This window comes from Daphnia pulicaria, chromosome 8, assembly GCF_021234035.1.
Source record: "Daphnia pulicaria isolate SC F1-1A chromosome 8, SC_F0-13Bv2, whole genome shotgun sequence".
Lineage (NCBI taxonomy): Eukaryota > Metazoa > Arthropoda > Branchiopoda > Diplostraca > Daphniidae > Daphnia > Daphnia pulicaria.
This window is the reverse complement of record NC_060920.1, coordinates 7,421,577-7,482,674: the sequence shown is the minus strand read 5'-3', so window position 1 is coordinate 7,482,674 and position 61,098 is coordinate 7,421,577. Positions and strand designations below refer to the sequence as shown.

Sequence of the window (61,098 nt, the reverse complement as noted above, 5' to 3'; positions counted from 1 at the left end):
TGAGAACCCCCTATGGGTGTGTGTGTGTGTATGTGGAGGATTATCCTGAGCAAGCCGGAAGACTTGCTTTAGCTTTTGTTTCATTTCTATAGGTTAAGGTGACCATCACGCGAGCGGCCGACCTACATGAGCCGTTATTAACTCAAGTGCCGGATAAGGTGCCTAAAGAAGGAAGAAGCCCTTCTTTGTTTTCTCTCTTCTCTCTGGGTGCTGCTGCGGCCTGCTGCCGTCTTTTCCTTTTATAGGCTGAAAGGAGCAAGGAAGAAGAAGAAGAAGAAAAAGCGGATGGCTTTCGGTGCTAATATGGCCAATGGAATGTGTCGATCGACGTCTACTAAACAGCAGCGCAACTTACACACACTTCATCGCTGTAGATATCAATCAATCGGATGAGGTAGGTCTTTTTTCTTTCTCTCTCAAATGGTCGACGCCCATTTTTGGTATGGGACCCGAATAATTTCTCTCGCGTGATTCTCTCCTTATGGATTTCGGTCGTGCACCGCGACCCAATAGTGGTGCCGACCGGAGCCCCTTAATGCCCTCTCTCGTGTCCTATAAGCTGTGTGCCTGTGTGTGTATGTGTGTCTGAGTAGAGGTGTGTGTGTGAGTGAACAGGGTGCGTGTGTGTGGCCTCTTATTCTATTGTTTACTCTCTCACGGGCCACGCCAAACCGGGATCCATCAGACCAAAATAACCTGTGCCACGGTGAACAGGTACTATACACGACAATTGCAGTTATTTCGTTTCTTTCTTTCTTTTTTTTTTTTGAATTCGTGGGGACCAACCAGGAGTAGTACAGAGAGAATCGGTAAATTAACGGACTCCTCTCGACTGGAAACTGCGACGACCATACATTCACCCCTAGAGAGAGTCGGAAGAGAAGTTGATAATGATGCAACTGGTTTTGTGGCTGGCAATCACCATGGATGGTTGTTCACTTGGGTGACAGCAATCGACTAAATGAAAATTTCCCTATTCAATAAAAGCAGTGAAAATCAAAGTCTACTACGTTGACATCCAACCGATTGTCCTGTCAAAAGAAAAGAGCCATTCTTCAAAATTGTCTTCAAAGGGAAATTCTATCGCGAATTTCAACTCTACGCCCGACTAATTAACAACTTTGTGGCTCGTCCTCTATAAGAGAGATGGCAGTTCCTCTTTTTCAATGAATTGTTTGCAACGACAGAAGCGGAAATTTCAAAAGAAAAAAGGGAAAAAAAAACTTGACGCTTTTCACGCCGAATGGGCCGCCAGTACCTGATTGGTGCAACTGTATCTTGTTCACTCACACACACAACGGCATTGAATGATTCATGCATCGCCGACAACTAATACCGCTCATTCGCTTTCAAACCCGGCGATCCGAAAACCATTATAGGGAACGTTGAGGAAACGACAAAGAATGTCTACTACACCGAAATGTATTTTTAAAAAATGTATTTTGTAGCGGCCTGGCGCGTTAGACTGTTAAAGAGCATTATTAATTATGAAGCGATTCATTTTGAAGCGATGAGGTTACATTGGCCGCTTTTGGATTTGGAAGTGAGCTCCTTGTCCGGAATTTCTAGAGGAGCCGATGGATCGTTGACGCAAAACCGGAGCCGACGCAGCAAATTAACCAAAATAACTTTGAGTTTCAACATGGCGTACTTGTGCCCTGATATTTGAAATTAAAGTTAATGCTTAATTACACACGCACAAATAGAACAAAACTTACCGATACAGATGTGAACAAGCGTGTTTTCGGGAAGGAAACGTTCCGGTTTGAAAGATTCCGGCTCGGAGTAAACATCGGGATTGCGGTAAATTATTGAACAAGACTGTTAAGCCCTTTGGTATGGTAAAGTCTCCTAAAGTTAACATTCGGGTATTCAGAGAAACCGGACCGACTAGCTAATTAAACTAAAACCTGTTTGAACATCTTCCGTTAAACGTCGGGATATGAGCGGTAGTTGCGGATACAACCTCATGGTTTCCTTGATGCAACACTACAAATATTTGAACTCAGTCACGTTCTGTGCAGTAACCGGTCGATCATCAGAGTCCTCGAAAATCAGATCAAACTCGTCCATCAACAATTGCTGAGCGACAAAAACAATTACCATCAGCATTTTGATTGGATGCGAATTTTAACACCTGCTGTTCAGGGTGTTTGGCGATGAGTTAAATAAATCAAATTTAAGGTCAATTAGGCCCAAAAGATATAATCATGTTTTATCTTTGTAAAGCAAAGTTTTAACATTTTTATTTAGTCATTAGTATTTAGTCATTTCTGATGGCTTCGTCGTTAAAATCTGGGTTCTCCTCGGATGCTTTAAATAGCAGATCCAGGGGTTAGATTTTAAATAAAATCAGTTAGTATAGTTATAAAAAAGAAGTATAATGAATTTACTTAGTCGTCGAGTACACTCGTTTTCTTCTTCTTCATTTGTGTTGAAACTAATCGAGTCTGACTGGCTTATTTCTCTCCTTTACTTCTTGGAAATTCACGACGGTTTTGAATGGCCTTTTCGATCAAGGTGTTCGTGACCGAGATGTATTGCTTTTCTTGGCGGTAAAGTGAACTCAATTAAAAAAACCAATCCAGTCTTAGCCATGGTTTGTGGAATGCGCGTTGCGTAAAACCCCGCTCTAATCTGTCAATAGAAAACGAAAAATCATTCTGAAAACGACGTTTTTTTTTAAAGCGGTAAAATCTTATCCGTAAAGACCATTTGCATAATTCCTCATTTCCTGTTCGCTCCATGTTTTTTTGTCCCATGGAAGTTCTCGAGTCCGATTAATTTTTAATATTGTTTTTAACGTTAAGTTTTTTAAAATTTTATTTTAAACAACAAACAAAACAACAAACAACAACAAACCGGGGTTTATTACCGCAGAGAATATCAAAAATCAATTTATACGAAATCGGAACGACGTCCAACTCTTTGTTTTGAATTATGCCTTGAATTTTGAATGATGCCTTCAATTTTCAAAGCACATGCGTTGCTCACGTCATTGAACGCATCTACGAAGCCGTTAAGAACCTTATTAAAATGGAACGCTGGTGCCAGCATACGGTGGCGAATTCTCTATTTCTCATCTGTGAACACGAGAATAAATTAAAGAGTACTGAAATTTTATTAATAATATTCGAGTCTCACCTTTAAAGAGGACAAGGCTTTCATCACGGTGAAAGAAATACGTGTGGTTTGCTGATCAGCATCGGGTTTGATAAAATGGACTGAATATTCCAGTGCGAAAGCAAATGCTGTCAATTAACGAAACTTGTGAAATATTTTGAACAGACAACTTGTCTTACCTTGAGCAGCTCAAAGTGAGCCATGAAAACGACAGGGTAGTAAGTGATCCGTATCCGGTAAATGTGCTCATACTGTAGAAACAAATTTGATTATTTTTAATGACAAATTATTTGAATGTAAAAAATAAATAAATGAATTACCTTCAAGAGAATATTTTATCAGGTGGAGGAGATTGCCTAGTACAGAAGAGGTTGATGATGAGTCGTTAAAAGCGGGAACAACGCGCCATATCCAGTTGGCCAGTAAGACGGCCAAGACCAACAAAGCCAATAATAAAGGACCCCAGTCGATCCACGAAATGATCATCATATCTGCAAGTAAGCTGAGGACAAAACAACGTACGTTTCTTTGTATACATTTATTGAAAATAGTGGCCGTTTGCATTGTCGAGTGCTTAGATAACGACCAAAGGAAAAGTAAACAAGAGAACTTACTTGATCTCTTGCTTAATCTTTCCAACGTCGTTATATTTGACTTTGTTCTTCTAAGAAGTTTGTTCAAATTTTAATTGGCTATCATGGGATGAATCAAATAAGGTCGGAGTCTCTTTATCGGACAAAGAGTTTCGTCTTCCCGATGCGACTGATGACAAAAAAACTTTGCGTTCAGTGACTTTGATTTCCAAAGGAACTGATACACTCCACAGCTTCAGGGTGTTTTATTCAGCAAACCGGTAAATGTGCATTTCGTTCGCAACAAAGAATGCCCTGGAGTCTGAGTGGTAACACGTGTGCTGAATCTGAAAAATTCCATTTCTGAAGGTCAATCAAATTCCTATTTCAATTCGAATATCGGAAAGCGAACAAATAATCCAGACATCACAGTAAAATGGCCAACGCATCTTTTTCAGTACATTTACAAGATATCGCATACAGTAACTCAAGTTAGCGGTAAAGAGGCACCAAAAAGAGCTATAACGTTGAGTATGAAGAGAAAGGAATTAAGAAGAAATGACAAACACCAAGTAAGGGCTGTGGATCTGAATGTATAGTATATTCTTCATCCTTTATTTTTTTACATTTTTCCTTTTTTTTTATCCATTAACCATTTTCAAAAAGAGAGTCGTCCTTATTGTCATATTGCTGTCTTAGTCGTCTTCTCGAGTGAAGGGATTAGTGTAAGGCAAGTTTTTAACTGAAACCGAATAGCTTGATGGCGTTGATTGTCGTGGCCATGGCCACTTCTTCCACAGGTCGTTTCATGTAGGCTGCAATCATTTCGACAATTACCGGCAAGGAACAGGGTTCATTGCGCTGGAAGGTGCAGTAACGGTTCAAGAACGAAAGGGATCTGAAAGTCAAAAATGGAAATCAATCTCATTAAAACATCTCGTATTTACAAGTGGGAATAAATTTTGTAGGACCTGTCGCTCAAGGCTTGTTTGATGTTGGCCGGGATTTTCGACCCGCGGACGTTTGGATACATAAACGGGGCATCTGTTTCGATTAACAATCGGTCGAGAGGGATAAGTCCCTTTTCGAGGATCGATCGTACTCCGTCGTCTGACTTGTCTTTCCACAGGAAACCTTAGTAGCAAAGACAAACGAATCACCTGGCTGCACTGCACGGATTTTTTGCACACGTGTTGAGAAATAGAACTGACCTGTCAATCCTATGTAAAGACCCATTTCTAAATATTTCAGCGCCTGGGCGGTCGTTCCCGTGAAACAGTGAAGCACTGCCGGAGGCATGCGATCTTTGAATTTTCCGAGAATCCTTACCATATCATCGTGAGCGTCACGTTCATGTAAAAATAGCGGCTTGCCAACTTCACAAGCCAATTGGACCTGCTTCTCAAACACTTCCATCTGAACATCTTGTGGTGAGAAATTACGATTGAAATCCAATCCACACTCTCCAATGGCAACACATTCTGGGTTGCTAGCCAACTCTTTAATCACATCATAGCAGTCATCTGTCCATGTCTTGGCATCATGAGGATGTATGCCTATTTAAAAGACATTTCAAAGATGAAGGATGAAATGAAGAATGTTTCAAAGTTGATGTTTTCAATGAGAAACCCACCAGCTGATGAGTACAACATTCCTGGGTACAACCTGGTTAGGCGTAAAGCTTCCTTACTGCACTGAACTGAAGCGCCTGTCACCATAATTTTCTTTACACCTGTGAAAGTAATAATTAGTTCAATTAGTTAATATAATTTAATTTCATCAGCCTGAAATACCTGCATCTTTTGCTCTTTCCACTACTGAATCCAGATCTCGGGAGTATTTTGAATTTGTCAGATTAGCACCAATGTCCACAAGAAGGTAACTGGATGCTACTTCATCTTCAATTTGCTTAATTTTCAGGGCTGACATGCCATCTGCAACTTTTTCTGGGTTGTCTGATTTTTCTTTACTGTCTGCCATTCTATCCTTTTGTGGATGGCCCGTCCAGATGTTGACACAACAAGGCAGCAGCCCTAGCCCCACTGTCCAACTGGTGAAAGATGATCTTAGTGGCCTAAACGACAATAACATCTTAATCAAATTACTTTCACTCAATTTCTTTGAATGTAATACTAATATGACTTGACATCATTCATGTCTTACCTATTTTGGCAAAGAATAAACTGTTTTGAAGGTCGAAACTGCACTGTAAAGCTGCCTTGTTGAGAATTGAACTCAAGTGTTCTTTAGTTTGAGGTACCAATCTTAACACATGACATCACTAAATAAGTGACAAGATAAATCTATTTTTAAACGGATGTAAAGTCGCCGGACCGGAATCAGAGGGTCCCAGTGTTTACATTAATCTGACAACTTGCCTAACAGTTTCTTAAAGGGTGCGAGACAAACTTTCATTGAGTAAAATATCAACGAAAAAAAATTTTATTTGATACATTAAAAATTTTATTTATTATCTCTACACTGAAAAATAATTTCGAGAAAAAGTTTAGGTACAATATCAATTTGGCAATATTCGGCAACACTAAGAACAACAACATGTTCTAGAAGCAGACAGCTGGCAGAAAGTTTAAAATGATATAAAATCCTCTGCGCCAGAATGTTGGATTAATTTTTTAAATCCCTGGAAGGACTTTCCACAGTAAGACCTTCAAGTTTACTCAGTTGTCAATGAGATAATGGTGTGATATAGTAAGATTTCAGTTTAATTTTTTGGGAAGTTACAGTTTTTATGGAAGCAATTATAGTAGGGTGCACCTTATAGTGGGATGTGAATGGACCAACCTTAAATCAATTTGGGCAATACAAAAGTCCATTCAATGTTATGTGTTTTCGCGAGATTTTGCCAACTAAATATGGCTTCAGCTTTCAGGTTACTCTTAGCACAAGATTGTTGTTCATATTACTGTGTAAATAATTGCAATGTTTACCACATTTTTTTAGTGCAGAATTGTGGTCCGAAAGTTAACGTTTTTAGCACTTGGACTCGATATATTCGCATTTGCATGTATTACAATTATAAATTTAAAAAAAAAATAGTAAAGTAAAGTCTGGCTCCACAATCTTTGTCTGTCTACAATAAAATTTATCAATGAGTCATCCAAGTCTTATCTTGATACTTTTGACTGACAAACATTTTATATTTACTTGTGGCCTAATTGCCTATTTAGGAAGTCGCCTTATATACGTAATAATGCCTAAACATCGTCGTCTTGATAATACGAAATTTTAATAACATATTGTAGCTAAAAATAAATCGCAGTTGGTTAATAAAAGTACGATCTTTTAACGAGAACTTAAATTTACGATTAGTCCTATTTTTCTAAGCCGCAAGCTACTAAATAGAATTAGTTTGTTAATGTCAACTACTTACTTTGTTGCTGGGCATGAATTTTTATTATTTCGACCAATCAAAAAGCTTTTCAATCCTTATCAGCCTTTTATCTGTGAGTTTTACTGATTTTTGATCTGTTGACACGACACGACAGAGCACGATAAAATATGAAATTTTCATGACTTTGCATCGCAGTAAGGACGACATTACATAAATTTCCAACTTATTAGTAACCCGGTGATGAAGTGGCGTCTCGTCAGTCAGGTAACAAAGCCTTATACGATGAGGTCGTTCGCTCTTCTCCTGGTCATTCTGGCCGTCGCTTTGGCTTGCCCGAGTCAGGTAATTATCATATTTAATGGTTTAACATAAAAGCACGGCATAAAACATTTGTTTAATTTATTTTTAGACCGGGTTCAAGATTACCCAAAAGAGGTCGGTCCAGCATCGAGTGGAGAGCCGGGAAGACGAGCCACGCAATTGGCTTGAAAAAGGTCTTGTGTACCAAATCTATCCGCGTTCTTTTCAAGATAGCGATGGAGATGGCGTCGGTGATTTGAAAGGTATGCACTGAATATGGCAATCGTATTTTCTTCTTTCAACGCTATTATAACATTTGCGTGACTTTAAATTGCAGGCATTATTAGTCGGTTAGATCACTTTGTTCAGTTGGGCATCAACGTTATATGGATTTCCCCCATTTTCAAAGTAAATTAATAATTAAGTAAAAAGTTATTAAACAAATAAATAATTAGGTATATACTTTATATAAAGTCGCCAATGGCAGATTTTGGATATGACATTGCCGATTTCACAGACATCGATCCGATTTTTGGAACACTTCAGGATTTTACCGACCTGACTGCTGCTGCCAAGGCGAATGGTTCTGAAACTACTTTAATTCATCATGGAACAATAATTTTTAATTGCCGTTTTTGATCATTTCTACAGGTATTAAACTGGTATTAGACATGGTACCGAATCACAGCAGCGACGAACACGAATGGTTTATAAAGTCTGTCGATCGCATCGACCCATATACCGACTACTACGTTTGGCTTGACGGAGAAGCACCCGGTGTTCCCCCTACCAATTGGGTATACCTTTTTTTTAAATTATTAGTTTTTAGCTTACCAGCTTGAGATGCTCAAAATGGTTGAATTGAATTATAGCTGAGCGTGTTTGGTGGACCGGCGTGGACATTCAACGAAAAGCGCGGTCAGTGGTATCTTCATCAATTCGTCGCCAAACAACCCGATCTCAACTACCGCAACCCACTGGTCCACGAAGAATTTAAAAACGTTCTTAGGTTTTGGCTAGACAGAGGAACTGATGGTTTCAGAGTTGACGCTGTGCCTCACCTTTATGAAGATCCCACTTTCCCGGACGAGCTGCCATCAGGCGACCCTAATGCCGATCCCGATCAATACGGGTACCTGATTCATGACCAAATTACATGGAACCGACCCGAGACTTACGACGTTATGGCCGAGTTCAGACAAGTCCTTCAAGAGTACGAAGATGGAGATGGACAGCACAGAGCTATGATGACAGAAGCTTACGTTCCTTTGGAAAATGTAATCCAGTTTTATGGAAACGAGTCATTCCGTATTGCCGATTTCCCCTTCAACTTTGCACTCATCAACGGCATCAACAATTGTCTTTACTATTGCGACACAGCTACCAAAGGTTACCCATACAACGGAACTCAGCTCCGTGACACGATCGTCGAATTTTTGAACGCCATTCCCTCTTGGGTCGGCCCGCAAGGAGCCAATTGGGTTTTGGGCAATCACGATCAACGAAGATTGGCCTCGCGATTTGGAGAAGCTCTTGTCGATGGCATGATCATGGTTCAAATGCTTTTGCCCGGTACCCCAGTCACCTACTACGGCGAAGAGATCGCCATGAAAGATCAGTTCATTTCCTACGAAGATACATTAGATCCTCAAGGTTGCCAGATGGGTCCAGATCGCTACGAAAAGTTTTCACGCGATCCCGCTCGCACGCCGATGCAGTGGGACGATACTTTCAACGCCGGTTTCTCGACATCGGACACGACTTGGCTCCCTATGGGTGAAAATTACCCAACTGTCAACGTCAAATTACAGAAAGAAAACCTCGTCTCTCATCTAAACATCTACCGGACACTGGTTGCGCTAAGGCAAGAGGCATCTGTCCTTTACGGCTCTTACGATTTCCCTATCGTCGACGAAGACGCTTTCACACTCACAAGGTACTATTGAATTTTCTAGCTAAACATTTGTCGCACTTTTAATTCCATTTGTTGCTTCGTTAAATGGCAGGCTTCGAACGAACTCTACTAGTTACGTTGTCGTCCTTAATGTAGGACTTGAAGAACGACGTTTCGACCTGTCGGGAGTAGCCGGAATACCGGCAACTGCAAAAGTTGTCGTACGTAGCATTCAAGCCGTTAGTGGAGAGACTCAAATCGGGTATGTGTATTATTGATATTTCACGCTTATAATTTTTTTAATTAAACACTGGGTATCTTTTATTTCTTCTTGTCTTAGGTTTAATATCAATACAGCCGATTTCCCTGTAGGTGCCCAAGAAGGTATTGTCCTCTCTTTCCTTGGCCTGTAAATCCGACCAAAAAATAACCGAAAACATAAGTAGATGATGAGAATTTGATTTGTATTTTTAATTCCAAGACAATTTTATTTGGAATACAGAATGAATGCATTTATTACTTTTGTTATCTGAAGTTAGGACACAATTTAAATCCGCTGATTGTTCTTCTCCAGTTCAACGAGGGTGACGGCCGCAATCGTTCTAGAACTCGAGTTCAACTTTCAGAGAGCACGGTAGATTGGGTTGGACATCACCTGGGATGCTATTCGGTAACTGCAAACTGACATTAACAACGGGGGGATAGCCATTCGAGTCATATCGAGTTGTGACATTTATTGGCAATTGAACAGGCACCATCCGTCGGTTGTTGTCTTCGTTGTGACAATCACAGTCGCATCCACAGTCGCAACGAAATTTTTGTTGTTTTTGATTTTGGTTATAATATTGTCTTCGAAGCTCTTCTGCTTCTTCGAGGGTATCACTTCGTGAACGGCCGTATTTTGGAGTTGTGTCTCTTGTTGCCAAACGAAACGCTTCGCTCATCTTCAGCTTGTTTCGAACAAAGTTTGACGGTTTGCGAGGAATGAGTTTCTCAGACTCTACAGCATCATTGGTCTTGTGACGGTCTGAATAAACATCAAGTTTTTTCGGTTGCTTTCGCTGTTTAATCAAGATCGGGACAGTTTCTGCTTGCGTGACTTCTGGTTCCCATTGATCGCCAGTGTTTTCATCATCCATAAGTTCGGGATTCTCAAAATGAGGATTACTCGCAACATCTAATTCTGATTGAGAGGTTTCCTCAATTGGATCTTCAAGCGTTACTCCCTCATTCAGATCATCACTTTCTTGTTGCGTGACAGGATGCTGATCCTCAGGGATGTTTTCAAGTGATTCGTCTGGGAGTGCATCTTCGGCGTCATTCAATTCAGGGGGAACTTCAGAAATATTTTCGTGATAGTCATTGATAATTTCTTCACTGGTGGTAGGATCGATTTCACCAACTTCAGCCATGATCGGAAGTGCCATTTCTGTGCTGTTATCCTGTGATTCCATCTTCGATCCTTTGCTGTCCTTGATAGGTTCTCTTTGGGAGCTGCTTTTTTAGCTTGTCGAAAGATTGTCTAGATTTATATTGGAACAATGTTCTTAGATCTTCTTTGAAAGTCAGTATCACTTCTGCTCTCGTTTGCTCTCCTTATATGCTCTTTCACTGCTTAAAGCTGTCGCGCAGCTCACTTTTCTTCAAATCTAATCTTTTTATTATTTCTTATAAGTAAGTTAGCATTTATGTTTTATGTTATTCTGGTTCTTTTCTATTTTACGAACCTTTTTCAAACATAAAATTTTAAGGAATTAAAATTTTCGCAATTAAAATACAGAGTAGCCAGACAGTGTATTTTCTCAGCGACGGAACTTTACTTTTATGGGATTTGTTGTGGATTTATTTCACGAGTTTTGACTTTTTCCGATAAATCTGTGTGTAAATGTGAAATTAAAATATTCTACGTGGAATTACTGATATATTATCTTTTAAGAATTTTTTAAATTCATATTTGAATAAATTTGTCGTGCGTAAAATTAGATTTGCAGACGACAGGCATTCTGACAGCAAATCAATTTTACTAAACAGCTGGATCGCTATTGAATATAAGTAAAGGACCCAGTTGGGAACTGATCCACCCAATTGTATTAATAATGTTGAAGAATTAGTTGCCACTTGTTAATTGAAAACTAGAAAAAAAAAGATGGATGGAGATAAGATTACTTCAAACTTCCTGCGTACGGCCCTGGAAACTTCCTCGGAGAACAGAGTAAGCCTATTGCATTTTTTCTAATTTTTTTTCAAGATTTGTTTATTAAATCTAGTTTCTCTTTAAAGCTAATGAGAGATCAATCCAACAAAGAAGCAGTTCACACTACTCGTAAGCCAACAGAAGAAGGATGTTCATTTGGTGTAATTCGTCAACAAATGTCACATCAGAATTATCTTACAAATTCTGACAGCCATGGCCATGAAGATTCTGACGCTAACCCTGTTAAACCCCACCTCTCTTCATCATTATTGTTGCAGCAGCAAACATATCTGTCACACATGGGGCAACAATCTATGGTTAACATTACTGGTGGAATGATTTCCACAAACTCAACAAATACAGTAATAACATCCATTCATCAATATCCGTACGACTATAACTCATCGAATTCAAACGTTGATGGAAGTGGAGGTTATCAACATGGGACAACAGGAACCAATAATTCAGCTCTCTCTCAGTCAGCCGGACATCAAGGTCTAGGATTAACAGCCGCTTCGTCATCCGGAATCGGACAGTACCAGCATTATCCGTACCATTCCAAATCAACTGATTTAGCCATGGCCAAGAGCTCCGTAAATGTAATAGATCAACAGCATCCAACTTCTGTTGCATCTTCAGCAATGAGTACTTCTACTCCGACGAACGGTAATGCGGTATCCCAACAGGCGACCAACGGGGTGAAGAAAGATTTGAATTCTGAAGTTGGTAGAAATGACCTCCCATCATCTTCTGTTTCTCATCCACCCACCACTGTGGCAGCTCCAGTACAACAACAACAAGAAAATCTTCCCTATTATTCAGAAGCACAGTACGGCTACAATTCGTCTAATTCAAACATGGATGGAAGCGGTGGTTATCAACATGGAACAACATGTACTAACAATTCTGCCCTTTCACAGTCGGCAGGGCACCAGCAAGATCAGGGACTAACCGCAGCATCCTCTGGAATGGGACAATACCAGCAATATCCCTACAATCCAGTTAACTCTATCTCTCCTTCCGACAAAATACTCCAGTCAGTTCTTACTCGCGATCCCACCATTGCCCACTTACCGGTTGACGTTGTCCCAACAAATACGGTCGCTGGGAACACTACCATAACAACAAGTTACAGCAACCTGGAGGTTTTAACGATTTTGGACACATCGGGTCCTGCTCCTACTACAAGCGATCTTCCCGAAGCACAACTAAGCGAAGCTTTACTTCTCAGCGTCAATAAAAGAGAGACAACGACCCTGACCAAGTCGACTACCAAGGTGATTGCCAATACTTCTGATATAATCAAGTCAGATACGAATGCGTCTTCCGAAGCTTATGTAATGCCCTCGAACGATCTGTTTCCTGGTGAAGTTGTGTCATTGGAGGAATCGCCTATGAAGAAAGCAAAGCTAGGCTAGGCTTATGGATCTAAGAACACTGATTACCACCTTCAATTTGTTTCTAATTTGCAAGCTAATTTTACATCAGAAAAAAAAAACATTCGAAAATAAATAAAATTTATGATAAATTCGTGTTTATTATATTAAGAAAATGATTGGAAATGAAAACTATTACATGAATGCTACTCGATACAATGCAAAATAGCTATTCATTTGGTCACCAGCAACGAACAAGCCATCACGTTGGGTTTGACTATGCAGGAGAAACTAATTTAGATGGCGAGGAACTAGGTGACGAGAGAACACGTTTGATTGCTTTTCTGTTCAAGATCTGATTTTCGACTAAAGATATTTGTTTTAGCATTTCAGTTAAATCCACATTGGCGTCGATTTCCAAGACTGGTGCAGGCACGGGATGAGAAACTTTGTGATGAAGCCTGCAATTTATGAAGTACAAAGTAATATTTTGATGAAAAGGAAACTAAGAGTAGAAATAATACCAATCTTCATGAATTTCATGCAAAGCTACAATATAACTTAAGGGGACAGTCTTCTCTTCCTTCCTAGCACGCTGCAAAATCCTTTTGTGAACTACTTCAGGATCAGATCTCAAGTAAACTATTAAACAAATGAATATATAATACATACAACAACATGTGAATGATTTCAACTTTTTCAAGACTTACCAATGAGATCAACTTCAACATCAACATTTTTCGTTATCCACTTGAACCACTCTGAAATGACTGCATACTCAGCAGGTTCCATCAATTTGCTTTCATGCAAGTTTTCCACAAAACAATAGCGCCCACTAAATAAGGATCTCTCCATTAGTTTTACTTTAGCAGATGTCTCCTTAGTGTGATGATCAAGCATGGTCAATTGTACATGAGTCTGAAAAGTCAGACTCCAACGGGCTGGATCATCATACAGTAAGCTCTAATCAAATAAACAAAACATATTAACTTAAAATTACACACATTTCAATAGCAAATTTACCAAAAGATTATGTCCATCAACATTCCTCCATTTCTCAACAGGCTCTTGCAAAACCTCAACATCTCTGTATTTACTAAAATAATTAAGAAGTGTGGTCTTGCCTGAACCAATGTTTCCTTCAATTACAACAGTAAAAGGTTTGTTTCGTTTGTCCATGCTTTTTAAAAAAGGGAGTGTGCGGTGAGGAAAGTCGCTTGGTCGTGAATCTAAAATCGTGAATGAGAAGGCAGCATGAGAGAGAGACGATCTAACCGTTGTTTTCAACCGGAAATCACGAAATTTCGCGCCAATAAAATTTTCCCCGCATTATCGACTTGGCGCTTCCGAGCGAATTCACTCAAAGACAAAAAATCAATAGTCTTACCTGATTTCACAGTTTTGCGAGTATTCCTCATCATTGAGTACAGTAATTGACTCCATTTTTGAACAAAACGACTTGTCATTACTTCTGTATATATATCTTGAGCAATTTTGACCAGTAATATTGAAAAGAATTTCACACATGGGACAGAAAAAAAAACACTTTCTTGGTTTGCAGACGATTTTTCAACTTATTTTTCAACTTTATTTACTACTTTACTAGTTAAAGAGTCATCTAGGGGTCCATCGCAGAAACTCATTCTCCTGTCATAGGTGTCAAACATAATTTGCTGGAATTCGTCGGATTATGGAGAATCGCAGTGTTTGACTGTTTGTTAATTCAATTTATAGAAAACACTAATAACAATCAAAGATGGAAGGAGTTCCTAAACTTTACATGTTACGGACATCTCTAAAGACATCCCCGGAAAGAACAGATTTTAGTCGAAAAGTTAAATGGGTAACTGATTTGTCCTTAGCTGTTTGTTTTGCTGTGCGTTTCGTAATTGTTGATGATTCATCTTCAAGCAAATTCGAGAGCACTTTAACGAGGACCCGAACAGCTATGCCAATGAAACCAGAGAACTCGAAACTCTTCGTGCTGCAGCATGCCATCCACCCCAAGATTTTACTGGCTGCTCTCTATTAAAAAAATACTACTGTCAACTTAATTTTCTGCAAAATCGATTCACATTTAGTGAAGCAGGAAGAGATGAAGTCTTCTTTACATGGTACCCAGATTCAAATAACAGTTAATATTAATTTTTATGAATAACATTTAAAACATGTTCATATTATTACACTGGTTTTCAGGTGTGATATGTACACTGGATTGGCATATTCAACAACTGATATCAAACATGAAATGGCATGTGTGTTGTACAATATTGGTGCGCTACACATGAACTTGGGTGCCATGGACAGTCGTCAGACTGCTGATGGCATGAAGATAAGCTGTTCTCACTTTCAGTGTGCTGCTTGGGCTTTCCAACAGCTCAATGAAAAATATCCTCAACAGAGAGAGACAGATTTGGGATATGATCTTGTCAAGTTTTTTGCAACAGTTTCACTTGCCCAGGCTCAAGAATGCATTTTAGAAAAGAGCATTATTGATGGGCGGAAACCTGGAATAGTGGCAAAGGTAATTTATTAATAAGTGAGTAATCATCTCAGCAAATCCAAAACATTTCAATAACTGGTTACAGGTAGCTGCCCAGATTGTTGATTATTATAAGTCAGCTGTTAAAGTGCTGGATCAGGGTGACAACCATCCAGATGGGTAATGTTCATTCAATAAAGATTTAGAAAGAGGTTAAGTAAGGTTATGTGAGTGCTCAGGAAGACTCCTACCTTATTTAACTTGATCCTACACATAGTTTAGATTCATACTAATTCATACAATTACCACATACAGTAATGCCCTAGTCGAAGTTGCCGGAGTCAAAGCTTATAATATTTGGAAAAAATACAGCGAATTCAAGATGACGTTTCATCAGTGTGTGGCTTTGCTCTACATGGGTATACATAGTGAGGAGATGCAGAAGATGGGCGAAAGGCTTGCTTACTTTCAGGTAGTATTCCGTGACATTTTAACTTATCTTTTTTTGGAATTCAGCACGAATTTTTTGTATTAACAGGCTGCAATGGATAAACTTACAGAGGCGACCAAAAAAGCCAAAAAACTAGAAAATAAATCAGAAAGTGTCAATGATGCGATTTCTTTCGTCCATGACGTTGTTGGTGGCAAACTCAAGGCAGCCGAGAAAGAAAACGAATTCGTTTACCATGAAAAAGTTCCCGACCGCGCCTCATTACCTGACATTAAGGGCGCATCTCTTGTGAAAGGCACGCCTTTCGATGTTACAGACCCTGAAATCGCTGGCCAGGATATTTTTCATCGATTAGTACCCATGGAAGCTCACGAAGCATCTTCACTCTACAGGTATTGCACGATTGTTGTTGAATTATTCAAAGCCATCCAAAGTTAAAGTTTCGTGTGTTTTTCATTCAGTGAGGAAAAAGCCAAACTACTACGTAGAGTTGGTGGAAATGTCGAAGAAAAAGATCAAGAATTGGCATTGTTTTTAACATCACTTCAGGTTAATATTCAATAGTTCTCCATTTAGCCACATACAAATAATTTATTTGTTACTGAAATGCAGGTTGACCAATTGAGAGTGCATTTGGAACCATCGGGTCTACCGCAGGAGTTGATTGATCTCTGCGCAGCGTTTAGTGTCGAAACAAACGTGGTCCAAAGTCTGATTGATGCCATGGGTGAGCTGTCGTCGGTCTACACTGATGTAGAATCTTCATTGGCCGAAATCCAAAATCTTTTGAGCGAAGAACAAGAAAATGAAAGGATTTATCAAGGCCAAGGCAAACGACCCCCTTCAATGATCTTAAAAGAACTTTCGCTTGAAGCTGGTCGCTTTGTTGAAGCCCACGCAAAAGCTGCTGATTCCAACATGCTCCTGCATAAAGCCATCAATTCACATTTGGGCAATTTGCGGACTTTAAGCCTTCCATTATCTGAAATCCAAGCTCAGTTACCCAGTATTCAAGTGTTGGAATCAAGTAAAGACCAAGCAGCTATTAAAGAGTTGCATCGGCTTCTGGACAAGGTGGAAGAGATGCGCAAACAACGCCAAATGCTTTACACTCAATTACGTGAAGCCCTTCAAGCCGATGACATCACCAAATTGGCAACCCACCAAACGGATTTAGAGGTCCTATTTACCCAGGAGTTGGCAAAGCACCAACGGTTGACTTCGTTGATCGAACAAAATCTTTCAGCCCAGGAGAAGATCCTTGTTGCTTTAACGGAAGCTAATGCTCGATACGCAGACACGCGACGCTCCACTGCCGACATTCAGCAGCGTCGAATTGCAACCGTGGCTGCTCTGATGGCTTCCGCCGAGGCCTATCCAGATCTGATTGCAAAGTGCCAAAAAGGTCTCGAATTCTACAGGAAGATGGACACGAATGTCACGAAACTCTTGCAGCGTTTGCGATCCGTCTGTCGTGTCCAACAGGAAGAGCGTGAACAGCAGGAGGCTGCACGAGAACGCAATCGCCCCACTCCTGTGACCAACCCACGACCCGAAATTCCAGAATCTACTGATGTAACGAGCGGTCCGAAGTTGAAAGATTTTCTTCATTTAATGAAAAAAGATCGAGTTGGAATGGAACCATCTTTTATTCCAACCACATCGTCAGCACCTCCACCGGGTTCTGCTGGAGCTGATGCCGTCGCCCCGTTTAGTTACCCGTATCAACGTCCGACTCCTCTTGGTGCCGAGCAGAGTGATCGCCATCCGCAATCGACGCCCTATGTGCCTGACGGCAATTCTTATTACTATCAAAATAATACTTCCCAAAGTGGGTTCCCGCCTTCTGGACCAAATCCACCAAGACCAACTTATAGTAGTGGTTTCCAAACAACTGATAGGTCTTCGTCGTTTTCAGCCACCCAACCGGGTGCTTCTAGTTTGGCTCAATCCAGCTACAATTATCCTTCTCCTTCGGCTTCTCCCCTTCATCAGCAACCCACCACTGCAGTCAATCCGCATCCGATTCCTACTAGCCAACCCCAACAACCGTCTTATCCATCAGCAGGAGGTCAGGCGTATCTGGGTCAGCAACCGTCAGGAGGAGGAAACAACCCGCAGTCTTTTGGTTCAACTCAACATATGCAACCTCAGAATTATCCACCTACTTCCAACTATTATGGCCAAGTTCTTGGTGCGACATCGTACGACATCGCCTTGTCGATGCAGCAACAAGCGTACCCTACAGTCTCTCAAATGGGGCAACAACCTACCCCCAGTGTTCCCGTAACAACAACTTCTAATTCCTCAACCAATTACCCAACAGTGAGTTATATGACTCCTAATGGAGGAACTTCATCGGCTTATGCTCCTCACTTTGCCCCGGCAACCCAACAGCAACCATCTTCTGCAGCTCCTTCATCTTTTTCCCAAACGGCTGTTGCCGTATCTCAACAGCAGCAGACTTATGGGGTTGCGAGTTATCTGAACCAACCATCCGTTGGGAGAGAAACCCAATCGGGTCCCTTGTCTTATCCAAACACTCATGTAAACATTCCTCCAACTCAGCAACAACAGTATCCCTATTATCCGGGCAGTTCCATGTACGGCTATCCGCCTGCAACAACAACAGCGGCTGCAGCTTCAATGCATCAATATCAGTACGGATACAGCTCGTCCAATCCAAACATAGACGGGAGTGGGGGTTATCAACACGGAGTAACAGGTACTAATAATTCGGCTCTCTCTCAGTCAGCCGGACATCAAGGTCCGGGATTAATAACCGCCGCTTCGGCTTCCGGAATCGGACAGTATCAACATTATCCTTACTATCCAAATCCAGTTGATCCAGTCAATAACTATCACTACCAGCATCCTGGATCTTACTATCCGGCTGCCAATTCTTATCCTCCGGCCGCAGAGCAAATTCTTCAGCCTACTCCGTTGGCTCCCACATCAGTTCCTCCCGCTCCTACTGTTGCTCAGGCTCCCGTAGCTCATTTACCCGTCACCGTGCCGCCAAATCCCACAGGCGTTGGACAAGTCGCTAGCAATTTAGAGCTTTTGACGCTTTTAGATCTTTCTGTTCCTATGGCTCCTATCGGCGGTCTATTGGAGCCACAACCTAGAGAGGCTCAAACTCCTGGTGGGAGTACACAAGGTACGACTACGCTGACCAATTCAACCATCAAGGCGGTTATGATGGCTCCTGTTGCCACGCCTGATCCAATCAAACCCACGTCCATCTCCTCCGCTACTGAATCTTTTCCTTTCCACGAATCACCTACCAAATCTGAAGTGAAACTAGCAACGCTCCCAACCACTGGCCACAAAGATCCTTTAGCTGACGCTGAATTAGCATGTAAATTGGCTGTGGAGGTCGAGAAGTTGGACAAATTGGTGGACGGCCTGACTCGCAAAAGTCTCAATGGACCAACCTCACTGGACACCCGCTGGAAGGAAGTGCTGGAATTGCAAGAGCGTGAGTCAACTCGTCACAGTATTTCGGTGGCGCGGTGTTATCCCATGAAGAACCGACTCCCAGATGTGCTACCTTACGACCACAATCGTGTGGAGCTGCCCACTACAAAGGATGATTACATTAACGCCTCTTTGGTTCCTGCTTTATCGCCTGGCGCTCCCTCTTTCATCGCCACTCAAACGCCATTGCCTTGCAGCCAGCAGGACTTTTGGACGATGATATGGCAACAATCGGTTGAAATTGTTGTTTGTTTACTTTCGGACGCCGAAATACCCAAGCCCAGCCCTTCAACGATAGCTATTTATTGGCCTGTAGAGAAGGGCCGTGATGTCATCTCTGGCCCCTGGACCATAACACTTCAGAGCAGTAACATCCGCTCGTATTGCCACGAACGAATCCTTGGTCTCAGCAAAAACGTAATTTTATTTTTACAACTTCCATTTTCTATGAATTTTTAAATTCACCTATGCAGAGAGTTGACGACTTTTTTGTTTTGTTTTGTTTTAGGGAGAAGCCAAACAGCGTGTAGTCATACACTTACAATTTACAGCTTGGCCTGGAAGTAGCTTTCCCGCTTCGCCTGCCCAGTTTCTTCAATTGACGAATGAAGTGCTTCACTGTTGGCAGCAGCAACGAAGCAAAACCCATCCGATCGTTGTCCATTGTCTGGCGGGCGCAGGACGTACTGGTCTTTTTTGCCTCCTCTCTACGGCCCTCAATGACCTTACTTCAGGTAAGCTCATCCATCATACGATTTGTACAAGCTTAACATTACTTGCATGAAATAATGATGAATCCTTTTCTGATAGGCCATGGACTGTTGGACGTCGTACGGGTTGCGGCGAGCCTTTGCCAGCATCGACGCAACATGTTCCGAGATCGTGAACACTTGCTCTTTGCTTACCAAGCCTTACTTTATCACGCCCAGGATTTACTCATGAAAAGTAAAAGTTTTTCAATAAACTCTAAAAGATTTTACATAAAAAATAAATAAAAAATAACAATAACAATAATTTGCTTGAATATAGGAGGAATTTTGTCGGGAACGACTTCATTGCAAGGATCCCCTATAAAGAAACATCATCCATCGCAAGATTTCATTCATTCACCGATTCCAACTCCTTCGAACAGTAAAAATGTTTAACCGTTGCCAACATTTTGCATTTGATTTATGACGCGTTCGATCTTTGTAGATGCGACACCTGTGTTGGAGGCAGCGGCGAATGTTTTGAAAGAAACGACAGCAACGGAAGAAGTGGCTTCCCAAGTAACAGAAGAACCAGCAGCGATGTTGCAAACGACAGACACACCTACGCCAAAAAAGAGCCAGGCTCTAGGGGCGTTGGCTATCCTTGATCCTGCAAACTTCACGTTGGACGGCGGCCAAACAAATAGACACCGCGTTACAAAAGAAAGTTTTAAAAACGCCTCTCAGCTCGGTTCAATGTCTGATCCTTCTGATCCGCTCAGCCAACTCGATCCTTTGTGGTCACTGGCTAAATAAGTTTTTCTGAGTCAAATTGAAGGCCATTATTATCGATACTACGCTGATGGCAAAAGATAGCGAATTATTTCTTGCCTCTTTCTTCTTCTTCATTATTATTTAGTAATCTGATCAAATAGCCTCCCATGGCGACATATTAGTTTGTTAGCAACGTCCGAAGATTTAACCCGTGGAAGAATGGCATATTTTGCATTCCGCTAAGTTTTTTGGAATTTTATGATTGATGTACCGAATACACGTTCAACATTAAGTGCCGCTGAAATTTGACTTTCAAGTGGTTTTGAGAAATGCACAGTTATTTGCAAATTGAATGTGTTTTAGCAATGACTTGCTTCACGTTGGCGGGGCAATGAGAAAAATGGTATGCAGCTGCTGACTATTGCATCACAAAGGGAGCTTTATCGTTGTTGGACTTGAGCAAGCGCATCTTGAACCCGAGGAAATTTTGCTGTCTTATTAGAAAGCGCGCACAATTCCACATGTCTTGTGTGCAGATTAGCTAGTCAAGGACGCGCGCCGCGCGTATACAGCAGAAACGCCGAGCTTTAAGTCAAGTTTTACGATGTCCCTTTGAAGTCGTGCAGACTGAAGGTTGTCCTGTTATCATAGCCTTTCTCTGAATTATAAAATTAAATATTAATAACGTAACCTTATATGTTTTAATGTCAAATTAAAAATTTTTTATGCATATGCATGCGACTCGATTGAACTCGTTTTAATTTTTCATAGAAACTCGTGAAATTCAAAATTGGTTGAATATATTAGTGAGAAAGCCAATGTCAATGCTTAATGGACATGCATGTATGTATACTACTAAGAAGTGGAAGTCTTTCAGATCTCAACGTCACGTAGAAATTATGAAACTTGGCAAAATGCTTACAATGGAAATGAATTTCTATGTGACCTTGACATCTGAAACACGTTGAGAACGATGCGCCACTGATGGCGTCTTGCCGGGCTGTAACCGTATGACACGCTCGCCCATGCTAACACTTTGGTTGGCCATGACAAATTTATCCAATATTCCCTTGCAGTAAGATGCTATGAACATGGTGTATTAGTATGGTGGGGGAACTTCGGCCATCTCGGCTGAAGCCAGTCGTCACCTATGATCAGCGCTGCCTGGTGGACAATTTGGAGAATTGAACCAATGACAGGCCAAAGAATTGAACCAAGAATAGGTGACCAGCCCTGCAATTGGCTTGCCTTTGTCACTAAGCTCCGCCTCTTGTCCGGAAACTGGCTTTATTCGAGATAGCCGATTCCAACAAAAGTTCCCCCACCATACTAATACACCATGCTATGAAGGATAATAGAGTTGGCTAACGTCCGAAGTTGCCAGTTCGATGAAATTGTGATTGCTACTGGTTTGGTGTCCAGTAGATTAATCGATTGGACACCAAACCAGAGCTATAGACTCCTGGTTGCTTCACGGCTGTGTTGGCTTCCCTATCCCGGTTTCAGGGTAAAAGTAAGCCGATTTTCAGAGATTTAAGGGCGGAGCCTGTCAGAATTTGTGAAGTGGAAACGTTAAAAAGAGCCATCTAGGCTCTCAAAAGTAGCTGAGCGTAGTAGCTGACACACTCACTAGAGGCGCTTTTTAAAGTTTCCAAATCGGCTTACTTTTACCCTGAAACCGGGATAGGGAAGCCAACACAGCCGTGAAGGCGGTGAAGCAAACAGGAGTCTATAGCATGGTGTATTAGTATGGTGGGGGAACTTATGGTTGGAATCGGCTATAGTCTGGGAGCTGGGCGACCAAAAAATGTTTTTTCTTTAGCAAAAGGTTTGATGCTAAAATATGGTTAGGGGGGGTATGACACACACGAAAAGCCAAGTCTGTCGACTGGCGGCCGGGGCGTTCAAGCGTGACGCGATCCCGAAGTCGGCGGGAACCGTAAAAAAATACACTTTGTTTAGAAAATCTGAACTATATCTTAAAAAATAGAGGGATATCAACTTTATTTAATTTCCGACAGACAGACGTCATAATCTGGGGCCTTGGGGCCATCAGACGTCGGTGTGTAAGAAATTTTACGAAATTTCAGGAAATTGTGAAAATGGCAACGCTGCATCCTAAGCGCCTAATTTTAAATAGAGAGATTTGGGGAGGATCTGTGAGTTTTTAACTAAGTAAATGTGAACAGAAAATGCATTTTTCGGTTTTTTTTATAAGATTATGCATTGATTTGGTTGAACCGATCACTTTTTGATTATTTGGTTTGTGTTATTGGCAGTTATAATTTCTTCCCTATATATTCCCCGCTTTTTTTCTGCTCCTCTTTCGTGAGCGCATATCGAACGTCACGGGAAACCCTTGACTAACAGACATTATGCTTTTTCCCCCTTCTCCGTGGTGGAATAACTGAAAATGGGTGTGTCTGTATGCCATTTTTTCCCGTTAACGACGATTGATTCGCGGTCTTGGGCAAAGCTATTCATGAGATACTCTGAACTTCAAAGATCCAAAAATTGTATATGATTTGTCAATAAATGGTTACCCGTTTCCGATTTTTTTAAAATTTTAAATGATTTAGTGGGCGTTTACAGCTGCAGAGAGGGAGCTGCAAATGGAAAACCTTTTTTTACTCTGTTCTGGAACACTAGTCTTTTCTAATAACAAAATACTAAATGTTTATTTTAAATTTGGTTTCTTCGACAACGCAGTGCCGCCAATTACACTAAATCCATTTTAACAAGTTAAGGGTGGAAAAGTTTTATATTTCAATCTTACATGAATATAGTTATGGGACGCCTTGATACCGTCTAACGGGTGGTAGTCTAACAAATCTTTAATTTTCAAAGTTTCGCGGTGAAATGGAACCCTTCTCTATATGCAGTAGCTGAAACTATGATAATCGAAATGTGGGGTTTTGAAGGAATCGTTTTGAAAACTGATACAACAAAAAGGGGCTCATGTTTACAAGCACTCCGTCGGGGCAAATGTCCCAACTTTGCCAAAGTGCAAGGATATTGGATCGGTCAGTTACTTCCACATCTAAGCAACATGGCTTTTGGTACCTTGACTTTACTGCGGCCGATACAGTCATTTGGGCGTATGATTTCATACTCCAGTTGGTGGAAGTCAAGTGTTCAAGTCCAACTGGTGGAACCAGAATACTGGCCATCTTTACTCGATTAGGCTCAACACAACTTTTGTGCGGCAACGAATTCCATTAGAACCAAGAGATGCGCCTGTGAAAGTTCTTCTTGTTTCTCCATTTGCCACAAATATATCAGCGTCAGCAAGAGCCATAATAGCCAAAACCAAACAAGACTACGTCATCGAACCGGAGAAAATCAAGCAAACGCTTGTCATAACGTCGACAACAAAATTATTGCTAATATAAGACTTGATGACGCATTTTCGAACGGTTTGCCGAGAGATTACGTGTTACCTACAATGTTCATGATAGACGACGAAAGTCTCCCATACCCACATCTGACGGTGAAACATCAAATTCTGAAGCTTGCAATGAAGTGGGACATCCGCACTGAAAGATTGTATATGGGATCGTCGTTGTTAAGATCACACGAGGAGAGTGAAAGTGATATTCCTCTTTCAGCAACCATCACCATAGGATCATAACAATCGGACGAAATGAATGTCTATTAATTAGCTGCTAATTTACTACACACACTAGTACTGCACAACAACTGGGAGAAGAAATCGTCACTTCTATAGATGATGAAAATACATTCGTCTTGCGCCCTTCGACAACATTTGCATCCGATTCAGATCCCGAATATCTTGAAAAACACTCCCCTTATTTGTTTCCCCTTGGGCGCGGTGGTTTTGGTGGGACAAGAACAACAAAATTTCTCAAAAAGCAAATCTTGCTTATTGGTTTAATCTCAGCACAAGGCAGATTCAACATGTCGATTTTTGTTGCCGTTGTACGATATGACTACTCGGCAAGAAGTATCCAAGGTTTCGTTGGTACTTTCAAAATTCATCGCGATCTAAATCAGGAGACGGTCATTTTTCTAACAGGGAAGCATTTGGTAGATTGTCTTCTGAAGCCATACAACATGCTGGACAGTACAAACTAGCTCGCGTGAAAGCAACGAGACAAGGATTACCACCTCCACCTCTTGAAATCGATGGTGTCTCAAATTTTTTACCAACATCAGCTTGTCAACGCAGCCAATGCAGCACTCCATCCCAGGCAGCAGCTAATCGTGATCGACAAGATGTCTATGAAACTCCCAATTTGAATTGTCCTGCTCAAAATTGGTTTACGTTTAGTCCAGTCGATGCGCAAACGAACAAAATAGTTTCGTATGCACTTGGACCAATCGAAGCGTTGAAGCATGTAATTTTGACACCGTCTGGAGAATTTCGCTTAAAAATATTGGCTTAACATCCTGTAGCAGCGGCCCTACATTTTGAAAACGTTCTTGATGATGTGATCGAACACGTTATCAGTTGGAGCCGAAATATGAAAGTGCTCCCCCCCCAAAAGAGTAGGACTCTTTGCTGCCCCCAAAAGCTTGGTTGCGAGTTGTTGAGGGACAATATTGGTTGATTCTACATGCCCATTTTCTAATATGGAATTATGTTCATGTTGACATAAAAAACGACTTCAATAAGCCATCAGTAGAGATAAACTACTTCTGGAACCAGTTGATTGCCCTGTCAATTCAACTGATGGAGTATTAGGTAATTATTTCCCACCTTGTTGAAAAAACAAACATGTTTAACAATTACTATAACTATTTTTACTTTAGTTTTGCAAGACTTTCCTTCTGGATGTCGCTCAAGAATATATCGAGATTAAATGTATGTTGCAGATTTGATGCCATCACCTACCGCATTTAATGAAACTGGTAGATAATGTATGCATTATGTTGGTGGGAAATATTTATATTCTTCTAATTTATTTCCTTATTTCAGATATGGATTCGTCCTTTACTGACCATCAGTTAACGTCCACTACGGTACTTAAGTTTGCAGCAGATTCGTCCTACATGCTAGGTAATAAGGAGAAATTTACACATAAATGCATACATTCCTATCTGTTGCGGTATTTAGATTCAAACAATAACGATCCCGAGACGTCCATCAACAAAGATCAGCATGGAAATGCTGAAATCGGAATTCAGCTGATTAACGCGACCACCAATGACGACGAAAGTCATCTGAAAATTTATTTTGAATCGCTCGGAGCGCAATATTGACAGCTATTCCGTGAGAGAATTGAATTCCCTGACATAGAAATGGCGGTGCTGCTGAATTGTAGTAAAGCCAGTTGCCTTGGAAAATGGAATTATACAGTGAAGAAATTTTTCTGAAGATAAGAAGCCGTCCGTGAAACAAAAATGAAGAACGTGAAGCTTTGTGTTGCTTTTAGATGTGGCGGTAGTTCATGGATTACTCAACATTCACGACTGGCGACACCGAGCCAGTTGTTTCAAAAATGACAGGGACAGGTGCCGTTATCACACCCCACATGCAACAGTAAACGTGACACGCATTACCCCTGAATTTAACGCTGGAAATATCGACAAAATCAACATTGAAATAAGAAGATGAGCCGTTTTCATATGTCTCACTGATTGCAACTCAACCGTTTTATCTGTGCTGAACTGTAACAATTGCAGACGATATGTGCTCAACCAGCTCGTCAGTTTATACTATGGTTGTTACACATCCAAACACACAGACGAAAATAAAAAAGCACTAGAAGAACTGATGAGAGCGTATAACGCGTATGAGGCCAAGGTGAACGTAAAACAACAACAGGCTTAGGATGCTCAGCAATCCAGAATCTAGCTAGAAGAAGTGGACAGATCAATGAATAACTCCTCCGATCTACCATCACAATTACGTTCAGATTATTCAATTGGTTTCGGAAGACTACTTTCCGGTGCAAGAGCTGCAACAAATGTTAAACTGTTGGGGCGCCGTTAGCTGCTTTTTTAGCAGGAAGAATTTTTTTTGAAATGTCAGATGATACATCCTAACACTCCAAACACAGGCACTAGCCTATTTGAATGGATTCGATCTAAATGCGCCAATTAACAGACAAGGAATTATTATGGCCGGTACACATGACTATGTCAACAGATCACCAACATCCGAAGCCATAAATATGTGGGAATTCACCAAGACTCAGGAAATTTGTAAACTGGAAAAGTCAAGGAACTAATCAGCGACGACCATAAAATTTATCTATTTGAAATGGATGACAGAGAAATTAATGACGTCGACGAATTAGAAATGCGTAACTCTTCAGCCCCTGTTTGACATCACTTCCTGAGAGAGCATAATTTACATCAAACTTATGTTCAGCGAAAAAGCGAAAAAGCCAGGCAAAATGAAAAATTGTTTTGGATGGCTTGCGGCAACGTGACCCAGCCTCTCCTTTATCAAGGCTATGTGCTTCAGAGTTAAATGCCTTAAAGACTGTCTCGTTGTCATGGAAATTAAGCCTTTGTCCATTTCTAGAATATTACCCCATACCCTAACTGTCTGGTTACATCATGTAGTTCTGCCGCGAACCGATAGGCGGCATTTTTTTTTAAAAGGGTAGTCGGATTTTTATGGAAGATACTGTACATTAAAACCAACAACTTGCTGGGCCTTGCGGCCTATACACAGTCAATTAAATAAATAGTGACATGAAATTTTAGGTGCCATACTTGTGCAGAGCTACTGCATTGTGTTTCAGCCTATCGGCAGCTTTCCTTAAAACATTTTTGAAGTTTGTTCTATACTTGGGATAGAAGTTTTACTAAAGTCCCCAAATTCACTCTTTCAATAACAGCTGAGAGCAATCTTGAACCTTTTACTGCCCGACCCTTTTCCTTCCCGCTATTTGGTTTAGGGGTTCCGCTCCAGCTATAAGCTTTCATCAGTTCGTTCGTCATTACCTACCGCCATATTCTTCTGATTGTGTCTTCTACGTTTTTTTTAAAGAATGGACGTAGCATTTACACCTTAATTGAAAGTATGATTTAGAAACAGATGACTCATTTACGAGGGGTACACCACACCAAAAAGTGGTGTGATGGAAACCCATAGCTCATTTACAACATTTTTTGGAACTTACAAGATTGTTGTTAACTTCCGGTTGTAACAGTCCCTCCTCAAAATGTAGGAAGTCTTCTTTTGTGTTTAACGGAAGGCTGACGTGTCTCTGAAAGACTAGATGGCGATTTCCTTCGCTGTTATTGTTCCGCACTTCAGATTGTTTCTTTGCAATAATAAGCCAACGCAAATATCGTTGCTCTGCTCTAATGTCAGGTAATTCTCTCGCCATCACTCGTAAATATTGATTTTTCTCTGTAATAAAAATATCAACAAATTCATAATAAAGATTTAGACAAGCAAACATCTCAAATTTCTCACTCGAAACATTTTTCAGAACTTTTTTTTTCTAAAGAGTATCTTTTTTATCAGGTGAACCTGAAGTTCAATAATACATTAATATATAATTTATGTGTTTATGAAATATACGAAGAATTCTAACCCACCAATGGTTGTTTTGCGCTTTAAGTGAGGGTTAGTTGTCTCTTGGGAGGTTGAAGGCATTGCCATTAGTGCTTGTGACTGTATCATGCTTAAGTCCTCGCCATTTTGGCCACGAGAAGTCTCGCCTGAATCGCTCGTCCCTGGCTGCTGTGATGTAACAGTAGGTTGCGAAAAAAATGTGTGGAGGCTTTTTATGAGTGACGCTGCTTGTCAAAATACTAAAAAGCCGCCAGATGTCTTACCTGGGAGAACTAAGGCTGATTCTGCTTTCCGCAAAGCAATTTTCGGATTACTTGTTATGCATTTAAGACTTAAACGGGAAAATGTCGTCTTGACTGTTTGTGTATTGTGTTTGTGTATTCCTGTTCCGAATTCTGAACAATTTAATTTTTATTTCGGTTATGTGCTTCATATACATTGTATGGAAAAATGCTTGATGGCAGAATTGTATTAAAAACAAAAGAAAGTAACGAGGAAGATCGAGAACAGAAGTGTTTAAGAAGTGTACGCAGTGTGAAGGACTCTACTCCGAATCAAGGTAATTTTCTTAGTCTTTCTTAAGAGAATTAGCAATATTAACTAAGTTTTCAATTACAGCGAGCCACAATTGCTAGTTGAAGCTGTCATGTTAGTAGAAGTCAGCATAACATGCCAGACCATGTAACGATACTTCACAATTTCAGAAAAAGTTGCCAATAACAGTTTTTTTTCTTTTCAATTGTATTAGGTCATTAAATGGTCGTGTAAATTATCAATAGCTCGTGAAATGGGCATGTCCAGTTACGGCATGACACGGCTAGCGAAATGGGCAACCAAGGAACCATTCTCAGATTCGGAGAGGAATTGACTTGCATCACTGGATTACCTCAAAGATGAATGGATGAAGTTACCGATGACATTCACACAGTCTGCCTTATTATTAAAAGTTAGTTAATAATCTAATTGTTTTATTATAGGAGAAATGAAAAGTAGGCAGAACTTCTCTGTCGTTGGAAATCGGATATAACTATTCGCGGAAGAAGATACTGTGCCGGAAACCCAGACGGATCACTGCGAAACGCGACCCACGTTTGAAGAGGCCAAAGATTTGCTCTCATATAGAAAAACAGATAGCGCCAGGTCTTGTTGCACGATTAACATTTATTCGAGAATACTTAAACTAATTTAATGACTTATTTCTTGTCAGAAATTTAGGGAGGAACTGGCTAACCTACTGGGAAAACGAAGCCGGAAGAACCGAACGCGATACCCGATTGAATTTCAATAAGCAGATTCGACTGCTGAAGTTGAATGGCCACTCGAAGGAAATTCTCAGTATTCACCTTATCTCTATCGAAGCCTTTTGCTCTAACGAAAGGTTGCCACCGGTGGGACGTTGGAACATGATTCCGATTTCTTCGCTAAAATGAAACTAAATAAATAAACGTTCTCTTTCCAATAATGACTAGCCGCTAGCATTATGAAAGCTACATATCCCCACCCTAATAAACGAATTTTTGCTGATACAAAATACGTTGACCTTGGTTTGTTTTAGGAATCATAGGAAATAAGACGGGCCTTCGCTAGTTTTTCTCCAAAAAGTCTGTATCTTAACCTTCCCCCTGTTGACCGCGGTTATGGTCAGATATATATAAAAAAGGGATACTTGATCCTGCAGCGTCTTGGAAGAAAAAATTTTCCGCACCCATCCTTAAACATAGACATAATTTTGGAAATAACTATAAATCTCCCGCATTTGTTCAGCGATTTTCATTCTGACGAGATTTCCTCATTCCTAACTAGCTGGGAGGTAGAAAAGCGCATGCAGTTGACTACTGAAAATTCTGGGAATTCTTGGGAACACGTTATTTTTGCAGATATTGCTACTTTCAGGTGAGATCTGCGTTTATCATTCTTTAAATGTTTCATATGTGTTATTTTTACCCAGAGATTACCCTGAAATAATTTAATTTTCTTTTATTATTTAGTATACACACAGCTGGTTTTGTCTTTCGTGGCACACAACCGTTCATATCTTCAAATAAAACCAGAGCTATCGTCCGTGTTTTGGCTTGCTTTTCATTGGAGGGTGCTGGATCCATTGCGCCAATTCAAAATTTATCGGAAAACCAATTCCTGGAGCTGCTGGAGGAAGAGCTGATTCCAAGAGCAGCCGCCCGTTTTGGAGTTGGTCCCATTAGTTTAATGGATAATAGCCGGTCTCGTACTGCTTGCTTAATCCATTTATTTAACGACTTTAAGTAACTGGAACGGACGGCATCGTTCGGATCAGCAACCAAGCAGGTTGCTGTAATGCTTAGATCAAAGTAGGAGACAAAGTCTTCGACGTCGCGGTCAATCAGTTTGGCTATTTTCACTTCACTGGTCGTTGGATTAATCGAGAAACTGCCTCTAGGATCTGACAGAAAGTTGATAACTGGTATTTGTAGAAATAATTAGGGAAAAAGACATACCGACTAACGAGTAATCGATTGCGTTCACTGAAACGTCTCCGTCTTGAGCTTGGACAGAAAACACGATCTTATCCTAAATTGAATAGTAAGAATAATAATAATATTAAGAATAGTAATAGCCCATTTCCATGATAGAAATGGCATGCCCAGCCTGGACATGCCCATTCCACTAGCCGTTAGCCATTTACACACCCATGACTACCAAATAAAAATGGGAAACAAACTTTGTTAATGGGCACTTTTTCTGAAATTATGAAGTATCTTTCTTGGTCTGGCATGTTAGGTTGACTTTCACTAACATGATGTCTGCAAGTAACAATTGTGATTTCCTGTAAGTTAAAACTTAGTTAATGTTGACGATTCTTTTGATTAAAATTAAGAATATTACCTTGATTGGGAGTAGAGTCCCTCACACTGTGTCGAAGACTTGACATTTCAGCCACATTTAACAATTGATACACACATTCCGGTTCTCTATCTTTCTCCTTTGTTTTCTTTTGTTGCTTTAAACAATAGGCCTACTGCCATCAAGCAGTTTTCCATTCAGCAATTAATAAGAAGCACATAACTGGAATTCACAATCTGGGAGTTAGAAAAAAACAACGCACTATAAACAGAAGACAGTGTTTAAGGCTGAAATGCAAAATTAGGAATCCGCAATTTCTTTTGCGGAAAACAGAATACACCTTAGTTCTCCTACGTGAGACATCTGGCGTCGTGTTGGTATTTCTACAAGCTGCGTACTTTATAGAAAACCTTCACACGTTTTTCCGCAACCTACTGTACGCGTACCACCAAGTGATAGTGTTTTGCTTGGCTCTAAAACTCATAAAAAACCAATATTGAAAAACGTGACATTAACGAATAAAATCAAACATAGTTTACCAGAAATTGAGCGAAAACGGTGTGTGGTTGTTGGTTGCTGGGTTACCGGACGAGCATTGATAATTTGGGATATGTTACTCTCTTCCATACTGGAATCCGAATATTCGTGAATAGTCGTTTTTAACGAGGATTTTTTCTTACTTGTTGTTTTTGGTTTTATAGGAACATGTCCAATACCAGTATAAATTGTATCGATTTCATCGACAACTCTCTCGTTAGAAACGATGTTGGAGGCGGGTAAGAAAAGCTTAACCTGCTGGTTTCTTTGTCGTTGAGTTTGTATTCTTTTTTATCCTTTTCTTTTGATTTTTGATTTTCGTACGATACAATACGATCATAAAAAATACTCCTGCTGAATCCGAAGTATAACACTCATCTTTTCTGTTCACGGCTTCTTGAAATGTATCTAATAAAAATAAACAAATGTATTAGTAGAATACAGTTGCAACATGACAAACACAAATTACCGTGACTCGAGAGAACTTTGCATTCATACCGTTCCCATGCCATCTTCAACATCTCACAGTTCTAAGCCAACTCGAGAATATTCTTTGATGGAAAAGAACACAATGCGTCATTATACCAAGTGCTAGGTATGATTCGTTACCTCCACTTCCCTCTTGTAATTTGACGATTAAGAAGGTAATCATTTTATCGTCAGCAGTCAAAAAATATAAATATAAACGATAAATTGCACAGAGGAAATGCTTTTTAGATCACATAAAGATTAAACACCAGTTACTATTTCAAATTTAACTAGACTGGAAAAAGGGGCGTATTTTTTTAAATGGTTAGGGAATCGAGACTCACTTTTGTTGCGTCACTTGTTTTTTTCCCCACCCTGTCGTCCATGATCTTGAAAATGTCGTCTGACAGTAATAGAATTATCAAGTCTTGTATTAATTACCAATATATTGATAATTCATTTGTTATTGACGTGCGTTTGTTAATTGAAACTATTACTATAGGTACGTGTATATGATAATTGAAATTCTATTGTATTTGTAATTAAATTGCGCTTTAATTTTTTTAACAACCGCAGAGAGGAATGACAGATAGAACAAAAAGGAGGCGAAATCAGGAAAATGCACCATACTTGCAATTTAGATGTGAACGTGACAATTATTCGAATGAAGTGTCTGAATCAGATTTCGAACGTTCTTCGGCTTCCTCTCAGCTTGATGTTATTGAAGTTATTGGTATTTCCCCAGAAACACAAGCAGAAACACGAGTTCAACAGTTATCTACATTGGAGGTGAAAACACATTATGTTAAGTACATATTTACGGGGATATTATACAAATACCTTTGTTTAAAAAAAAGAAGCCGATGTTCTCATCGGATGACTATTCTGATCAGTATGTACCAGACAGTAGTGGTAGTGATCTTGAAAACTCGCCATCCATTTCTGCAGAAGAATCAGATGTTGACGTTCCAAGTCTGCAAGATGATTCAGCTGGTGAACTTGCACTCAGGACACAGTTAGCAACGTGGAAAATTGAAAATAGGAATGGAATAGGAATATCACATTGAGTTTTCCAAGTGTGATCAGCTATTGAAAATTCTGCATGCGTATCACTCTTCTCTTCCTCTATCGACAAGAACTCTAGTGAAAACACCAAGAACAGCGGTAACACTAAAAACTATATTGCCCGGTAAATATTACCATTTTGTCATTGCTAAGGGGATTTGGGATGCTCTGTTGATAATGCATATTGAACAATTGTTTGTTAATCCCGTCCCGTTGTGTGTTGCAAAAGATGGTGTCTCTTCAACAGCTTGTTAAACGTCTATTAGAAGAAGTCCAAAATCAAAGTTTTGTCACCCGAAATATTGACGTCTGCAACGAAATAGAATTTCTTGATAGATACAACAGTTAGCCCGTCTTGGAAAACATTCATGGTTTATAATTCAGATCAGTAAAAATTCCTAAAGTTGGTTACTTGAAATCTAATGAAGAAGCCGACAACTGTGGGTTTCTTAAAGACATGTCCGTTGTTGTGATTTACGACATAGTTAAGTGCCCTTATAACAATGTTGCAATTGGAAAAAAATTTGAAAACCAACATGATGCATTGAAAACTAATTCCTATCCCTTTTGTTCGTTTGTAATCCAAGAATTTGTTTTGTTTCCTCACTTTCTGTTAACTTTCGATGTTGGAACATTGGAAACATTTTGTGTAAGGCAGTTAAATTGCCTAGTTCAGCCTCACTGAAATCATTTGTAGTTTTCCCATTGAAAAAACAACGAGTTTTTCAGTTTTCAGTTGTTCTTTTGTTTATTTTGAAAAAAAAATAAAGTTTAATTTGACATTCAGAAGTATTTCAGCCACGATATCGATTTCAAAATTACCGCTGTAACTTCGACTGTGTCCGGAACATCTTCAAGCCATCTTGAAGACAACTTGATATATTCGTTTATGGCGTATCCAGAAGCCATCTTTAAGTTGACCGTAGGACTCCATATTTTAGTCTTGAAATCGCTTGAAACACACAGGAAAAGTTGGCTGAAGTTCGCCTTGTCGAGACGCCTTAAAGACATCCTGGGAGACATCTCCTTCTGGCCCTGTTTTCTACTTGTACAGTTGTCTCGAGATAGTATGATCTCAGACGTCATATAGGCATCTTATTTTAGTACCATTGCTACGTACCGAGTTCGTCTTTTCGTGGACATCCTTAAGAAATATTGTTGTAGTCTTCCATTCGCCTTTTCCTACAGTAGACCTGGCAAGACATCCAAAAGACGTGTCATTTTTCCGTACTCGAATTCCGTTGGCCTAATGTAGTCCTGACTAGACATCTTTAAGATGAATTTTTTGGACAGAGATGTATGTGTCCCAAGGTAGGTCTAGTCGAACATCTTTAAGACGTCCTGGTTTAGTCTGGGATGTGTTGGGGGTCATGGGACAACCTTGGGATGTATAAAAAAAGACCGGGGATATATGGGATGCCACCCATACTGTAACACCATGTGATGGAACAAGGCCAATAATATTGGAATCAAATTTCCCGACACTTAATGAACAATCTCAACACAAGCAACACCAAGCGTTCCTGTTGGCACGACAATTTTCAGCCCACAAGAACATTTTGGCCAGCAGGAGTCCAGTGTTTTCAGCCATGTTTCAGCACCCCACGAAAGAGATGCAAACCAGCGAGTTGGAAGTAGAGGACGTAAATCCCGATGTCTTTCAAGAAGTTCTTCGTTATTTGTACACCGGCCTGACACGATCGACCACCATGGACGTTATGGCGCCAGGACGTTTTGCCGCTGCCGACAAATATTTGCTGGAAATATTAAAAATTCGATGTGAAACTCATTTGATTCGCCAAATGTCTGCCATGAACTGCCTGGATTTGCTGACCCTCACCACCTACCATCCAGCGGAGTACCTCAAGAAGTTTGCCATCGAGTACTTCCGCAGTTATCCAAGTAAGTTCATGTTTAAATCATTTTATTAAAAAAAGAATGTTCTTGAATTAATCGTCGCTCTGATTGTTTGTCTAGATGAAGTCGTGGGAACGCATAACTGGAAAAAGCTGAAGGAAGAAAATCCGGCGTTGTTGTGCGACTTGCAGCAGATGGTTCTCACCGCTCCGACTGATTAGAAATCTGTCCTTTTTTCTATTACTATTTTCATAACACGGAATCATTCTTCTGGAGAAATTCAGCCTTCATTTTCAGTTTAATTTCTTTCTCAAATCAAGACAAGCATATTTGGTTGTGTCGTGCGGTTTTTGCGTGTAGATGGACGTAGGGTCTTTTTAAAATACAGACACTTTCACAATGGTTTTAAATGTTTAGACTATAATTTTCGTTAGTTGAACCGATAATTTTTAAGAATAGTGATTAATTATTTTTCTGTAAATTTAAAGTTGGAAAAGTTACGCATGAGTGTCCTCAGCAGACCCTTCCTCCGGTTATTTCAAGGGGTGGGGTGAGGTAATCCATGATGGCCGACCATTACAGGCCCTTCCTCCGTGTTTTTTTTTCATGGGGTGGGAATCCATGATTGCTGACTCGCAGGCCCTTCCTCCTTTACCATTTTTTCAGACAAAATTGTCAAACCGCATTTATTACGAGCGATTTTAATTGTCTAAGCATTTTGTGACTAATTGTGATTTTTTTTTTAAAATTTGAATTTGAAGCAATATACAAGAAAATAGATCAGTACTTAGTACAATCAAATTGGCAATCGATTGCATGTGATCAGATTAAAAATTGCAACTTTGGTTACCCTTGAGCCTTGACATGCCCTTGACAACAAATATTTCTCCAGATGACGCATTAGTCGATTTTTGTTTAGCGTTTGCCGTTTAGCAGTAGCCTGTGATCAGCATTATGGCGTAGTTGTTGTTATTTTGCTCTCTCGACAAAAGTTTGTTGTCCTTAAAAAGAAAAAGCCCAAACCGTTTTCGTTACGTCGGCCGAGTTTTCTGTCAGCAAATTCAAGTTGAGTGTTAACGTGGATACGCTCTCAAATGTGGAAGTCAATCTGCTTTGTTCAAACAAGACTTTTCGGTGTCCGCTGCGAGTTGAAATCGCCATTTCCAACGAAAAGTGCCAAAAAGTTTTCCAGAAAACCACCCGCATTTTGCAAAATACTGCATTCCCTGTGACTTTGTTTCAAATTAGCAAAAGAGCCTTGCTAGAGTCCTGCTTCGTAAGGAACATCCCATGACGAACTGCTGGACACTCACGAACTGCTGGAAACTCACAAGGACATCCCACAATATTTCTCATTAAGCGGTATTTTACAGATACAAATCAAATTTATGCTCAGTTGCAAGTCTAGAGGCCGCCCATTCGAAAATTGTGCGTACTGATTCCCCCTCTCTAAAGCATGGTTTTTGTTTGTTTTTCTCCCTGGGGACGGGGCTAAGTCACTACGTAACCTTCTTAACTCACCCAATTTCAGAGGTGCGATTTAAAAAATGAATTTTTCAAAATAAAAATATATTTATTCTTTAGTTTATTCAGCTTTCCTTATATTTTACAAAAAAGTTGTAGGACAAGCAACAAAAATCTAAAAAAATAGAACAATATGTGGGTTGGGCAGTATTGGTGGCACTTTTGTAAATAAATATGAATATGAAATGTATATGCCATCTAGGGCCACAAAAAAATAAAATAAAATGTGAATTTTTAGAATTTTTAGTTGAATTCCATTAATTTTTAGAAGTTCCATTTCCATATTTTAGACGGCAGAAATTTTGCTAAAATCTGGAAAGTCGGCCCTTGAATTCCATAGTTTTCGATCGAATTCCAGATTTTATACTTCCATTTTGGAAGTTCCAATTCCATAGTTTAGTAACACCCGCATATTTCAAGTGTAACTTGTGAAAGAAACTGATGTCTTCATAGACTGCAATAACATGAAATGCAATAAAACTTGATCCCAGTTTCTGTGTGATACGGCCGTCTATAATTAGTCTGCCTTTTATCGAGGTTGTCTATAATAGAAGGAATATTTTAAACCACGGATGATGTGAAGAAGAAGAAATAACGCTCCATCAGTTCCTGCAGAAGAAAATGGACCCACTCGTAGTCATCATAGAAAAAGATTTTAGATTGAGGAAATTGAATTATACGACAAAGGTTGCCAGTTTTGAAAACACTGCCTTGTCGTTAAAGAGTTAAAAAATTCTTTTTCGATTACGACAGTTGTGTCGGCTGCTCAACGTGACCCATTTTGTTGACGAAACAAGTAGAAGGCAACTGTCAAAATAGGAAAACTGTAATAAGTTCATGACAACCGAATTCAAAACATAAGTCACCTGACACAGCTTTCCAGGTAGCACAATGATGTTAACTTATCTAACATTTCATTGAATCATAATTTGGAATTATATTTTTAAATCAATAACACATCATAATTTCGTCTCCCTTGTACAACACAAATTTTAGCGTTCTATGAGCAATTAACTAAACAAATATATCTTCAAAACATTATCAATATGTTTCTAATCGCACATTTTATATTAATCTTCCACTACTTATTTAAGCATGTTTTAAACAATTATCCATAAAACACACCTAAACACATCATAAATATGTAACAAATGTAGTTACAATAATTCGCGTTTTACAGTTAGTTGGTAGAGTTAATTGTTAATGGAGAAACCTTGAAATGTTTAGAAATGTATGAAGATCGGTGTAAAGGAACGTACAAGGGATAAAATTGTTTCTTACAATAAAAAAACCATATTATTGTTTTTTTTTATTGTGGACACTGAACATTACTAGTTAACTGCAGGGAGAAACAGTACCAATTATGTTTTAACCTCGCAATCGCTGAGTTCGCTGTTATCATCATTTCTTTCACTCTCTTGTTCATCATCGCCATCTTCATTGTAATTGGAGTTCAACTTTTCTTGACTCTGACTGCCATCGTCTTCATACCTATTATTGGTTTCTTCCTCTGAGTTCTATCTTTTTCATTTGAACTTGTATTCTCAACAGTTGCTATTAAGCACGCTTTCATGTCGACAGTTGTGTTCGCTACTATACAGGTCAGAAGGAATATCTTAAAATTTTGACCAATTCATTGAATTAAATTGATGAATCTATGAAGTTGGATAGCTGTGCCTCTCCACCCAGTAGACTCACATTACCTAAGCCAGTGTGCACCCAAACAAGAAGTTTCAAACAAGTAGTGTGCTAAATCAAAAAGAATTGCTTATTGAAAGAACAAAGAAGTAAAAAGCTAACAATTAATTTTCTTCTGTATATCAATTGATTTGAAGATTTATTAAGCCTTATATTGTTGAAACAGCAAACAACTTGGATGGAGTTGCAGGAAATCTTTGTAATTCAAAGTAGTGGTCCTATAGTTATGGCCTATAGTGTTGGTTTAGCCATCAGCTTTTTCCTTGCCTCTCTAAAACATAAAGTGAATACTTAAGATTGGTGAAACAGAACATACTAGCAGTCCAAAATATCATCTGCTGACTTTGCTTTTGTCATTCTCCTTTATTTCACATAATTTTAGGGTACATTTGAAGTAAAGTCAATTGGATGTAATGAAAAGTTGATGATTATGAGTAATGAGTAGTTTATGATTATCCTGGCCGATTGAAGTCTCAAACGTTCCCTTGCAGTATTTGCAACAAAATTAAGGTGAGTGGTACTTTGCTTTGTGTCATCTCTATCCTGTTTTGTACCAAAACCTTTTTTGCAGCGAGTGTACTTAAATTCACCGGTTGTGTGCTGAGATGGCCAGAAAATTCCCCCCGTCTCGGAGAACTGGAGTTGCAATGAGGTACACCATATGCGATGTTTGATTTTCCATGTGATTGGGGTGTAGTGGCAGTTTTATGTGATTGGGGTGTAGTGGCAGTGAGATGACTTGCATCTTTTGAATTTTTTTTAGAGCCTTTTCCTTTTCATGAGGAATTTTGTTTAAGCCCCTCATCTTTTTACATTATATTTCTTTGTTTGTTAATAGGTCTTTTGTTCTTCTTTTTCAGATCAACTATCTGGGATACACAATCCACTATTGGTATTCATTGCCTAAAATTCTTTAATCGGCTGTGTTGTGGCCGAAGCCGGGAATGATGCTTATATCATTTTAAATCCGCGAAGACGAAATTTGATACCTTAGTGGCAATGATTCGTCCGTGTCAGATCTTTAAAGGCTGCTGATCAAAGCCAGTTGATATTGATGCATTTTATTACTCTATCATTTGAAAAATCAGTTAAGATGAAACAGCAGCAGCTACAGGATCGGGGGTTTTTTCACCTCACCACGTCGCTGACAAGAGATCGTCAGGATCACCAAAAGTTGTTCGGGAAGGTTTAATTTTTTAACATTTTTTTTTAATTGTTCAAACAAAACATGTTCACGAACAGAAAATAAATTCTGAAAAGTTCACTAGTAATTTGTGGTGATGCCAACGGGAGTAAAACCAAAAACTGAAAATCTGCTAACCATTGCTAACAAGTGTTAAAATGGCCACAGGGAAAACTTGTGTTCACACCTCCCACGACCAGCCATATCGATCTGGTTACCAGAACTCATTCTTCTTTCTGGTAACCAGTGGTCGTATCGAATGTCTTCAGCGTGTAAAAAATTGCGCTGCCCGTCTAATCACTGGCACTAAACTGTGAGACTCCATAACACGTCATTTGAAGTCTCTTCACTGGCTTCCCATCAGGCTCAGAATCTATTTTAAAGTCGCTCTACTTTGCTACCGAGTGTCTGAACAGTTGCGCCCTCCTTTACCTTCTAATCTCCAACTCTATAGACCAAATAGCTCTGTATCTCCTCGCTCTTCTTCGACACAAAAGCTAGTGGTACCTTCTTCTCGTACTAAAACCTATGGTGATCGAGCTTTTTCTGTATATTTCGCTTATCTTTGGAATAACCTTCCTTCCACCATTTTCTCTTCCCAATCAGTTTCTATCTTTAAAAATCGCCTAAAAACCCACTTGTTTCGAATCCCACCTTTCGAATGAAAATACCGTAAACATGCATATCTTGAGAGCTGCGCCTTTGATAACATTGTTGAAAAGTCACGGTATGAAATTAAATTTATTATTATTTTTATTATTATGTGCTTCCTTTTTTCTCAACCGTTTGGCGAATAGAAATGTCGATGAAAGAAAGTATGCAAGTTCCATATGAAGTATGGAAGGGCGATGAGAAGCCTCAATGATTCTTATGTTCCTTCGTCTCGAAGAGGATACCGTGTTGTTCTAACTACGAAGAGGGATTGCTCGGCAAAGAAATTCCTGTACTGTGTTCTGGCTAATTCAAGGTCCCTGTTTAAAAAATCAGACTGTCATCCAGCAACACATCATTGAATCGGACCTAGACCTTCTTGCCATCACCGAGACCCAGCTGACCCATGAAAACCGGGATGAGATCCTTGGACCTGTCTGCTCTGCTTCAGCTCAGTCAACATTCCGATACTAGGGAAAATGTATGATGGTCTGGCTGTAATCCATCGAGATACAATCTGTAAACGTTCGATTCTGCTGAAAGCTCATCCAGCCACTTTTTAAAAGCTGGCTCTCTCTCTCCAGTTCAACTCAACCGGCTTCAACGTTGTTGTGATTTACCACCAACCTCCTAGCTAAACTGACGTCTTCTTGAGTGAATTTTCTGACTTGTTGGAGGTTCTTCCTGTCCCTGTCTGGTTTGTCAGAACTCACCGTCCACTCCATCCCAGAAAGACGATTTCTTTTCGGTGGATGAAAGCAATCTATCAAGAGGACTTCGCTGCCTACCTGACCAAACTTCCCTTCTTTTCAGATCCTGCTGATGACGTCAACTCATTTTTGACCCAGTAAAACTCTGGTTTGAGGACTTTGTTGGATCTTCATGCACCACTTTCCAGAAGAACGTTCACCATCCGTCCTTACAATCCATGGTCAAACCCAGCAATTGCAGCCCATAGAAGAAGCATCTGGCGTCTGGAAAGATAGTGGAACCGTACGGAAAATGTGATCGACAAACTGATCCTGTGTGGTGCAGTGCAAGAGCTGTGTGACGCGATTGACGCTGCAAAATTGACTTCCCTCAACACTCAAATCGCAAAAAACACTGACAGGATGTCGCTGTACAAGATTGAGGACAATTACCTTCTGAAGAAGCCAACCCTCAAGCTGCCATCGCACGACTCTGTTCTTGGGCTTGCGGAAAGATTTTCGCCGTTCTTCATCAAAAAGATCTCCGAAATCCGGCAGCAGCTGGAGCAGGAGGCCCGTTATACGGTGAGCTTCATGGCTTTCAAGGAAGTCACTACTGGAGAGATTGCGTGCTTGCTGAGATCCTGTCCAGCGAAGGCGTCGGCTCACGACCCGATCCCTACCGTTCTGGTGAGAAAACTGGCTTACGTCCTCGCTGCACCCATTACCTGGCTGGTGAACCTTTCCTTTTCAACTGACGTGTTTCCTGACGAGATGAAGCTCGTTCTAACCCTGCTAAAGATGCCTAGCCTCGATCCTGCACTGCTGAGCATGAGTTGAAGACAGCTAAATATCTACCTCGAGTCAAACCAGCTTATTGCCCCTACTCAGTCTGCCTATAGACGATTTCATACTACTGAGACAGCTCTATTAAAAATTATGAACGAATTGATGTTATTTGTTGATAGAAGGGAGGCTGATATACTCGCTCCTTTTTAGTGCTGCATTTTACACCATTGATCACACAATCCTTCTCGATCGCATGTATTCAAGCTTCGTCATTTTTGGTTGTGCTCTTCAGTGGTTTCAATCATATCTGTCCGGTCTTACTCAGTGTGTCGGTGTAAATGGTTCCTTCTCTCCTTCTGTCTAACTGCCTTTTGGTGTCCCCAAGGTTCTGTATGCGGCCCTATCCTTTTTATCATGTACAACTGTCCTCTTTACGACACGCAATCACGGCTTTGCAGATTATGAGCAGTATAAACTATACAGCAACATGAATGAATTGAAATTGATAAAAATTCAGGGAGGTGAGAAGCTTATATCGAATAACCGTACCTTGAGTTTGATATAAAAGTTCAGAGTTGTCAATCAGCACTGAACTAACAGAAAATATGAAATTAATTAAAGGAAAACACGAAGCCGTGATGTAATAAGGTTGGAAAGAGATTACTGTCTCTCAAAATGTGCCTAAAAATGTAAAATAAGATATGATGTTTGGATAATTCTGGAAGCCTAGAGACACTATAAAGAAGGAATACATCGTTAGTGGAAAACGGAATATGAGAGCTCATCCAACTACAAGAAAGTCAAACAACCATTCAGAACAAATGGGTTTTCGAAAAAAAGTGAGGTTACACGAACGTTGACTGTTAACACACATTTTCTCCTGTCTTATAGGTTTTTGCACTTCGTTTTGTATTAGGTATTATAGCTAGTCTCCCTTAATGTTGAAACCTTGATCTGTCCTTTGATGTTGAAACAAGTTTTTCTTTAAGTCAAAACCTAGTTCCTATTACGAGAATGTATGTAACAACCGAGAGGTGTTTCGGACCCTAACATTGAAAAGGAAATTTTCATATTAATAAAGAAAATATACGGCTTTAAAAGGGCCCCACGGGCCTGGAATAAAAGGGTCAATGATTTCTGGTTACGTTTGGTCTCGTTAGAAGTTTTTCCGGCCTATGTAATTACTACTGTCTTCAATGGAAGGGGTTAAAAATTCAAACTTTTTTTGTAGATGATGGACGAAACTGTAGCAACAACATAAAATAAGTCAAAAGCGGATCATCGAGCATCTAGTAGAGCAATTTTAGAGTCTCGACATGCATGCATTTCGACTGGTTTCTTGTAGTCAAAATTAGCAGTATAGAGAGTAGAAAGAACTGACAGCAGCACAACCGTTACTTTATCTGGTATTAATAAAGTAATTCAGGATGGAAAATAACCACCCGAAACCAGTACCTGGGGTTCCACATACACATCTAAATTTCGAAATGTAACCAAAAAATGAGCAGGAAAAAAGAGATATGACGAAGAAAGTCCCATATCACGAAGTTGTTCTTGATACGGAATATAAGTTTGTATCTCTCCTAAATCTAACCATGACCACCTGCCCACTTTAGCGTTTGCAGTGGGGCAAGTATCGCAATACTGTAAAAACTCTGGCAACGGCCAATGGGATTCCTCTATTTTTGTTGCCTATCTTGTGGGAACATATAGGAAGGGGGACTTTATTTGCAACCACAAGATGATGAATGATTACAGTTATGCAGATTTTGCAAGATATCAGGAAACAAAGCGAGTGACCACTAGATAAATCTTTATTTATCACGGAGGGCTCGTAGTATGGGGAACTCGGAGACCAAGATGCACTTCCCTATTAAACAAAGAGGCAGAATATGTAACCGGATGTGAGTCATAAAAATAAGTTTGAGACTGATTTGAATCTCGTTTTTCGATCAAATCAATCGTCTGTTGACTGTCGCTTCGTTGTATTATCATCCATTTATCGAACCAAGAATGCATGCTGTAAGAAAACTTTTCTAAAATGACAATAATTATTACCGTGACTTTCTATCACAGTGTTGTTGTAATCGTCACTTGTCTCCTCGGCACCAAATAGTGTGCCCAAATCTCGCAGATGATGTGCTTGATTGTCTCTTTCTTATTCTCTTTTTCTAATTGTCTCTGTATAATTGTTTCTTCTTGTCAAACATCATGTCTTCAAATTAATCAATTAAGTTGAATTCCATACGTCTATCTTAAACAAAGGTGTTAACAGGGTATAGATTGGTTTGACGTTACCATCTTGGTCTGGTTTTATCCCACTTTTGGTGCAGCCACATCCCCAAAGCATTGGCATGTTTTATTTCTTTCCATTAAGCAAAGGGAAGGAAGTAAGGGCACCAATGGAAGGACAAAGGAGAAAGAAAAAAGATGGACCGATCCTTTGCTTCCCCACGCTATTCTTCCCTTCCTTGAATGTTCAACGGAAAGAACCCCAAAATACCAATATTTTGGGGTTATAGCTGGAACAATATGCTAATAACCTTAAAAAACTACAGGCGCAAACCGGCTGACACAAGTTTAGTTAATAAAAAGGCTATGCAAAGTCTAATAACCACGAAATTCATTGCTTTAACAAATTATACATGTAGCCTTTACCACGTTCAATAAGTCACGAAAGCATATCAGCATCCTGATTATGTATACTGACTCAAGTTTTCCATAGGCAGATGAAAAAATCCAATCTCAAAATGCTCGGGTATAATTTATCGTGCTACTGAAAACTAAGGAATAAATGTGAACTGTCCAAGAAGAATTTACTAATAATGGACGTAATCAAGGTTTAAATCAATAATCTGTGAAGACATTTCACTGCCGGGTTTAGGTCTCTTTGACGAAGGATGATTCTTGGACACCAGTGATCAGACGAATTGTGTTTCCTATGTCTGTTTTTACATTTTTAATGAGTTTCTAATCCAAAATGGGTTTTGTGATTGACGAACGCTGTCACATAGAGAGTGGTATTACTTAAAACGTTAAAAACCCTGATACTCTGACAATCTTCAAAGAGTTACGAGCTGTCCTTGTTGTTTTACATTGACAACTTTTGAAATTGAGAGTTATCTTTAAATTGGGCGTTTCTTTCAAGTCAAAGTACCAACTATTTCTCTAAGAAACAAACGATGCGAACCTCTCCAAACAAACCCCGTTTTTGCAATCGAGTTTTATTGAAAAACAACGATCCGTGCAAATTAACTAGTAATGGGACGTTAAAAAATTAACAAAAACACAGTTAAAATTCAATTCGAATCGCAATGATGAACATGATTAAAACCCAATTATAGGATTTCATTTACATTATTACATTCCAATGAAATTAGGGGGCAATTTTTATTTATTATTGGTGGCATTAAAAAAACCAACTAAAAAACTGACAATAAAATGGAGAAGAGAATAACCAGTCAACACAAACAAGCTGCACTCGAAAATATTTGCTCGTTACTTCAGATATTTTTTAAATATCCATTCCAGAAAGTTCATGTTGTTATCTTTTACGTCACTGCTTTCGAATCTTCTACAAGAAAACTTGAAGATCTTCACCTTTCAGAGGACGGAATCATCACTAAAATTACTTCTCGGAACCAACGAGAATACTTTACGGCTTCTAACCAATCGGTTAATCAAGGAAGAGAGTATGAACAAAGCATCTGGTGACATCACCTCCTCATATGCAACCCTCTTTGCCAAATATTCTGGTTCTAATTCCAAAACTAACACAATTAGGATTTCAAAGCAAGTGAGATTCAATATTATGATGAAGAAAATCATATTTGAAGAGACATGCTGGAAGTAAATCCTTTGATTTAAAAATTGCTCAATCACTAAAATGTATCAGAGGTAAAACGCAAGCTTGCGACAAAAGTTCGCTAACCGTACCCCATTCCATGGAAAGTCGAACCATATCAGGAATATTCTGGTAATACTATTTGGTACAAAGGGGCTACTATTTGTCTAAACTACGGTAAAAGTAAGTTACTGCGTTACTTACAATGTTTTCCCCAAATATTACTTCCCCGCCTTCGGAGACAAGACTGATATCAAAGGGGTTCTTGGGATACAGGGAAAGTATCAGATACATACAGCAACCACCACAAGAATGGGCTCATCAGCCAATGTTTTGTGTTTAATGCGAGTGAGATAGCACCTTATTGCGCTGCATCACGCGAGAATTTTGAAAATATGGAATTTCAATAAAATAAACATCGGGTTATTTTAAAGAGATATTGATTCCGTGGAAATGGTAGGCGCACCGACGTATGGCAATTGAAGAAATCAACCAAAATTGTATTAATCTAACAAAATGGTATGTCTAGACGTACTTTAAGCTATCTTAAACGCTTATCTGAAAAAGTTAACAAGCTTGATGACATTACACTATAACTCATCAATAAAAAGAACACCAATTTGGGATCAGGTGGCTCACCTTAGTTCTGTGGGAAGTGGTGGGTTTAATTCATGCGTTATGCTAAGGGAAGAATGAAAAGTAAAGCCATCGATCATAACTACTGCACTACCACAAGAGGCCGATATCATAGTAGAAGCTGGCACTTTCCAACATTCGACAAATTCCACAGGAGTTTGAAGTAAACGAGACTCTCCAGTTCCGCAAGATTCCGATAAAAAAAAGGTTGACCACCAGTTGGTAGAAGAATTTTTAATGCACAACGCAATTTAAAATCAATTTGCGACGCATTCTCCCAAGGTCGAGTGCGTTAATAATAGCCTTGTATAGTTGTTTAGGTGATGAAGAAAAGCGGCACCAAAAAGGAAGAATGCACAGTGCTGTTTTCAATGAAGTCGCCATTTTCTTAATTGATGTTGCAAAATTAGGAAACAAATTTCTAATTTCACCCTCATATCTTCAAATCCGACAACTGGAAATTGCTAAATTTTGGCTTCCTTCAAAAAATCCAACTAACGTCCTGCCTATACCGGAATCATCGCGATTCCCAGTCGGAGGTATCTTATTATTATATTCCCATTCGAATATTCACTCTCATTTTATGTTTTGACAGCACAACACCAGGGCTCCAGAATTATTTACTCCTTTGAAAATGGGCCCATGTTATCGTTATAGGAAGAAAGCTGTCTGAATTTTGATTTTCTCGGTACCCAACTTAAAGATGGTAAGATGCCACAAAAAGAATCTTAAATAAACATAAATAAAGATCCTAGAGTATAAAAAACATCGAACAACTTCACCATCCATCTAGAATTCTAGAAAATCGTACAGTAACAACGCATATTAAAATCTCTTTCTCTCACGTCATAACGCGATCCTTCTCTCTCTCTCTGCAACACAAATAAATATAGCAACCCGAAAAGCCCACGTTGCGAATTCCACCTACAAATAAGTCACACTTAGTGACAAAAAAAGGAAAAATCACCGTTACGTCGAAAACACTACGACAGTTCAATTCCTTGCTAAAGGAAAGGGAAAACCCGAAACGTTGCGAAAAATATTTCAAAAAAGATCTTAAATGCTGCAAGATTCTGCCACTAGTAATCTATGTAAAAAGAAAACATTAAATTAATAAAAAAATGAGAAAAAGTTTTGATTTAATGGGTCCCATAAAAAAGATGTTCTCAACTTCAGGTTTGCCATTAGCAATCTATCTAAAAGGAAATACATTTAGATTTATTTTTTAGATGCTTGTTCGGGTAGATTCAACAGATACTCGATTTTTACAACGATTAAGATTAACCATCCACCCAGGAAGACGTATTCCAATCCGTAAGAAGTGTCTTAAGTATTGCAAAGGTTCTTCTTACAAACTTATCAAATGAAATAATTTTGTATATCAGGAAGATCAACTCCCTGTCATTTACTTGATAGTGCCACAATCACAAGTGACAGCAGTGAGGCACGAGAAATCTCAACACCAAATTCAAATGGTACATACTCGTATATTTTATTTAACTTGATTTCTTTATGATTTCAACTTTTATAGGTGCTCCTAGGCACTCCTCCTGGGTTTGGAAGAAGTGTCCACTTCACTGTACTTTAAGTAAATGAGAAAAAGTGCAAATACTGCAAAGCTATTCAAGTTGTGAGTGAAACTGGAACCATGTCCAGACATATGCATTCAAATCATCCTACAAAGATCCCCAAAACCTTTCAAAGTACTTTACAATTTCAAAAGGAAAATGGTAAATTCAAATAAGGTACACTGAATTTTATCTTTGTGGTTCCTTTTTACTTGTTTTCCCGTCAATGTGTTTTCTTGTATAAACAGCTTGATCCTGAATAAGCCAACCAGGCCTTTATATTGAGTTTGTGATTACAAAGTAATCATGCTTTCGCTATTGACGAAGAAGCTAGCCATCACCACTGACAATGCGAGCTCCAACGATGCGTTTATTGATTAATTAGTAGTGTCAAACTCAAGAAGTCATTAAAAGGCTTCATTTCACTATATTGCCATTTGTTTTGGCGTATAAATTGGCAAATGGGAATATTCCATGCATCTGTAATCAGGATTACAGATGCATGGAGCAGCTATATACTCGGCAATGCCGATGTCGTCTGAAATACCCCAAAAAGATAATTCATTAAATGTTAACCATAACGAGGGTAACCAGATTGAAAAAAACCATTACAATTTGACAAAAGTTTCATTGATGATATAATCTCCGGGTCTTCAAACAGCATCGTTTATAAAAAAAAAGATAAATTGAAAAAATTTGAGGCGAAAGGGCTCGAACCAAGCAATTGTTAACCTGATCGCATTTTACTGTATTGCGCACATATTTCACGCAAATGGCTCCATTTTTCGGGCATGACCAGAGACATTTTGATGATTCCCGCCCTAGTGCATCCAGCGAAAGGGCGTTCAGTGTATGTAAAAACGTTTTTGGTTTTTAGAGAATGAGTTTAGCTCTGAACCGCAGAAGCATTATCATGTCTACGCTCATCATACAGTATCTTACCAAAAAAAGCTGACAGATTTGTCAGTGTTGTCAGGTGAAAAAAGTGTGCTGATCAACAAAAAAGTCATTCTGATCAATGCCTGCTCGAGCCCTGCCAAAAGAGGATGGCGCAAAAAAATCAAAAAAATAATAAAACATACTAAAAATAAGAGAAAAAAAAATATCTCCCAATCATACTATAGCTGGGAAAAATTTACTTTACGAGTTATTTAAGTTTAAAGTTTCGACTCCACGGCCCACCTCTAAAACGCAGGAGGTGGCCTAAAGTCACGTGATTCTTGGTGCGATGGCTCTGGTCAGTTTTTAACCAATGGGAGCAGATCACGTGATGGGGGGATCCAATAGAAGCGGGGAATATCTGTCATTTCGTCTGTGTCGCGTCTAGCTTGTTTTTATTTTAGTTTTTTACAGCCATTGTGACATGTTGAAAAAGATTTTGAAAACCAAAGTATGCATAGCAGAGTATTGTACCAACAAAAGTGATTCAACAGACAAAATTTTTATAAGTGTGCCCGGCATAGCAGAGAAAGAAAGAAGAAATGCTTGGTTAAGAGCCCGTGGGTTTGGTCAAAACGACGTAAGCCCAAAAAGTCATGTCTACGTCTATGAAGACCATTTTAATGTGAGTAACTTGGTGGAATTTCATCCAATAACATTTTTATAGTCATATTTCATATCATGTAAATACTCTAGATGGGAACTGATTGTGATTGCCTAAACTTAGCTGACTAACAAAGTGGGCGCAGGAAAAAAATTGTGTTGGGCAAGAATGTCATACCTCACAGGTTTTGCAAGGTAAATCCCATCTTCATCGATAGCATTCCAAACTATCATTTATCAATATTGCTTTATTTGTAGATTTTTCCCACTTAACTGGTGATGTGGTTACAGATGTGATGAGTGTATCATCAATACAAACTTGTGATATCTCTTCCCAATCAGCTTACGGAGTAGAACCTGTATTGACTGAAGGTATATTCTACCTTTATCGTTAAGGTGTATCATAAGGGTCTATCATTTATCATATTTTTTGTATAGAAGTTTCCCAATCAGCTGTCGTTCTTATTGAAGGGGCCATGAAGCCTATACTGAAGACTGCCTGACTGAAGGTATATCACATTTATTTTGTTGGCAATGTATGCCTTTCTTTAACTGTTCTATTTTACAGCTTTTTCCTGGCCAACTGTCGACACAGTTGGTAAGGCTGATAAGGCAGCAGGAACAGCCCCTACTTGTTTAAAAAATGTTGGTGTAAACACTGACAATTGCTTAAAATTTGTCGTTACAGTATGAAGTAGAGCAGTTCAAACAAATGCAATGGATTTCGTTAAACATGGATGACTTTCGAATGTATGCTGCTCCCCATTTGGCTCACCCTGGATTCGAGAATTTAATTTTGTCTCCCCACATTCTTGTATAGATAATAAGCAACTTCTGAAACATGCAGATGAGTAGTAAAAATTGTATGTGGACTTGTCAATTTGCAGAATCCTTTAATAAAATAATTTCAAATTTTCTACCATATCTTGAAAATCAATGTATTCGAAAACTAAAACTAGACTGGCGTTAAAATATGCAAAATAGATTCAGTCAAAAAATGCAAACCTTTTTCAATCAAACACTTAACATATTCGTCATGATCTGCTAGGGCGGACACACTTATAAAATTTTTGTCAGTCTGCACTCTAGGAAGATGTTTTAAGGGGATAAACTAGTCAATCGTATTACTGTTTTCTCAATAAAAAGCAGATTTCATCCATTGTCTGCAGTCCTTCCAAGATAACAATTGGCTTGAGGAACCAATTATTGCTGAGTAATGCTGCCGCCTAACCTACCTTGTAACGAAAATGGACCTGCACAGTCAGATAAAACCACTAGCGCTCTGCTCGCCGCAGACAGTAAAAAGAAAAACGTACAACTACGTTGAAGGTGTGGAATTACTAAGTTGTCGGGTTTTACAAAGCCCTTAAGACGGTAACTTCACTGGCCTAACTACACATGTTGCATGAGTAAAGTCAAATTTTTACCGGTCATTCTCAAGAATAGTTTCCCTATTTAAAAAAATTCTAATTACCAGTGAAACAATTGAAATTTTTACACACAATACTTACCCTTTTAAGATTTTGATTATGAATATTTCAACATTTACGTAGTAGTTACTTAAATAACGACGACGAAAGTATAGGAGAACAGCAGGGTATGGGATGTGACAAGACCAATTCAAATCAAGTCGAATCAAATCAAATTCGAAATATCTAAAGATTTCATTTGGATTTGAAAATGTTTTAACTGAAAGCTTTTATTTGTATTTGTATTTATTTTCTTCGAAAATCGAAATCAAACCAAATCCAAATCCAGATAAATAAATCTGGCAACGTGTTCTCTGCCAGAGGTTTTTTAATCACTAGTGAGTATGGGATGTTTTTCATTGCTTTATTGTTTATTGTGGCTTGTTGTTTATCTATGCTTAGGGTTGGGACCACAGAAGGTCTTGCGATTTGGTAAATTACCGCTAGGGTGCCAACCATGACGCACGGCAACGGCCTTGATGTCGTGCCTTCCATTGAAGTGGTGACAAACCCTCGTCACCCTCACCCTTTTCACCCTCCCATCTCCCCAAATTTTGGGTGGTTGACGAGGGTTGGGTGGGTGGGTGTCGAGAAATTCACCTGGGACCGTGAGAGGGGCAAAGACTTGAGATCCTGCATGACATCAAAATTAAAACCGGCGGAGAGTAAGCAGTTGAGAGAGAAATATTTGTCGAGCTTCTAGTCAGATTCTTTAGAGCTGGTTTTCATGCAACTGGGCAGTTCTATTGCGAGGAGGATAAACGATTTTAAGAATGCAGAGGCGACAAGAGTGGAGACTACCGAGAAAAGTTTATTGGCAAAGCAATACAAAATTCTGGACATTGCACGGCCACTCATATTTTCAATTTTTTAATTTGCCTTAAAAGATTCACCTTTATCCGAGATCACCGGGATGGCCTTGCATTTCTCTGGCAACTCATTATTCAATTTAACCTCGAGGAGACGGGAGAAAATTTTAAAAACTACGGTCTCCAAGTATGTATCTTTATTATACTACCCACACCACTTCTGCAAGAAATAGACGGGGTCTTTTTTTGGGAGAAGTTTTTTTAGAAGAATTGTGCGGGATGCCGACAATGATCGGAAGCTGAGGAATATTGGTAGAGCCGGCTGCCCTAATCAGAAGTCTTACTCTCGTGAGAATAGTACCTCTCAAGGAGTGGGAAGGATCATGGACGCTACAATGGGTGTTTCCAGATCTACAAAGGTTCAACAGGGTTCAACAAGGGCGGCGGATTCAATCATCGGGCCAGGGGAGGAAGGTATATAAATTTTTCAAGCCTTTTTACTAAGAGTTTGGCCAGCGGCAATCGATGTTTAGTTAAGATAGAGTTAAGAGTTTTGTGAATTTTTGCCCACATTAACTCAGGATCGATGGGTCATGGACGCGGTTTCATTGGGAGTCTTCATTCCCTTTTTCCCTTATCCTTTCCCATTTTCTATTTAGTGAGGCCAGTGGTTGCTTTTAGTTTGGACAACATGTATTGACATAAGTATGTCAACCTGTGACAAGGAGATTATGGCATTAATCAATAAAGAAGCGATCAAGGAGGGGGGGGTGGGGGTGGCCTGGACCAGCGATTTGTAAGCAGGTTTATTGTAAAAACAAAAGTTTTGGTGGTTATAGGCCGATTATTAATTTAAAACGAGTGAATCTGGCTGATGTGGAGCCAAAGCATTTCAAGATGAAAGGATAAGGTTTCTTAAAGGAACTTATGAATTAAGACGATCATTTTTGAAAAATTGACTTGAAGGACGCGTACTTAACTATCTCACTCCACCCAAACGACCAGGAATTTCTTCAGTTCAAGTGGCGCAGAAGGGCCTTCAAAATTGGCTTTTGCTTTGGCCTTGCGTCTACCCCATGGGTCCACGTCCAAATTATTGAAGCCGGCGGTCACCTTTTCGGGTAAATAGGGGATGAGGCTGACATTATATGTAGACGAATTTGAACCAAATTTGAATGCAAATTTTAAACCAATCTAAGGAAGGAATAGAGCAATATTTCGTAAAAGCAGTGTGGTTTTTGGAAACCTGTGGATTCTTAGTTAATATGGAGAAGTAGCATAACATATAAAACATAGAGCCAATTTAACTTTCAGACAAAACACTCGTAGAATCCTAGGAACCACGGACACCACCTATTAAGTGGAATCTACCTCTTCCTCTTAAAAACCATAATGAGAGAATTAAATTATGGTCTAAGGGCGGGATATTCTTTCTAAGGTTTAAGGTTTCGTTCGAGTTTATTATTACTGACATTCATCTACATGTACCTTCAACTGATATGTAGTTAAGGTTTATCTAACTAAATGATAAATAATTACACCTAACACTGCTCAACGATTCATATTTTTTTATCTGAAACTAATATATCTATATATTTTCATATAGAGTGATCGAGGTTGCCATCTTAAATGGGTATTTTCCAACCTTTGTAGCAGCTACAACCCCAAAGCATTGGCATGTTGTTGTTTTTTTCGAAAGAATAAAAAGACAAAGGAGAGTGAAAAAAGGGACCGACCCCTTTCTTCCCCAATCTATTCTACCCTTCCTTGACTGATCAACAGAAAGCCCAGATGCAGAATTTCTGAAAAATGAAATTCAAGCAAACAATGTTGCTACATTGTTCGATTTGTTTATTAATGAAAGAATTTTCTTTGTGGAACTGCCTTACTAAGTTATTTTATTTACCTTGGTAATTGAAAGGGAAGAGAGAGAGAGAGACACACAGTATGAAGAACAGGAGAACAGTGGTAGATCACATTTATGTGAGTTTCAACGTAGCGACAACGCAAGAAAAAAAGATTCAATGTGCTTGGTGCGATCGTGGAATTCCGGATTGTAAACCATTCGACTAGTGCTCTGGTTATGTTAATGAAGTGGAGTTGGGCCAGATGGACCGAAGTTGAGGTAACGTAGTATATCCCGAAGCCAGACATTGTCGCTGCTTGCATTGCCAGCAGCATAGTATTATGATTCCGCTGTTGATTGAGCAAACGGTTTTTGAAAACGAGATTTCCAAGTTAAAGGTGCCTATTTCAAGAGATACATAACGCCAGTTGTGGAGCGACGAGTGTTGGGACAGCCGGCAAAGTTGGAGTCGGTGTATCCTGTCAGAACATTGAAGGAATCGCTGCCAGAGAAGCACAGGCTGTATTTGATCGTGCCAAGAAGGTACGCGAGAATGCGTTTTAATGCCTTCCAGTGAGCTGAACCCGGATTTCAACAATAACGAGAAACAGTGATAACAGCAAATGCAATATCAGGACGTGTCAGCCCCATGATATACAACAATGCACCCACTAGTGCACGGTAGGAAGTGCTGTTTGAAATATTTTATTTCGCTCCCGTTGGGCAACTTGCTACGGTAAGACGAGAGCAGGGATCGGCGGGCACGTCCGGCAGGTTGCAGTCGTTTCGTAATCAGTTTTTCGATAAAGATGGATTGGGTAAGGTAAAGCTTCTTTCGTGGGCGATCTCTGGTGATTTCAAGACCGATGAAGCAGTCGGTCGGTCCCGATGTCATTTCAAAAAAGCGCTTTAGGTGGTACGCGATTTCAAGAGCTTTAGCTTTTAATTTGCTGGCAATGAGGCAGTCGTCAACCCGATCGAGTTTGATGAGGACGGGGTCGTTGGGATCGTAGCAGACACAGTAGTAAATACATAGATCAGTGGTTTATCGAGTGAGGTCAAACAGGGCAAGAAAGCGGTCGAATTTTTGTTCCATTTTCTGTGAGCTTGTTTTAGGCCATACAGGGATTTTAGAAGACGACAGACGAGTTTTTTTTCTCGGTTGAATGAAGCCTTCCAGCTGCTGGACATAGAGTTCCTCATTGAAGTCCCCGTAGAAGAATGCTGTTGTAACGTCAAGTTGCACGAGTTTGAGATCCAAAGCGGCGGCAATGGATAGCAGAATAAGAAGAGAGTCGTGTTCAACAACCGGAGCATAGATCTCTGTCTCGTTGTAGTTAATTCCAGCCACCCGGGAGCTGCGGTAAAAAACAATTTAATTACGAATTAAAAAAATAACCTGCAAATTTGAAGAAAGGAGAACGTAATCTGCTGCTCTGTAGCCAGATTTGAAAAAAATACTTGTTTTTGTTGATATTTAAAAATATTGTTGGATAATGGTTAGTTAAAATGTGCCATAAGAGCTCTTGAAACTGGGAGAAACGACGGTGGCGCCGTAGTGGCCTGCCTCAGCATACGCTTCAGCTTGACAGGCCAGATCCCCATCCCGTGGCTCCACCATTCATCTCTTCCAACATGGTATAAGGAACGCTATGGAAGGCGACGTCAGCACGCCGGTTATACTCAAAACTGGAACTGCAAAGTCCAATGGATGCCCTGAGGAATTTATATATGCCCCATGGCGTGATGAATATAGTTAGATGTTGAGATGACGTGGAGGTGGAGGGGAATCTGGAAATACCCATTGGCTGCATCGAAGGTTGTGAAAAATCTGGCGTCTTTAGCGATTTCAGCGACGGCATCCCGAGGCGTGCGGGTCGGATGCGTCGGTTGGCGGACATGACGATTCAGCTTTGTGTGGTCTACACAAAAACGCAAAGACCCGTCCGCTTTACGAGTGAATACAAAGGGGGCCACCCATTCTGAGGCCTCGGTTACAGGGATCATAATACCTTTGCCGACGTATTCATCCAGCAAGCGTTTCACTTCCGGTCGTTCAGCGAAAGGTATTGGTGGGCCCTGTTGACATGGTACGGCTCGGCGAGGTCCTTGAGTTCGAATGTCATTTCTGGGCCTTCCATGCACTTTAGAACGCCCGATTGGTCGAACACATCGGCGTAACCGTCTGCAATGGCCTCCTCGATCCGTTTGACATCGTCTAAGTTGGGGTGCAACGGGATATGGCCTATAAAACCAAAAGGGTTTTCCGGTTTAACGGTTGACGCGAGGGATTTGATTGAAATACCAGTAGCAGGCTTCCGGACTGGTTTCGGTTAATCATCGTAAAGGATTACCAAAGCCTTGCAATCATGCCAGGCGACGAAGAGTCCCTCTTTATCCGGGCTTAATAAAATAGTTACGGTTGCCGTCCCTCCTTGGTACTTGACGCAAATTTCCTTTTCCCCCACTACAAGAAAAGGAGTCGATTTTTTCAGCCATCACAAGATCGAACGGGCAGTGTGAGAGGTCCTGCTCCGATAGTCCCAACTGGTGCAGCACCTCCTGCACCTGCATGCCACAAACGGCAGCTTCTGCTCCACTATCTTGCGTCGTTTCCTGTATGTTCGCTATTACTTTGCCGGACGGATCGCAAATTTGCATTGGAATGGTGGGTGCTGGTCGCCGACGTCGGCAATTGCTCACGTATCCAACCACCACGCGTTTCATGTTGACACGGGAACGATTGCTTCCAGCACCACCACTGCTGCCGCTTCCGCTACCGCCAGCTGATACCGATTCCGCCCGCACGGTGACCAGCGCTCGATATTGACTTCATTGGGCAACATGGGGCAAAATGGTTCTCATTTCCACAATTGTGACACTGCTTCCCGATTACCGGGCACAGTTCATCCGAATGATGGGCCGGGCGGCCGCACGATCCATACTTGTTGACTTCTAATTGCGGAAACTGCCGTTGGTACTTGAGTTGTATCTTGGCTACTGATGCAGAGGCCACTCCTCTCATCGCCCGTGCCAATTCCTCTCTACAGCATATGTTAATGGTCTGCTGGGACGTAGGAAACGGGCTGATGACCAACAGACGTCGCTTTTTTTCAGCGTCCCGGATACCTGCCATTATGCGTGTTGCCATTCTTTCGTCCGAGCACGTGATATAGTGGTTGGCAGCTTCCGCAAAGTTCTTGAGCCGAATATAAAATGCATCAAAAGTTTCCGTTGTACCTTGTTTGCATTCCTCAAAGGCGACTCTGTCCAGAGCTATGTTGCGTTTTGACCGGCTATAATCCTTTATCTGGTCGAGGACGTTGGCCGGGGTCGCCATTGACGTCGGAGATATGCCGAGCGCCATATTGACGACCTGGTGCATTGATGGGTCCAGGACCATTCGAAAGGCGACCATCTGCTCGTTGACCGGGACCGCGCTGAGCTGGTTCAATTGACTGAAATCATTCCATCGATTTGTCCTCGAACAAAGATGGGAGAGGAAAGCGTCGCCATGCAATTTGTCCAGGCACGAGAGATCGATACGGCGTCGCTGCGATGTGATCACTGCAACATGGTCTCACTCCATATGTGCTACTTAGTCCCAATCGTGGCTTGCACTTTTCCTTCCACTTTTCCCAAAGCAGCCGAGGTTTCCGGAATGGCCACTAGTGCCACCTTTTTAGCTGAATAATTTTATGAAACGTCGTGCCGCGTTCGTCAGTTGTTTTTTTTTTTTTTTTCGATGAAATTTCGCCTGCTTATATATGCTAATTTGCATTGATAAAAAATTGAAAAAGAATTGTAGAATGAAATGAAATAGTGATGGATGACTTTGTAAAGATGAAAATTACATGAATGAAGGGGAACCGCATTAAGTCACAGAACAATGCCGAATATAGAGAAAAGTCATCATCGTCGACTAAAAGCTAGAAGCTAACGTCACAATCGTCACATTGAAGCGATTTTCAGTTACACCATCTCGCTATCCGACATTAGAATCCGACATTAGAACAAAGTCCACTGTTTTTCATTGAAAACTTATATTTTAGCGCTTTTTATAACTTCTAATAGAATAGTTACATTGACTATTTGAGAAATAAATCCGTTTATTTCTAAACAATGTTGATAGATATGAATTTGAGTTGGAAATTACTAAAGAACGAATGTGTACGAAAATAAATTACACACTAGTCAATTTGGCACTATAACAATAATTAACTTTTGCCTATAAAAACGAAAATAATTTTTATTAATCAATAATCATTGAATAAGAATTATACTACTTTCATCTCTTCGGTTTTGTTGAATAAAGATTTATTGTGTGAGGTCTTAATCACGCGTCCAGTGTTGTTGATTACGCAATTTTTTACCACTTCGTCACAAAATTCAGCCAGATTTACAAAAGGAATTTTTACACTATGACTAAAGAAACCTATGAAGAAATTCATAATACGAGAAAAAAATTACAATTAGTTGTTGTGTTAATTGCATTTTCAACTTTTTTTATTACCCGGTTAGTTATTTGTGTCATTTGTGCTATATTGTGCAGGAACAGGCTGGTTTTTGAATGGATGTTATTGATGACAGTTCTTCATTGTTTCACCGATAAAATACCTATAAAATAGTTGGCAATATATTCTCGGTTAAAACCTCTGTAGTCTGAGTGGTTGAGAACAGACAAATAATCTAATTTAAACGTTATTTCAATTATTAATTTTGGAATTGAAAAAAAACTTATGGGTACAGAAGTTGTTCTATAGATTTGATTGAATTTTTTCCTTCACAGTAACAAGTCCAGGATTTTCCCCTTGTTTCATTATAACAGTTCTAAAATTCCTTATTGGCGGTTCTATGGAATCCACAAGGATACCATTTACTCCAACATCACTTTCCAGAAACGACACTGTACTATTTGCCTTAACAAACGTAAGCAACATTGCAGTATTATAATTGAGTCCAAATTAAAAATATTAAAAACTAAGTCCTGGTATTCTTCTAGAAAGATGGTAGCAGTGGCCAATCTATTGTACAATCTTTTTAATATGGAAAACCCCCCACAAATATTGTGGAACGTACTGTTCATTCTGAGTGGCAGTGGATGAATTCTACTCTAGCTGATATTGATCTTGAATAGCAGAATATTTTTTTTTATTCAACGACATCAGCAGTTGCCTATCTTGTCTAAAACTAAGATATTTGTTATTGCAAATAAAATGGAAAATTAACAAAAACTGGAAGTACCTTTCATTATTTTCATGAGTTCTTCTGTTATTTTTTCTTGAGAAGAGAAAATCACAACCAAGATGCCTGCAGGATATCATTGCATCACATTTCTCTACGTTTAAGACATGAAACAGGCAGGCAAATCTTCATTATTATATGAACTACTAGAAGATATTTTAGTTATTTCATGATTAAACTGAATTATTTGTTTATGTAAAAGCAAATTTTTGCTTCTCCGTTTATTTTGACATAGTTGACGCTTATGAAGAGTACTTGGGCAGATGCGGCATCCTACACGGTGTACACACTTAACCACGTGCTATGCAACTATGCAAGGCCGACGACTACACCGGATACGTCGTTGATGTCAAATACGAAGGATATGCCAAGTACCCCGAGTATAAAATTGCCGATTCCTACCGAAACAAAGGTCTTTCTTATCCCGTCATGAAATACAAACCCAAATACGAACCGAAATATGCTGCCTTATAATACGAACCCAAGTACGAACCCAAGTACGCTGCCCCCAAATACTAATGAGTGACGTAACCATTCCGAAAAACCGATTTTGACAAGAAAAAATATTTATGAATCCTTATTATATTTCCATGGATATAGTAAAGTGTATCAGAAATAAAATACAATTTATATATGAACACGCAAAAATGCACATTTTCTTTTTTTTATTCATCTATTTGCTTTTAGAGTATATTAAGGAGATGATGGGGCTGTTAATTATTTCATAAATGCTCACTAATTGTCTAAACTGACATATCTTCTAATTAACTGTTGGCTGCTGTTATTCTTTTATCGTTTTCGGTTTATTCATTGTCGGAAGAGCTTCATTGATTATAAACATGCCAAGATAAATCAGATAAATTTTGTATTGCCTGACGCATCCGCACTCCGCAATATCCTTAACGAACCCCATGCATGCCATTCGAGGTGTGACAAATAATTGTTGTGTGCTGCTATGTATAGCGCGCACTATTTGTAATAGTCAAACTAAATATCCATCTATATAACCTTCTTATTTTTGGAAATACACTGATCAGGGTTATTTAATCGATCGGCAGAGCCGTTTAAACGACAGACACGTATTGGAAGCCAGACTATATAAATTATGGTAGACAAATATCGATTAGTTTAGCTCGTACCGATGAATATGCATTTTGGAACAGCTGAGCGCTATAGCTGACAAAGTATTTCCATGATTACGCACCTTGGCACACGCGTCTATTAAAGCTACAAATATAGAGTTCTACCTATTATAGTGTTCGGTTAGGACTCGGTGAATTCCAGCAGTTTGGAACACTCCGACCGTATACTATACAGGGTACCCGGTTAAAATTTCGTCTGCACCAATACACGTTGGTCTTTTAGAAATTAGTTCCATTTCGTTAGAGACAACCGCGTGATAACCAAACTACACTACAAATGTTTATCATTCGTAAATTAGGCATGTATTATGTTTTCCAAAATAATCCAAATAAAGTCAATCTAGTACAGCCACTGCTACCCATCAAAATATCGCTTAATGAATTCCACTTTTGTTTCTCTGTAGACTTATATAGATTTTCCAATCCGACCAACGCCCTAATATCGACGCATTTTTCAAGGATTCTCGCTGAATGTGCCAATTAATCTAGGGCAGAACATATTTAAAATATTTCTTAGGCCACATCATTGTCTCTGGAGCTGTATACCCTACTGAGAAAATTGGGTCGACGATAATGATTAATAAGCAAAAATACGCGGTCCTCCTATCCCAAATTTATTTTCTGATCCGCTACCTCACTCGTTTTGATCGGGATCAAGGGACAGAAATAAGTCGTGATTGAACGAAAGTGTGGGAAGAACCGTTTTTCGGAATGAAAACGGATAACCAATTTGCAGTAATCCAGTCAAAAGTGAAAATGAGGTCAGATGAACTTCAGAATTCACCACAAGGGTGAAATAGCCAAAACTAGGAAACAACCAAGTTTTACGAGAGAAAAAGTGGTTCTATCTCCATCTGTGAGCATACAATCTTGTTCGTGGAAAATGTTCGTGGTTAATCACTTGAAAATAGAAAAAAAGACTTGCCGATGTAGACCCCAGCACCAGATATAAAAACAGAAGCACAAAATCTTGAAGTTATCAGATGTACAACAACCAAAAACTCGAATCACCATGTACCCTGCTGCTTACCCCGAATACAAGCCCGCCTACAAAACCCCCTACAAACCCGCCTATTCTACTCTGGCTTACCCCAAATATTAAGCGGATGCATTTCTTGTATAATTTAAAATTTGTAAATTGACCGAAATAAGAAATTTGTTTATTCCACCATTCGAAGTTGTTTATAGTTTCTTAAGATACTGATTCCCTTCTTTTCTTTCCAAACAACTCATTGAGTGCTGCCAGCCGGTTGAGAATAAGTTGAATGTTATTGCATTCAAATGCATTGCATTGCATTAAAATGTTAAAGTCTCACGAGTTTCTTGGTTTCTTAAATGTTGGTGGATTCTCTAATTTTTACTTTGACATGTCTTCACTGTTCCAGACTTAAAAACTACCTGATTGAAAATTCTAAACATTGAAAATTTGTTTTACCCTTCCCGTAGTAGTTCACATTTGCATTCCCAAAGTAAGTGAGGGCATCGGAGGCATCAGAATGCTGGGAAAAATGCTGCCGTGATTATGTACTACT

General features: G+C 39.6%; 7 protein-coding genes and 2 long non-coding RNA genes across 13 annotated transcripts; 5 read left to right on the top strand and 4 right to left on the bottom strand.

The window, feature by feature from the left end:
- Window positions 1-1,433: 1,433 nt before the first annotated feature.
- On the bottom strand, window positions 1,434-2,167 carry LOC124312009. Its single transcript, XR_006910280.1, has 2 exons — window positions 1,719-2,167; window positions 1,434-1,658 (listed from the first exon to the last, which is right to left on the bottom strand). It is a non-coding gene; the product is annotated as an uncharacterized LOC124312009 (long non-coding RNA).
- A 2,108-nt stretch (window positions 2,168-4,275) lies between these two features.
- LOC124352625 (3'-5' ssDNA/RNA exonuclease TatD-like) lies at window positions 4,276-6,080 on the bottom strand. Of its 2 annotated transcripts, none has more exons than XM_046802174.1 (6): window positions 5,859-6,080; window positions 5,489-5,786; window positions 5,329-5,427; window positions 4,907-5,251; window positions 4,667-4,829; window positions 4,276-4,593 (listed from the first exon to the last, which is right to left on the bottom strand). In XM_046802174.1, exons 2-6 carry the CDS (start codon window positions 5,784-5,786, stop codon window positions 4,434-4,436), a joined length of 1,065 nt encoding a protein of 354 aa, XP_046658130.1. In that variant the 5' UTR covers window positions 5,859-6,080; the 3' UTR covers window positions 4,276-4,433. The 2 variants fall into 2 exon arrangements, with proteins under 2 accessions (XP_046658130.1, XP_046658131.1); XM_046802175.1 differs by having other exon boundaries at window positions 5,489-5,769; window positions 5,859-6,079.
- Window positions 6,081-7,261: 1,181 nt separating this feature from the next.
- LOC124352623 (maltase A3-like) lies at window positions 7,262-9,757 on the top strand. The gene is made up of 8 exons (XM_046802172.1): window positions 7,262-7,389; window positions 7,457-7,610; window positions 7,685-7,755; window positions 7,822-7,930; window positions 7,999-8,144; window positions 8,220-9,283; window positions 9,354-9,503; window positions 9,582-9,757. Exons 1-8 carry the CDS (start codon window positions 7,288-7,290, stop codon window positions 9,652-9,654), a joined length of 1,869 nt encoding a protein of 622 aa, XP_046658128.1. The 5' UTR covers window positions 7,262-7,287; the 3' UTR covers window positions 9,655-9,757.
- Window positions 9,758-11,224: 1,467 nt separating this feature from the next.
- On the top strand, window positions 11,225-12,963 carry LOC124352624. Its single transcript, XM_046802173.1, has 2 exons — window positions 11,225-11,453; window positions 11,522-12,963. The coding sequence occupies exons 1-2, from the start codon at window positions 11,388-11,390 to the stop codon at window positions 12,851-12,853; spliced, it is 1,398 nt and encodes a 465-aa protein (XP_046658129.1). The 5' UTR covers window positions 11,225-11,387; the 3' UTR covers window positions 12,854-12,963.
- LOC124352626 (deoxynucleoside kinase-like) lies at window positions 12,953-14,374 on the bottom strand. The gene is made up of 5 exons (XM_046802176.1): window positions 14,199-14,374; window positions 13,835-14,040; window positions 13,522-13,774; window positions 13,336-13,453; window positions 12,953-13,272 (listed from the first exon to the last, which is right to left on the bottom strand). Exons 1-5 carry the CDS (start codon window positions 14,275-14,277, stop codon window positions 13,089-13,091), a joined length of 840 nt encoding a protein of 279 aa, XP_046658132.1. The 5' UTR covers window positions 14,278-14,374; the 3' UTR covers window positions 12,953-13,088.
- Window positions 14,375-14,435: 61 nt separating this feature from the next.
- On the top strand, window positions 14,436-20,979 carry LOC124352622 (tyrosine-protein phosphatase non-receptor type 23-like). 2 transcript variants are annotated; one of them, XM_046802171.1, is made up of 13 exons: window positions 14,436-14,654; window positions 14,723-14,925; window positions 15,008-15,335; window positions 15,400-15,473; window positions 15,609-15,765; window positions 15,832-16,136; window positions 16,206-16,293; window positions 16,357-18,469; window positions 18,587-19,641; window positions 19,733-19,958; window positions 20,035-20,170; window positions 20,252-20,355; window positions 20,419-20,979. In XM_046802171.1, exons 1-13 carry the CDS (start codon window positions 14,568-14,570, stop codon window positions 20,727-20,729), a joined length of 5,187 nt encoding a protein of 1,728 aa, XP_046658127.1. In that variant the 5' UTR covers window positions 14,436-14,567; the 3' UTR covers window positions 20,730-20,979. The 2 variants fall into 2 exon arrangements, with proteins under 2 accessions (XP_046658127.1, XP_046658125.1); XM_046802169.1 differs by having other exon boundaries at window positions 16,357-19,641; window positions 20,035-20,169; window positions 20,254-20,355.
- Window positions 20,980-27,372: 6,393 nt separating this feature from the next.
- LOC124312654 lies at window positions 27,373-29,647 on the top strand. Of its 2 annotated transcripts, none has more exons than XR_006910606.1 (4): window positions 27,373-28,744; window positions 28,804-28,866; window positions 28,934-29,325; window positions 29,401-29,647. It is a non-coding gene; the product is annotated as an uncharacterized LOC124312654 (long non-coding RNA). The 2 variants fall into 2 exon arrangements; XR_006910605.1 differs by having other exon boundaries at window positions 29,393-29,647.
- On the bottom strand, window positions 27,969-31,262 carry LOC124312653. 2 transcript variants are annotated; one of them, XR_006910604.1, is made up of 5 exons: window positions 31,048-31,262; window positions 30,884-30,988; window positions 30,660-30,732; window positions 30,483-30,604; window positions 27,969-27,984 (listed from the first exon to the last, which is right to left on the bottom strand). XR_006910604.1 is itself a non-coding variant. In XM_046777141.1 (4 exons), the coding sequence occupies exons 2-4, from the start codon at window positions 30,935-30,937 to the stop codon at window positions 30,297-30,299; spliced, it is 435 nt and encodes a 144-aa protein (XP_046633097.1). In that variant the 5' UTR covers window positions 30,938-30,988; window positions 31,048-31,262; the 3' UTR covers window positions 29,731-30,296. The 2 variants fall into 2 exon arrangements, 1 of the variants encoding a protein (XP_046633097.1); XM_046777141.1 differs by lacking the exon at window positions 27,969-27,984 and having other exon boundaries at window positions 29,731-30,604.
- A 3,388-nt stretch (window positions 31,263-34,650) lies between these two features.
- On the top strand, window positions 34,651-35,271 carry LOC124352592 (speckle-type POZ protein B-like). Its single transcript, XM_046802126.1, has 2 exons — window positions 34,651-34,977; window positions 35,053-35,271. The coding sequence occupies exons 1-2, from the start codon at window positions 34,665-34,667 to the stop codon at window positions 35,151-35,153; spliced, it is 414 nt and encodes a 137-aa protein (XP_046658082.1). The 5' UTR covers window positions 34,651-34,664; the 3' UTR covers window positions 35,154-35,271.
- Window positions 35,272-61,098: the final 25,827 nt, after the last annotated feature.

What these genes read in the sequence shown, in the direction of transcription:
- LOC124352625 (XM_046802174.1), bottom strand. Translation starts at nt 5,786, where the DNA reads ATGTTATTGTCGTTTAGGCCACTAAGATCATCTTTCACCAGTTGGACA. An exon ending in AATGTTGTACTCATCAGCTG is followed by an intron (nt 5,252 to 5,328) that starts GTGGGTTTCTCA and finishes TCTTTTAAATAG; the next exon opens with GCATACATCCTCATGATGCC. An exon ending in AAACAAGCCTTGAGCGACAG is followed by an intron (nt 4,594 to 4,666) that starts GTCCTACAAAAT and finishes TTTGACTTTCAG; the next exon opens with ATCCCTTTCGTTCTTGAACC.
- LOC124352623 (XM_046802172.1), top strand. Translation starts at nt 7,288, where the DNA reads ATGAAGTGGCGTCTCGTCAGTCAGGTAACAAAGCCTTATACGATGAGG. An exon ending in TGCTGCTGCCAAGGCGAATG is followed by an intron (nt 7,931 to 7,998) that starts GTTCTGAAACTA and finishes TCATTTCTACAG; the next exon opens with GTATTAAACTGGTATTAGAC. An exon ending in GACGCTTTCACACTCACAAG is followed by an intron (nt 9,284 to 9,353) that starts GTACTATTGAAT and finishes GTTAAATGGCAG; the next exon opens with GCTTCGAACGAACTCTACTA.
- LOC124352624 (XM_046802173.1), top strand. Translation starts at nt 11,388, where the DNA reads ATGGATGGAGATAAGATTACTTCAAACTTCCTGCGTACGGCCCTGGAA. An exon ending in AAACTTCCTCGGAGAACAGA is followed by an intron (nt 11,454 to 11,521) that starts GTAAGCCTATTG and finishes TTCTCTTTAAAG; the next exon opens with CTAATGAGAGATCAATCCAA.
- LOC124352626 (XM_046802176.1), bottom strand. Translation starts at nt 14,277, where the DNA reads ATGACAAGTCGTTTTGTTCAAAAATGGAGTCAATTACTGTACTCAATG. An exon ending in TGTTGAAGTTGATCTCATTG is followed by an intron (nt 13,454 to 13,521) that starts GTAAGTCTTGAA and finishes TTTGTTTAATAG; the next exon opens with TTTACTTGAGATCTGATCCT. An exon ending in CATGAAATTCATGAAGATTG is followed by an intron (nt 13,273 to 13,335) that starts GTATTATTTCTA and finishes CATAAATTGCAG; the next exon opens with GCTTCATCACAAAGTTTCTC.
- LOC124352622 (XM_046802169.1), top strand. Translation starts at nt 14,568, where the DNA reads ATGGAAGGAGTTCCTAAACTTTACATGTTACGGACATCTCTAAAGACA. An exon ending in GGTGACAACCATCCAGATGG is followed by an intron (nt 15,474 to 15,608) that starts GTAATGTTCATT and finishes TACCACATACAG; the next exon opens with TAATGCCCTAGTCGAAGTTG. An exon ending in CCTCAATGACCTTACTTCAG is followed by an intron (nt 19,959 to 20,034) that starts GTAAGCTCATCC and finishes CTTTTCTGATAG; the next exon opens with GCCATGGACTGTTGGACGTC.
- LOC124312653 (XM_046777141.1), bottom strand. Translation starts at nt 30,937, where the DNA reads ATGCCAGACCAAGAAAGATACTTCATAATTTCAGAAAAAGTGCCCATT. An exon ending in AAAAAGTGCCCATTAACAAA is followed by an intron (nt 30,733 to 30,883) that starts GTTTGTTTCCCA and finishes TATTCAATTTAG; the next exon opens with GATAAGATCGTGTTTTCTGT. An exon ending in AATCGATTACTCGTTAGTCG is followed by an intron (nt 30,605 to 30,659) that starts GTATGTCTTTTT and finishes ACTTTCTGTCAG; the next exon opens with ATCCTAGAGGCAGTTTCTCG.
- LOC124352592 (XM_046802126.1), top strand. Translation starts at nt 34,665, where the DNA reads ATGTTTCAGCACCCCACGAAAGAGATGCAAACCAGCGAGTTGGAAGTA. An exon ending in GTACTTCCGCAGTTATCCAA is followed by an intron (nt 34,978 to 35,052) that starts GTAAGTTCATGT and finishes TTGTTTGTCTAG; the next exon opens with ATGAAGTCGTGGGAACGCAT.